The 72,089-nt window shown below is 47.9% G+C and overlaps 1 protein-coding gene across 1 annotated transcript; it reads left to right on the plus strand.

The window, feature by feature from the left end:
* The first annotated feature begins 832 nt into the window (after positions 1 to 832).
* On the plus strand, positions 833 to 32,755 carry LOC135575041 (formin-2-like). Its single transcript, XM_065027181.1, has 8 exons — positions 833 to 841; positions 19,072 to 19,179; positions 22,105 to 22,571; positions 25,279 to 25,392; positions 27,531 to 28,137; positions 28,846 to 28,964; positions 29,021 to 29,045; positions 32,471 to 32,755. The coding sequence occupies exons 1-8, from the start codon at positions 833 to 835 to the stop codon at positions 32,753 to 32,755; spliced, it is 1,734 nt and encodes a 577-aa protein (XP_064883253.1).
* The last annotated feature ends 39,334 nt before the right edge of the window (positions 32,756 to 72,089 follow it).

Genomic DNA, 72,089 nt, shown 5'->3' on the forward strand with positions numbered 1-72,089 from the left:
CAAGTTCAAATCCCCGAGCTGACAAGGTACAAATCTGTCGTTCTGCCCCTGAACAGGCAGTTAACCCACTGTTCCTAGGCCGTCATTGAAAATAAGAATTTGTTCTTAACTGACTTGCCTAAATAAAGGTAAAATAAAAACATTTGAGTCATTTTAGGGTTGTGGATTGAAGAGGATTCCTCCTACACATCAAACACACCCACGTGCATGTCACAGTCTAAATGAATCCACAGTGCCACCTGATAATGTAGCAGAGAGAGAGGCAGGCTGTCAGGTCAACTCTGTTTATCAGAAAGTCGGAGAAAAGAAGATCGAGAGCTGAGATGACAGCTGGCTGATGGAGGGAGAGAGAGGTCTGGAGGCTACGTGTGAGGGAGAAATGAGAAACATCAGTGGAGGAGGAGAGCAGTGAGTGATGAAAGAAGATCGAGAGCTGAGATGACAGCTGGCTGATGGGGGGAGAGATAGAGGTCTGGAGGTTACGTGTGAGGGAGAAATGAGAAACGTCAGTGGCTGCAACAAGCTAAACCCAGACAGACAGAACAAGACACACAACAGAGTATGGCAGAAACCCCAGCAGAGCCTCAATTAAAAGACCGTCTGCAGGTTTTACCTCATCTCATGAAATGTTATGAAGTTTATGCTGATCCTAGGTGATGTCAAATCAATGTGTTGGCCTGCCACAGGCTGAACACTTTCTACTTGTTAGAGCAAGCTCTCAATTCCCTGCGTCTCATACTGTACATTTCAAGTTGTATAGAGGAGTGTCTTCCTTTTATTAATGTGCTGTTACATGTATATAGAGGACAATATAGGTAATAATAAGATTGTCATGTGTCAAGTGAGCCCCAGCCCCTACCCCAACTGGATAGTCTTCCTGAGCCCCAGCCCCTACCCCAGCTGGATAGTCTTCCTGAGCCCCAGCCCCTACCCCAGCTGGATAGCCTTCCTGAGCCAAGCCCCTACCCCAGCTGGATAGTCTTCCTGAGCCCCAGCCCCTACCCCAGCTGGATAGTCTTCCTGAGCCCCAGCCCCTACCCCAGCTGGATAGCCTTCCTGAGCCCAAGCCCCTAACCCAGCCCCTACCCCAGCTGGATAGCCTTCCTGAGCCCCAGCCCCTACCCCAGCTGGATAGCCTTCCTGAGCCCCAGCCCCTATCCCAGCTGGATAGCCTTCCTGAGCCCCAGCCCCTAGCCCAGCTGGATAGTCTTCCTGAGCCCCAGCCCCTACCCCAGCTGGATAGTCTTCCTGAGCCCCAGCCCCTACCCCAGCTGGATAGTCTTCCTGAGCCCCAGCCCCTACCCCAGCTGGATAGTCTTCCTGAGCCCCAGCCCCTACCCCAGCTGGATAGTCTTCCTGAGCCCCAGCCCCTACCCCAGCTGGATAGTCTTCCTGAGCCCCAGCCCCTACCCCAGCTGGATAGCCTTCCTGAGCCCCAGCCCCTACCCCAGCTGGATAGTCTTCCTGAGCCCCAGCCCCTACCCCAGCTGGATAGTCTTCCTGAGCCCCAGCCCCTACCCCAGCTGGATAGCCTTCCTGAGCCCCAGCCCCTACCCCAGCTGGATAGTCTTCCTGAGCCCCAGCCCCTACCCCAGCTGGATAGCCTCCTGAGCCAAGCCCCTACCCCAGCTGGATAGTCTTCCTGAGCCCCAGCCCCTACCCCAGCTAGATAGCCTTCCTGAGCCCAAGCCCCTAACCCAGCCCCTACCCCAGCTGGATAGCTTTCCTGAGCCCAAGCCCCTACCCCAGCTGGATAGCCTTCCTGAGCCCCAGCCCCTACCCCAGCTGGATAGCCTTCCTGAGCCCAAGCCCCTACCCCAGCTGGATAGCCTTCCTGAGACCAAGCCCCTACCCCAGCTGGATAGTCTTCCTGAGCCCCAGCCCCTACCCCAGCTGGATAGCCTTCCTGAGCCCCAGCCCCTACCCCAGCTGGATAGCCTTCCTGAGCCCCAGCCCCTACCTCAGCTGGATAGTCTTCCTGAGCCCCAGCCCCTACCCCAGCTGGATAGTCTTCCTGAGCCCCAGCCCCTACCCCAGCTGGATAGCCTTCCTGAGCCCCAGCCCCTACCCCAGCTGGATAGTCTTCCTGAGCCCCAGCCCCTACCCCAGCTGGATAGCCTCCCTGAGCCAAGCCCCTACCCCAGCTGGATAGTCTTCCTGAGCCCCAGCCCCTACCCCAGCTGGATAGCCTTCCTGAGCCCAAGCCCCTAACCCAGCCCCTACCCCAGCTGGATAGCTTTCCTGAGCCCAAGCCCCTACCCCAGCTGGATAGCCTTCCTGAGCCCCAGCCCCTACCCCAGCTGGATAGCCTTCCTGAGCCCAAGCCCCTACCCCAGCTGGATAGCCTTCCTGAGACCAAGCCCCTACCCCAGCTGGATAGCCTTCCTGAGTCCAAGCCCCTACCCCAGCTGGATAGCCTTCCTGAGCCCCAGCCCCTACCCCAGCTGTAAAGCCTTCCTGAGCCCAAGCCCCTACCAAAGCTGGATACCCTTCCTGAGCCCAAGCCCCTAACCCAGCTGGATACCCTTCCTGAGCCCAAGCCCCTACCCCAGCTGGATACCCTTCCTGAGCCCAAGCCCCTACCCCAGCTGGATACCCTTCCTGAGCCCAAGCCCCTACCAAAGCTGGATACCCTTCCTGAGCCCAAGCCCCTACCAAAGCTGGATACCCTTCCTGAACCCAAGCCCCTACCAAAGCTGGATACCCTTCCTGAGCCCAAGCCCTAACCCAGCTGGACACCCTTCCTGAGCCCAAGCACCTACCCCAGCTGGATACCCTTCCTGAGCCCAAGCCCCTACCCCAGCCCGATACCCTTCCTGAGCCCAAGCCCCTAACCCAGCCCCTACCACAGCCTGATACCCTTCCTGAGCCCCAGCCCCTACCCCAGCCCAATACCCTTCCTGAGCCCAAGGACCTAACCCAGCCCCTACCTCAGCCCGATACCCTTCCTGAGCCCAAGCCCCTAACCCAGCCCCTACCCCAGCTGGATAGCCTTCCTGAGCCCCAGCCCCTAACCCAGCTGGATAGCCTTCCTGAGCCCCAGCCCCTAACCCAGCTGGATAGCCTTCCTGAGCCCAAGCCCCTAACCCAGGCCCTACCCCAGCTGGATAGCCTCCCTGAGCCCCATCCCCTACCCCAGCTGGATAGCTTTCCTGAGCCCAATCCCCAAACCCAGCTGGATAGCCTTCCTGAGCCCCAGCCCCTACCCCAGCTGGATAGCTTTCCTGAGCCCAAGCCCCTACCCCAGCTGGATAGCATTCCTGAGCCCAAGCCCCTACCCCAGCTGGATAGCCTTCCTGAGCCCAATCCCCAAACCCAGCTGGATAGACTTCCTGAGCCCCAACCCCTACCCCAGCTGGATAGCTTTCCTGAGCCCAAGCCCCTAACCCAGCCCCTACCCCAGCTGGATAGCCTTCCTGAGCCCAATCCCCAAACCCAGCTGGATAGACTTCCTGAGCCCCAACCCCTACCCCAGCTGGATAGCTTTCCTGAGCCCAAGCCCCTAACCCAGCCCCTACCCCAGCTGGATAGCCTTCCTGAGCCCCAGCCCCTAACCCAGCTGGATAGCCTTCCTGAGCCCCAGCCCCTAACCCAGCTGGATAGCCTTCCTGAGCCCAAGCCCCTAACCCAGGCCCTACCCCAGCTGGATAGCCTCCCTGAGCCCCATCCCCTACCCCAGCTGGATAGCTTTCCTGAGCCCAATCCCCAAACCCAGCTGGATAGCCTTCCTGAGCCCCAGCCCCTACCCCAGCTGGATAGCCTTCCTGAGCCCCAGCCCCTACCCCAGCTGTAAAGCCTTCCTGAGCCCAAGCCCCTACCAAAGCTGGATACCCTTCCTGAGCCCAAGCCCCTAACCCAGCTGGATACCCTTCCTGAGCCCAAGCCCCTACCCCAGCTGGATACCCTTCCTGAGCCCAAGCCCCTACCCCAGCTGGATACCCTTCCTGAGCCCAAGCCCCTACCAAAGCTGGATACCCTTCCTGAGCCCAAGCCCCTACCAAAGCTGGATACCCTTCCTGAACCCAAGCCCCTACCAAAGCTGGATACCCTTCCTGAGCCCAAGCCCCTAACCCAGCTGGACACCCTTCCTGAGCCCAAGCACCTACCCCAGCTGGATACCCTTCCTGAGCCCAAGCCCCTACCCCAGCCCGATACCCTTCCTGAGCCCAAGCCCCTAACCCAGCCCCTACCACAGCCTGATACCCTTCCTGAGCCCCAGCCCCTACCCCAGCCCAATACCCTTCCTGAGCCCAAGGACCTAACCCAGCCCCTACCTCAGCCCGATACCCTTCCTGAGCCCAAGCCCCTAACCCAGCCCCTACCCCAGCTGGATAGCCTTCCTGAGCCCCAGCCCCTAACCCAGCTGGATAGCCTTCCTGAGCCCCAGCCCCTAACCCAGCTGGATAGCCTTCCTGAGCCCAAGCCCCTAACCCAGGCCCTACCCCAGCTGGATAGCCTCCCTGAGCCCCATCCCCTACCCCAGCTGGATAGCTTTCCTGAGCCCAATCCCCAAACCCAGCTGGATAGCCTTCCTGAGCCCCAGCCCCTACCCCAGCTGGATAGCTTTCCTGAGCCCAAGCCCCTACCCCAGCTGGATAGCATTCCTGAGCCCAAGCCCTACCCCAGCTGGATAGCCTTCCTGAGCCCAATCCCCAAACCCAGCTGGATAGACTTCCTGAGCCCCAACCCCTACCCCAGCTGGATAGCTTCCTGAGCCCAAGCCCCTAACCCAGCCCCTACCCCAGCTGGATAGCCTTCCTGAGCCCAATCCCCAAACCCAGCTGGATAGACTTCCTGAGCCCCAACCCCTACCCCAGCTGGATAGCTTCCTGAGCCCAAGCCCCTAACCCAGCCCCTACCCCAGCTGGATAGCCTTCCTGAGCCCCAGCCCCTAACCCAGCTGGATAGCCTTCCTGAGCCCCAGCCCCTAACCCAGCTGGATAGCCTTCCTGAGCCCAAGCCCCTAACCCAGGCCCTACCCCAGCTGGATAGCCTCCTGAGCCCCATCCCCTACCCCAGCTGGATAGCTTCCTGAGCCCAATCCCCAAACCCAGCTGGATAGCCTTCCTGAGCCCCAGCCCCTACCCCAGCCCAATCCCCAAACCCAGCTGGATAGCCTTCCTGAGCCCCAGCCCCTACCCCAGCTGGATACCCCAGCTTTCCTGAGCCCAAGCCCCTACCCCAGCTGGATACCCTTCCTAGCCCAAGCCCCTAACCCAGCTGGACACCCTTCCTGAGCCCAGCCCCTACCCCAGCTGGATACCCTTCCTGAGCCCAAGCCCCTACCCCAGCTGGATACCCTTCCTGAGCCCAAGCCCCTAACCCAGCCCTACCACAGCTGGATACCCTTCCTGAGCCCCAGCCCCTACCCCAGCCCAATACCCTTCCTGAGCCCAAGGACCTAACCCCCAGCCCCTACCTCAGCCCGATACCCTTCCTGAGCCCAAGCCCCTAACCCAGCCCCTACCCCAGCTGGATAGCCTTCCTGAGCCCCAGCCCCTAACCCAGCTGGATAGCCTTCCTGAGCCCCAGCCCCCTAACCCAGCTGGATAGCCTTCCTGAGCCCTAACCCAGGCCCTACCCCAGCTGGATAGCCTCCCTGAGCCCCATCCCCTACCCCAGCTGGATAGCCCTGAGCCCAATCCCCAAACCCAGCTGGATAGCCTTCCTGAGCCCCAGCCCCTACCCCAGCTGGATAGCTTTCCTGAGCCCAAGCCCCTACCCCAGCTGGATAGCATTCCTGAGCCCAAGCCCCTACCCCAGCTGGATAGCCTTCCTGAGCCCAATCCCCAAACCCAGCTGGATAGACTTCCTGAGCCCCAACCCCTACCCCAGCTGGATAGCTTTCCTGAGCCCAAGCCCTAACCCAGCCCCTACCCCAGCTGGATAGCCTTCCTGAGCCCCAGCCCCTAACCCAGCTGGATAGCCTTCCTGAGCCCCAGCCCCTAACCCAGCTGGATAGCCTTCCTGAGCCCAAGCCCCTAACCCAGGCCCTACCCCAGCTGGATAGCCTCCTGAGCCCCATCCCCTACCCCAGCTGGATAGCTTTCCTGAGCCCAATCCCCAAACCCAGCTGGATAGCCTTCCTGAGCCCCAGCCCTACCCCAGCTGGATAGCTTTCCTGAGCCCAAGCCCCTACCCCAGCTGGATAGCCTTCCTGAGCCCAAGCCCCTACCCCAGCTGGATAGCCTTCCTGAGCCCAATCCCCAGCTGGAACCCCAGCTGGATGGAGAGCTTCCTGGATAGCTTCCTGAGCCCAAGCCCCTACCCCAGCTGGATAGCCTTCCTGAGCCCCAGCCCCTACCCCAGCTGGATAGCCTTCCTGAGCCCCAGCCCCTACCCCAGCTGGATAGCCTTCCTGAGCCCAGCCCCTACCCCAGCTGGATAGCCTTCCTGAGCCCAAGCCCCTACCCCAGCTGGATAGCCTTCCTGAGCCCCAGCCCCTACCCCAGCTGGATAGCCTTCCTGAGCCCAAGCCCCTACCCCAGCTGGATAGCCTTCCCAGCCCTACCCCAGCTGGATAGCCTTCCTGAGCCCAAGCCCCTACCCCAGCTGGATAGCCTTCCTGAGCCCAAGCCCCTACCCCAGCTGGATAGCCTTCCTGAGCCCAAGCCCCTACCCCAGCTGGATAGCCTTCCTGAGCCCAAGCCCCTACCCCAGCTGGATAGCCTTCCTGAGCCCAAGCCCCTACCCCAGCTGGATAGCCTTCCTGAGCCCAAGCCCCTACCCCAGCTGGATAGCCTTCCTGAGCCCAAGCCCCTACCCCAGCTGGATAGCCTTCCTGAGCCCAAGCCCCTACCCCAGCTGGATAGCCTTCCTGAGTCCAAGCCCCTACCCCAGTTGGATAGTCTTCCTGAGCCCCAGCCCCTACCCCAGCTGGATAGTCTTCCTGAGTCTTCCTGAGCCCCAGCCCCTACCCCAGCTGGATAGTCTTCCTGAGCCCCAGCCCCTACCCCAGCTGGATAGTCTTCCTGAGCCCCAGCCCCTACCCCAGCTGGATAGCCTTCCTGAGCCCCAGCCCCTACCCCAGCTGGATAGTCTTCCTGAGCCCCACCCCAGCCCCTAGCCCCAGCCCCTACCCCAGCCTGGATAGTCTTCCTGAGCCCCAGCCCCTACCCCAGCTGGATAGCCTTCCTGAGCCAAGCCCCTACCCCAGCTGGATAGTCTTCCTGAGCCCCAGCCCCTACCCCAGCTGGATAGCCTTCCTGAGCCCAAGCCCCTAACCCAGCCCCTACCCCAGCTGGATAGCTTCCTGAGCCCAAGCCCCTACCCCAGCTGGATAGCCTTCCTGAGCCCCAGCCCCTACCCCAGCTGGATAGCCTTCCTGAGCCCCAGCCCCTACCCCAGCTGGATAGCCTTCCTGAGCCCAAGCCCCTACCCCAGCTGGATAGCCTTCCTGAGCCCAAGCCCCTACCCCAGCTGGATAGCCTTCCTGAGACCAAGCCCCTACCCCAGCTGGATAGCCTTCCTGAGACCAAGCCCCTACCCCAGCTGGATAGCCTTCCTGAGTCCAAGCCCCTACCCCAGCTGGATAGCCTTCCTGAGCCCCAGCCCCTACCCCAGCTGTAAAGCCTTCCTGAGCCCAAGCCCCTACCAAAGCTGGATACCCTTCCTGAGCCCAAGCCCCTAACCCAGCTGGATACCCTTCCTGAGCCCAAGCCCCTACCCCAGCTGGATACCCTTCCTGAGCCCAAGCCCCTACCCCAGCTGGATACCCTTCCTGAGCCCAAGCCCCTACCAAAGCTGGATACCCTTCCTGAGCCCAAGCCCCTACCCCAGCTGGATACCCTTCCTGAGCCCAAGCCCCTACCAAAGCTGGATACCCTTCCTGAACCCAAGCCCCTACCAAAGCTGGATACCCTTCCTGAGCCCAAGCCCCTAACCCAGCTGGACACCCTTCCTGAGCCCAAGCACCTACCCCAGCTGGATACCCTTCCTGAGCCCAAGCCCCTACCCCAGCCCGATACCCTTCCTGAGCCCAAGCCCCTAACCCAGCCCCTACCACAGCCTGATACCCTTCCTGAGCCCCAGCCCCTACCCCAGCCCGATACCCTTCCTGAGCCCAAGGACCTAACCAGCCCCTACCTCAGCCCGATAGCCTTCCTGAGCCCAAGCCCCTAACCCAGCCCCTACCCCAGCTGGATAGCCTTCCTGAGCCCCAGCCCCTAACCCAGCTGGATAGCCTTCCTGAGCCCCAGCCCCTAACCCAGCTGAATAGCCTTCCTGAGCCCAAGCCCCTAACCCAGGCCCTACCCCAGCTGGATAGCCTCCCTGAGCCCCATCCCCTACCCCAGCTGGATAGCTTTCCTGAGCCCAATCCCCAAACCCAGCTGGATAGCCTTCCTGAGCCCCAGCCCCTACCCCAGCTGGATAGCTTTCCTGAGCCCAAGCCCCTACCCCAGCTGGATAGCCTTCCTGAGCCCAAGCCCCTACCCCAGCTGGATAGCCTTCCTGAGCCCAATCCCCAAACCCAGCTGGATAGCCTTCCTGAGCCCCAACCCCTACCCCAGCTGGATAGCTTTCCTGAGCCCAAGCCCCTACCCCAGCTGGATAGCCTTCCTGAGCCCCAGCCCCTACCCCAGCTGGATAGCCTTCCTGAGCCCCAGCCCTACCCCAGCTGGATAGCCTTCCTGAGCCCCTACCCCAGCTGGAAGCCCCTGAGCCCAAGCCCCTACCCCAGCTGGATAGCCTTCCTGAGCCCAAGCCCCTACCCCCTACCCCAGCTGGATAGCCTTCCTGAGCCCCAGCCCCTACCCCAGCTGGATAGCCTTCCTGAGCCCAAGCCCCTACCCCAGCTGGATAGCCTTCCTGAGCCCAAGCCCCTACCCCAGCTGGATAGCCTTCCTGAGCCCAAGCCCCTACCCCAGCTGGATAGCCTTCCTGAGCCCAAGCCCCTACCCCAGCTGGATAGCCTTCCTGAGCCCAAGCCCCTACCCCAGCTGGATAGCCTTCCTGAGCCCAAGCCCCTACCCCAGCTGGATAGCCTTCCTGAGCCCAAGCCCCTACCCCAGCTGGATAGCCTTCCTGAGCCCAAGCCCCTACCCCAGCTGGATAGCCTTCCTGAGCCCAAGCCCCTACCCCAGCTGGATAGCCTTCCTGAGCCCAAGCCCCTACCCCAGCTGGATAGCCTTCCTGAGCCCAAGCCCCTACCCCAGCTGGATAGCCTTCCTGAGCCCAAGCCCCTACCCCAGCTGGATAGCCTTCCTGAGCCCAAGCCCCTACCCCAGCTGGATAGCCTTCCTGGGCCCCAGCCCCTACCAAAGCTGGATACCCTTCCTGAGCCCAAGCCCCCCAAAGCTGGATACCCTTCCTGAGCCCAAGCCCCTAACCCAGCTGGATACCCTTCCTGAGCCCAAGCCCCTACCCCAGCTGGATACCCTTCCTGAGCCCAAGCCCCTACCAAAGCTGGATACCCTTCCTGAGCCCAAGCCCCTACCCCAGCTGGATACCCTTCCTGAGCCCAAGCCCCTACCAAAGCTGGATACCCTTCCTGAGCCCAAGCCCCTACCAAAGCTGGATACCCTTCCTGAGCCCAAGCCCCTACCCCAGCTGGATACCCTTCCTGAGCCCAAGCCCCTACCAAAGCTGGATACCCTTCCTGAGCCCAAGCCCCTACCAAAGCTGGATACCCTTCCTGAGCCCAAGCCCCTAACCCAGCTGGACACCCTTCCTGAGCCCAAGCACCTACCCCAGCTGGATACCCTTCCTGAGCCCAAGCCCCTACCCCAGCTGGATACCCTTCCTGAGCCCAAGCCCCTACCCAAAGCTGGATACCCTTCCTGAGTCCAAGCCCCTACCCCAGCTGGATACCCTTCCTGAGTCCAAGCCCCTACCCCAGCTGGATAGCCTTCCTGAGCCCAAGCCCCTAACCCAGCTGGATAGCCTTCCTGAGCCCCAGCCCTACCCCAGCTGGATAGCCTTCCTGAGCCCCAGCCACTACCCAAGCCCCTACCCCAGCTGGATAGCCTTCCTGAGCCCCAACCCCTACCCCAGCTGGATAGCTTTCCTGAGCCCCAAGCCCCTACCCCAACTGGATAGCCTTCCTGAGCCCAAGCCCCTACCCCAGCTGGATAGCCTTCCTGAGCCCAAGCCCCTACCCCAGCTGGATAAACTTCCTGAGCCCAAGCCCCTACCCCAGCTGGATAGCCTTCCTGAGCCCAAGCCCCTACCCCAGCCCGATAGCCTTCCTGAGCCCAAGCCCCTACCCCAGCCCGATACCCTTCCTGAGCCCAAGCCCCTAACCCAGCCCCTACCACAGCCTGATACCCTTCCTGAGCCCCAGCCCCTACCCCAGCCCAATACCCTTCCTGAGCCCAAGCCCCTAACCCAGCCCCTACCCCAGCCCGATACCCTTCCTGAGCCAAGCCCCTACCCCAGCTGGATAGTCTTCCTGAGCCCCAGCCCCTACCCCAGCTGGATAGTCTTCCTGAGCCCCAGCCCCTACCCCAGCTGGATAGCCTTCCTGAGCCAAGCCCCTACCCCAGCTGGATAGTCTTCCTGAGCCCCAGCCCCTACCCCAGCAGGATAGCCTTCCTGAGCCCAAGCCCCTAACCCAGCCCCTACCCCAGCTGGATAGCCTTCCTGAGCCCCAGCCCCTACCCCAGCTGGATACCCTTCCTGAGCCCAAGCCCCTAACCCAGCCCCTACCACAGCCTGATACCCTTCCTGAGCCCCAGCCCCTACCCCAGCCCAATACCCTTCCTGAGCCCAAGCCCTAGCCCCAGCCCCTACCCCAGCCCGATACCCTTCCTGAGCCAAGCCCCTACCCCAGCTGGATAGTCTTCCTGAGCCCCAGCCCCTACCCCAGCTGGATAGTCTTCCTGAGCCCCAGCCCCTACCCCAGCTGGATAGCCTTCCTGAGCCAAGCCCCTACCCCAGCTGGATAGTCTTCCTGAGCCCCAGCCCCTACCCCAGCTGGATAGCCTTCCTGAGCCCAAGCCCCTAACCCAGCCCCTACCCCAGCTGGATAGCCTTCCTGAGCCCCAGCCCCTACCCCAGCTGGATAGCCTTCCTGAGCCCAAGCCCCTAAGCCCCACCCAGCTGGATAGCCTTCCTGAGCCCCAGCCCCTAACCCAGCTGGATAGCCTTCCTGAGCCCCAGCCCCTACCCCAGCTGGATAGCCTTCCTGAGCCCAAGCCCTAACCCAGGCCCTACCCCAGCTGGATAGCCTCCTGAGCCCCATCCCTACCCCAGCTGGATAGCTTTCCTGAGCCCAATCCCCAAACCCAGCTGGATAGCCTTCCTGAGCCCCAGCCCCTACCCCAGCTGGATAGCCTTCCTGAGCCCAAGCCCCTACCCCAGCTGGATAGCCTTCCTGAGCCCAAGCCCCTACCCCAGCTGGATAGCCTTCCTGAGCCCAAGCCCCTACCCCAGCTGGATAGCTTTCCTGAGCCCAAGCCCCTACCCCAGCTGGATAGCCTTCCTGAGCCCAAGCCCCTACCCCAGCTGGATAGCCTTCCTGAGCCCAAGCCCCTACCCCAGCTGGATAAACTTCCTGAGCCCAAGCCCCTACCCCAGCTGGATAGCCTTCCTGAGCCCAGACCCTACCCCAGCTGGATAGCCTTCCTGAACCCAAGCCCCTACCCCAGCTGGATAGCCTTCCTGAGCCCCAGCCCCTACCCCAGCTGGATAGCCTTCCTGAGCCCCAGCCCCTACCCCAGCTGGATACCCTTCCTGACCCCAAGCCCCCCAGCAGCCCCTGAATACCCCAGCTGGATACCCTTCCTGAGCCAAGCCCCTACCCCAGCTGGATACCCTTCCTGAGCCAAGCCCCTACCCCAGCTGGATAGTCTTCCTGAGCCCCAGCCCCTACCCCAGCTGGATAGTCTTCCTGAGCCCCAGCCCCTACCCCAGCTGGATAGTCTTCCTGAGCCCCAGCCCCTACCCCAGCTGGATAGCCTTCCTGAGCCCCAGCCCCTACCCCAGCTGGATAGCCTTCCTGAGCCCCAGCCCCTACCCCAGCTGGATAGCCTTCCTGAGCCCCAGCCCCTACCCCAGCTGGATAGCCTTCCTGAGCCCCAGCCCCTACCCCAGCTGGATAGCCTTCCTGAGCCCAAGCCCCTACCCCAGCTGGATAGCCTTCCTGAGCCCAAGCCCCTACCCCAGCTGGATAGCCTTCCTGAGCCCAAGCCCCTACCCCAGCCCCTACCCCAGCTGGATAGCCTTCCTGAGCCCAGCAGCCCCTACCCCAGCTGGATAGCCTTCCTGAGCCCCAGGCCCTACCCCAGCTGGATAGCCTTCCTGAGCCCCAGCCCCTACCCCAGCTGGATAGCTTTCCTGAGCCCAATCCCCAAACCCAGCTGGATAGCCTTCCTGAGCCCAAGCCCCTACCCCAGCTGGATAGCTTTCCTGAGCCCAAGCCCCTACCCCAGCTGGATAGCCTTCCTGAGCCCCAGCCCCTACCCCAGCTGGATAGCCTTCCTGAGCCCAAGCCCCTACCCCAGCTGGATAGCCTTCCTGAGCCCCAGCCCTACCCCAGCTGGATAGCCTTCCTGAGCCCCAGCCCCTACCCCAGCTGGATAGCCTTCCTGAGCCCAAGCCCCTACCCCAGCTGGATAGCCTTCCTGAGCCCAAGCCCCTACCCCAGCTGGATAGCCTTCCTGAGCCCCAGCCCCTACCCCAGCTGGATAGCCTTCCTGAGCCCAAGCCCCTACCCCAGCTGGATAGCCTTCCTGAGCCCAAGCCCCTACCCCAGCTGGATAGCCTTCCTGAGCCCAAGCCCCTACCCCAGCTGGATAGCCTTCCTGAGCCCCAACCCCTACCCCAGCTGGATAGCTTTCCTGAGCCCAAGCCCCTACCCCAGCTGGATAGCCTTCCTGAGCCCCAGCCCCTACCCCAGCTGGATAGCCTTCCTGAGCCCCAGCCCCTACCCCAGCTGGATAGCCTTCCTGAGCCCAAGCCCCTACCCCAGCTGGATAGCCTTCCTGAGCCCAAGCCCCTACCCCAGCTGGATAGCCTTCCTGAGTCCAAGCCCCTACCCCAGCTGGATAGCCTTCCTGAGCCCCAGCCCCTACCCCAGCTGGATAGCCTTCCTGAGCCCAAGCCCCTACCCCAGCTGGATAGCCTTCCTGAGCCCAAGCCCCTACCCCAGCTGGATAGCCTTCCTGAGCCCAAGCCCCTACCCCAGCTGGATAGCCTTCCTGAGCCCAAGCCCCTACCCCAGCTGGATACCCTTCCTGAGCCCCAAGCCCCTACCCCAGCTGGATAGCCTTCCTGAGCCCAAGCCCCTACCCAAAGCTGGATACCCTTCCTGAGCCCAAGCCCCTAGCCCCCAGCTGGATACCCTTCCTGAGCCCAAGCCCCTACCCCAGCTGGATAGCCTTCCTGAGCCCAAGCCCCTACCCCAGCTGGATAGCCTTCCTGAGCCCAAGCCCCTACCCCAGCTGGATAGCCTTCCTGAGTCCAAGCCCCTACCCCAGCTGGATAGCCTTCCTGAGCCCCAGCCCCTACCCCAGCTGGAAAGCCTTCCTGAGCCCAAGCCCCTACCCCAGCTGGATAGCCTTCCTGAGCCCAAGCCCCTACCAAAGCTGGATACCCTTCCTGAGCCCAAGCCCCTACCCCAGCTGGATACCCTTCCTGAGTCCAAGCCCCTACCCCAGCTGGATACCCTTCCTGAGCCCAAGCCCCTACCCCAGCTGGATAGCCTTCCTGAGCCCCAGCCACTACCCCAGCTGGATAGCCTTCCTGAGCCCCAGCCACTACCCAAGCCCCTACCCCAGCTGGATAGCCTTCCTGAGCCCCAACCCCTACCCCAGCTCTTTCCTGCGCCAAGCCCTACCCCAACTGGATAGCTGAGCCCAAGCCCCTACCCCAGCTGGATAGCCTTCCTGAGCCCAAGCCCCTACCCCAGCTGGATAGCCTTCCTGAGCCCAGCCCCTACCCCAGCTGGATAACCCTTCCTGAGCCCAAGCCCCTACCCCAGCTGGATAGCCTTCCTGAGCCCAAGCCCCTACCCCAGCTGGATAGCCTTCCTGAGCCCAAGCCCCTACCCCAGCCCGATACCCTTCCTGAGCCCAAGCCCCTAAGCCCCTACCACAGCCTGATACCCTTCCTGAGCCCCAGCCCCTACCCCAGCCCAATACCCTTCCTGAGCCCAAGCCCCTACCCCAGCTGGATAGTCTTCCTGAGCCCCAGCCCCTACCCCAGCTGGATAGTCTTCCTGAGCCCCAGCCCCTACCCCAGCTGGATAGCCTTCCTGAGCCCCAGCCCCTACCCCAGCTGGATAGCCTTCCTGAGCCCAAGCCCCCACCCTACCCCAGCTGGATAGCCTTCCTGAGCCCCAGCCCCTAACCCAGCTGGATAGCCTTCCTGAGCCCCAGCCCCTACCCCAGCTGGATAGCCTTCCTGAGCCCAAGCCCCCCAGGCCCTACCCCAGCTGGATAGCCTCCTGAGCCCCAGCCCCTAACCCAGCTGGATAGCCTTCCTGAGCCCCAACCCCTACCCCAGCTGGATAGCTTTCCTGAGCCCAAGCCCCTACCCCAGCTGGATAGCCTTCCTGAGCCCCAGCCCCTACCCCAGCTGGATAGCCTTCCTGAGCCCAAGGCCCTACCCCAGCTGGATAGCCTTCCTGAGTCCAAGCCCCTACCCCAGCTGGATAGCCTCCCTGAGCCCCAGCCCCTACCCCAGCTGGATAGCTTTCCTGAGCCCAATCCCCAAACCCAGCTGGATAGCCTTCCTGAGCCCCAACCCCTACCCCAGCTGGATAGCTTTCCTGAGCCCAAGCCACTACCCCAGCTGGATAGCCTTCCTGAGCCCCAGCCCCTACCCCAGCTGGATAGTCTTCCTGAGCCCCAGCCCCTACCCCAGCTGGATAGCCTTCCTGAGCCCCAGCCCCTACCCCAGCTGGATAGCCTTCCTGAGCCCAAGCCCCTAACCCAGCCCCTACCCCAGCTGGATAGCCTTCCTGAGCCCCAGCCCCTAACCCAGCTGGATAGCCTTCCTGAGCCCCAGCCCCTACCCCAGCTGGATAGCCTTCCTGAGCCCAAGCCCCTAACCTAGGCCCTACCCCAGCTGGATAGCCTCCCTGAGCCCCAGCCCCTAACCCAGCTGGATAGCCTTCCTGAGCCCCAACCCCTACCCCAGCTGGATAGCTTTCCTGAGCCCAAGCCCCTACCCCAGCTGGATAGCCTTCCTGAGCCCCAGCCCCTACCCCAGCTGGATAGCCTTCCTGAGCCCAAGGCCCTACCCCAGCTGGATAGCCTTCCTGAGTCCAAGCCCCTACCCCAGCTGGATAGCCTCCCTGAGCCCCAGCCCCTACCCCAGCTGGATAGCTTTCCTGAGCCCAATCCCCAAACCCAGCTGGATAGCCTTCCTGAGCCCCAACCCCTACCCCAGCTGGATAGCTTTCCTGAGCCCAAGCCACTACCCCAGCTGGATAGCCTTCCTGAGCCCCAGCCCCTACCCCAGCTGGATAGCCTTCCTGAGCCCAAGCCCCTACCCCAGCTGGATAGCCTTCCTGAGCCCAAGCCCCTACCCCAGCTGGATAGCCTTCCTGAGTCCAAGCCCCTACCCCAGCTGGATAGCCTTCCTGAGCCCCAGCCCCTACCCCAGCTGTAAAGCCTTCCTGAGCCCAAGCCCCTACCCCAGCTGGATACCCTTCCTGAGCCCAAGCCCCTACCAAAGCTGGATACCCTTCCTGAGCCCAAGCCCCTACCCCAGCTGGATACCCTTCCTGAGCCCAAGCCCCTACCCCAGCTGGATACCCTTCCTGAGCCCAAGCCCCTACCAAAGCTGGATACCCTTCCTGAGCCCAAGCCCCTACCAAAGCTGGATACCCTTCCTGAGCCCAAGCCCCTAACCCAGCTGGACACCCTTCCTGAGCCCAAGCCCCTACCCCAGCTGGATACCCTTCCTGAGCCCAAGCCCCTACCCCAGCTGGATACCCTTCCTGAGCCCAAGCCCCTACCAAAGCTGGATACCCTTCCTGAGCCCAAGCCCCTACCCCAGCTGGATACCCTTCCTGAGCCCAAGCCCCTACCCCAGCTGGATACCCTTCCTGAGCCCAAGCCCCTACCCCAGCTGTATAGCCTTCCTGAGCCCCAGCCACTACCCCAGCTGGATAGCCTTCCTGAGCCCCAGCCACTACCCAAGCCCCTACCCCAGCTGGATAGCCTTCCTGAGCCCCAGCCCCTAACCCAGCCACTACCCCAGCTGGATAGCCTTCCTGAGCCCCAGCCCCTAACCCAGCCACTACCCCAGCTGGATAGCCTTCCTGAGCCCCAGCCCCTAACCCAGCCACTACCCCAGCTGGATAGCCTTCCTGAGCCCCAGCCCCTAACCCAGCCCCTACCCCAGCTGAATAGCCTTCCTGAGCCCCAGCCCCTAACCCAGCCACTACCCCAGCTGAATAGCCTTCCTGAGCACCAGCCCCTACCCCAGCCACTACCCCAGCTGAATAGCCTTCCTGAGCACCAGCCCCTACCCCAGCTGGATAGCCTTCCTAAGCCCCAGCCCCTAACCCAGCCCCTACCCCAGCTGGATAGCCTTCCTGAGCCCCAGCCCCTACCCCAGCTGGATAGCCTTCCTGAGCCCCAGCCCCTAACCCAGCCCCTACCCCAGCCTGATACCCTTCCTGAGCCCCAGCCCCTACCAAAGCTGGATACCCTTCCTGAGCCCAAGCCCCTACCCCAGCTGGATAGCCTTCCTGAGCCCAAGCCCCTACCCCAGCTGGATAGCCTTCCTGAGTCCAAGCCCCTACCCCAGCTGGATAGCCTTCCTGAGCCCCAGCCCCTACCCCAGCTGTAAAGCCTTCCTGAGCCCAAACCCCTACCAAAGCTGGATACCCTTCCTGAGCCCAAGCCCCTAACCCAGCTGGATACCCTTCCTGAGCCCAAGCCCCTACCCCAGCTGGATACCCTTCCTGAGCCCAAGCCCCTACCAAAGCTGGATACCCTTCCTGAGCCCAAGCCCCTACCCCAGCTGGATACCCTTCCTGAGCCCAAGCCCCTACCAAAGCTGGATACCCTTCCTGAGCCCAAGCCCCTACCAAAGCTGGATACCCTTCCTGAGCCCAAGCCCCTACCCCAGCTGGATACCCTTCCTGAGCCCAAGCCCCTACCAAAGCTGGATACCCTTCCTGAGTCCAAGCCCCTACCCCAGCTGGATACCCTTCCTGAGTCCAAGCCCCTACCCCAGCTGGATACCCTTCCTGAGCCCAAGCCCCTAACCCAGCTGGATAGCCTTCCTGAGTCCCAGCCACTACCCCAGCTGGATAGCCTTCCTGAGCCCCAGCCACTACCCAAGCCCCTACCCCAGCTGGATAGCCTTCCTGAGCCCCAACCCCTACCCCAGCTGGATAGCTTTCCTGCGCCCAAGCCCCTACCCCAACTGGATAGCCTTCCTGAGCCCAAGCCCCTACCCCAGCTGGATAGCCTTCCTGAGCCCAAGCCCCTACCCCAGCTGGATAAACTTCCTGAGCCCAAGCCCCTAACCCAGCTGGATAGCCTTCCTGAGCCCCAGCAACTACCCCAGCTGGATAGCCTTCCTGAGCCCCAGCCACTACCCAAGCCCCTACCCCAGCTGGATAGCCTTCCTGAGCCCCAACCCCTACCCCAGCTGGATAGCTTTCCTGCGCCCAAGCCCCTACCCCAACTGGATAGCCTTCCTGAGCCCAAGCCCCTACCCCAGCTGGATAGCCTTCCTGAGCCCAAGCCCCTACCCCAGCTGGATAAACTTCCTGAGCCCAAGCCCCTACCCCAGCTGGATAGCCTTCCTGAGCCCAAGCCCCTACCCCAGCCCGATAGCCTTCCTGAGCCCAAGCCCCTACCCCAGCTGGATACCCTTCCTGAGCCCAAGCCCCTAACCCAGCCCCTACCACAGCCTGATACCCTTCCTGAGCCCCAGCCCCTACCCCAGCCCAATACCCTTCCTGAGCCCAAGCCCCTAACCCAGCCCCTACCCCAGCCCGATACCCTTCCTGAGCCAAGCCCCTACCCCAGCTGGATAGTCTTCCTGAGCCCCAGCCCCTACCCCAGCTGGATAGTCTTCCTGAGCCCCAGCCCCTACCCCAGCTGGATAGCCTTCCTGAGCCAAGCCCCTACCCCAGCTGGATAGTCTTCCTGAGCCCCAGCCCCTACCCCAGCTGGATAGCCTTCCTGAGCCCAAGCCCCTAACCCAGCTGGATAGCCTTCCTGAGCCCCAGCCCCTACCCCAGCTGGATACCCTTCCTGAGCCCAAGCCCCTAACCCAGCCCAATACCCTTCCTGAGCCCAAGCCCCTAACCCAGCCCCTACCCCAGCCCGATACCCTTCCTGAGCCAAGCCCCTACCCCAGCTGGATAGTCTTCCTGAGCCCCAGCCCCTACCCCAGCTGGATAGTCTTCCTGAGCCCCAGCCCCTACCCCAGCTGGATAGCCTTCCTGAGCCAAGCCCCTACCCCAGCTGGATAGTCTTCCTGAGCTCCAGCCCCTACCCCAGCTGGATAGCCTTCCTGAGCCCAAGCCCCTAACCCAGCCCCTACCCCAGCTGGATAGCCTTCCTGAGCCCCAGCCCCTACCCCAGCTGGATAGCCTTCCTGAGCCCAAGCCCCTAACCCAGCCCCTACCCCAGCTGGATAGCCTTCCTGAGCCCCAGCCCCTAACCCAGCTGGATAGCCTTCCTGAGCCCCAGCCCCTACCCCAGCTGGATAGCCTTCCTGAGCCCAAGCCCCTAACCCAGGCCCTACCCCAGCTGGATAGCCTCCCTGAGCCCCATCCCCTACCCCAGCTGGATAGCTTTCCTGAGCCCAATCCCCAAACCCAGCTGGATAGCCTTCCTGAGCCCCAGCCCCTACCCCAGCTGGATAGCCTTCCTGAGCCCAAGCCCCTACCCCAGCTGGATAGCCTTCCTGAGCCCAAGCCCCTACCCCAGCTGGATAGCTTTTCCTGACCCCAGCCAGCCCAAGCCCCTACCCCAGCTGGATAGCCTTCCTGAGCCCAAGCCCCTACCCCAGCTGGATAGCCTTCCTGAGCCCAAGCCCCTACCCCAGCTGGATAAACTTCCTGAGCCCAAGCCCCTACCCCAGCTGGATAGCCTTCCTGAGTCCAAGACCCTACCCCAGCTGGATAGCCTTCCTGAGCCCAAGCCCCTACCCCAGCTGGATAGCCTTCCTGAGCCCCAGCCCCTACCCCAGCCTGATACCCTTCCTGAGCCCCAGCCCAATACCCTTCCTGACCCCAAGCCCCTACCGCAGCCCCTACCCCAGCCCGATACCCTTCCTGAGCCAAGCCCCTACCCCAGCCCGATACCCTTCCTGAGCCAAGCCCCTACCCCAGCTGGATAGTCTTCCTGAGCCCCAGCCCCTACCCCAGCTGGATAGTCTTCCTGAGCCCCAGCCCCTACCCCAGCTGGATAGTCTTCCTGAGCCCCAGCCCCTACCCCAGCTGGATAGCCTTCCTGAGCCAAGCCCCTACCCCAGCTGGATAGTCTTCCTGAGCCCCAGCCCCTACCCCAGCTGGATAGCCTTCCTGACCCCAAGCCCCTAACCCAGCCCCTACCCCAGCTGGATAGCCTTCCTGAGCCCCAGCCCCTACCCCAGCTGGATAGCCTTCCTGAGCCCAAGCCCCTACCCCAGCTGGATAGCCTTCCTGAGCCCAAGCCCCTACCCCAGCTGGATAGCCTTCCTGAGCCCAAGCCCTAACCCAGCCCCTACCCCAGCTGGATAGCCTTCCTGAGCCCCAGCCCCTAACCCAGCTGGATAGCCTTCCTGAGCCCCAGCCCCTACCCCAGCTGGATAGCCTTCCTGAGCCCAAGCCCTAACCCAGGCCCTACCCCAGCTGGATAGCCTCCTGAGCCCCAGCCCCTACCCCAGCTGGATAGCTTTCCTGAGCCCAAGCCCCCAAACCCAGCTGGATAGCCTTCCTGAGCCCCAACCCCTACCCCAGCTGGATAGCCTTCCTGAGCCCAAGCCTTCCTGAGCCCCAGCCCCCCAGCTGGATAGCCTTCCTGAGCCCCAGCCCCTACCCCAGCTGGATAGCCTTCCTGAGCCCCAGCCCCTACCCCAGCTGGATAGCCTTCCTGAGCCCAAGCCCCTACCCCAGCTGGATGAGCCCAAGCCCCTACCCCAGCTGGATAGCCTTCCTGAGTCCAAGCCCCTACCCCAGCTGGATAGCCTTCCTGAGCCCCAGCCCCTACCCCAGCTGGAAGCCTTCCTGAGCCCAAGCCCCTACCCCAGCTGGATACCCTTCCTGAGCCCAAGCCCCTACCAAAGCTGGATACCCTTCCTGAGCCCAAGCCCCTAACCCAGCTGGATAGCCTTCCTGAGCCCAAGCCCCTACCCCAGCTGGATAGCTTCCTGAGCCCAAGCCCCTACCCCAGCTGGATAGCCTTCCTGAGCCCCAGCCCCCTACCCCAGCTGGATAGCCTTCCTGAGCCCAAGCCCCTACCCCAGCTGGATAGCCTTCCTGAGCCCAAGCCCCTACCCCAGCTGGATAGCCTTCCTGAGCCCCAGCCCCTACCCCAGCTGGATAGCCTTCCTGAGCCCAAGCCCCTACCCCAGCTGGATAGCCTTCCTGAGCCCCAGCCCCTACCCCAGCTGGATAGCCTTCCTGAGCCCAAGCCCCTACCCCAGCTGGATAGCCTTCCTGAGCCCAAGCCCCTACCCCAGCTGGATAGCCTTCCTGAGCCCAAGCCCCTACCCCAGCTGGATAGCCTTCCTGAGCCCAAGCCCCTAACCCAGCTGGATACCCTTCCTGAGCCCAAGCCCCTACCCCAGCTGGATACCCTTCCTGAGCCCAAGCCCCTACCAAAGCTGGATACCCTTCCTGAGCCCAAGCCCCTACCCCAGCTGGATACCCTTCCTGAGCCCAAGCCCCTACCAAAGCTGGATACCCTTCCTGAGCCCAAGCCCCTACCCCAGCTGGATAGCCTTCCTGAGCCCAAGCCCCTACCCCAGCTGGATAGCCTTCCTGAGTCCAAGCCCCTACCCCAGCTGGATAGCCTTCCTGAGCCCCAGCCCCTACCCCAGCTGTAAAGCCTTCCTGAGCCCAAGCCCCTACCAAAGCTGGATACCCTTCCTGAGCCCAAGCCCCTACCAAAGCTGGATACCCTTCCTGAGCCCAAGCCCCTAACCCAGCTGGATAGCCTTCCTGAGCCCCAACCCCTACCCCAGCTGGATAGCTTTCCTGAGCCCAAGCCCCTACCCCAGCTGGATAGCCTTCCTGAGCCCCAGCCCCTACCCCAGCTGGATAGCCTTCCTGAGCCCAAGCCCCTACCCCAGCTGGATAGCCTTCCTGAGCCCAAGCCCCTACCCCAGCTGGATAGCCTTCCTGAGCCCAAGCCCCTACCCCAGCTGGATAGCCTTCCTGAGCCCAAGCCCCTACCCCAGCTGGATAGCCTTCCTGAGTCCAAGCCCCTACCCCAGCTGGATAGCCTTCCTGAGCCCCAGCCCCTACCCCAGCTGGATAGCCTTCCTGAGCCCAAGCCCCTACCCCAGCTGGATAGCCTTCCTGAGCCCAAGCCCCTACCCCAGCTGGATAGCCTTCCTGAGCCCAAGCCCCTACCCCAGCTGGATAGCCTTCCTGAGCCCAAGCCCCTACCCCAGCTGGATAGCCTTCCTGAGCCCAAGCCCCTAACCCAGCTGGATACCCTTCCTGAGCCCAAGCCCCTACCCCAGCTGGATACCCTTCCTGAGCCCAAGCCCCTACCAAAGCTGGATACCCTTCCTGAGCCCAAGCCCCTACCCCAGCTGGATACCCTTCCTGAGCCCAAGCCCCTACCAAAGCTGGATACCCTTCCTGAGCCCAAGCCCCTACCAAAGCTGGATACCCTTCCTGAGCCCAAGCCCCTACCCCAGCTGGATACCCTTCCTGAGGCCAAGCCCCTACCAAAGCTGGATACCCTTCCTGAGCCCAAGCCCCTACCAAAGCTGGATACCCTTCCTGAGCCCAAGCCCCTAACCCAGCTGGACACCCTTCCTGAGCCCAAGCACCTACCCCAGCTGGATACCCTTCCTGAGCCCAAGCCCCTACCCCAGCTGGATACCCTTCCTGAGCCCAAGCCCCTACCAAAGCTGGATACCCTTCCTGAGTCCAAGCCCCTACCCCAGCTGGATACCCTTCCTGAGTCCAAGCCCCTACCCCAGCTGGATACCCTTCCTGAGCCCAAGCCCCTACCCCAGCTGGATAGCCTTCCTGAGCCCCAGCCACTACCCCAGCTGGATAGCCTTCCTGAGCCCCAGCCACTACCCAAGCCCCTACCCCAGCTGGATAGCCTTCCTGAGCCCCAACCCCTACCCCAGCTGGATAGCTTTCCTGCGCCCAAGCCCCTACCCCAACTGGATAGCCTTCCTGAGCCCAAGCCCCTACCCCAGCTGGATAGCCTTCCTGAGCCCAAGCCCCTACCCCAGCTGGATAGCCTTCCTGAGCCCAAGCCCCTACCCCAGCTGGATAAACTTCCTGAGCCCAAGCCCCTACCCCAGCTGGATAGCCTTCCTGAGCCCAAGCCCCTACCCCAGCCCGATAGCCTTCCTGAGCCCAAGCCCCTACCCCAGCCCGATACCCTTCCTGAGCCCAAGCCCCTAACCCAGCCCCTACCACAGCCTGATACCCTTCCTGAGCCCCAGCCCCTACCCCAGCCCAATACCCTTCCTGAGCCCAAGCCCCTAACCCAGCCCCTACCCCAGCCCGATACCCTTCCTGAGCCAAGCCCCTACCCCAGCTGGATAGTCTTCCTGAGCCCCAGCCCCTACCCCAGCTGGATAGTCTTCCTGAGCCCCAGCCCCTACCCCAGCTGGATAGCCTTCCTGAGCCCCAGCCCCTACCCCAGCTGGATAGCCTTCCTGAGCCCAAGCCCCTAACCCAGCCCCTACCCCAGCTGGATAGCCTTCCTGAGCCCCAGCCCCTAACCCAGCTGGATAGCCTTCCTGAGCCCCAGCCCCTACCCCAGCTGGATAGCCTTCCTGAGCCCAAGCCCCTAACCTAGGCCCCTACCCCAGCTGGATAGCCTCCTGAGCCCCAGCCCCTAACCCAGCTGGATAGCCTTCCTGAGCCCCAACCCCTACCCCAGCTGGATAGCTTTCCTGAGCCCAAGCCCCTACCCCAGCTGGATAGCCTTCCTGAGCCCCAGCCCCTACCCCAGCTGGATAGCCTTCCTGAGCCCAAGGCCCTACCCCAGCTGGATAGCCTTCCTGAGTCCAAGCCCCTACCCCAGCTGGATAGCCTCCCTGAGCCCCAGCCCCTACCCCAGCTGGATAGCTTTCCTGAGCCCAATCCCCAAACCCAGCTGGATAGCCTTCCTGAGCCCCAACCCCTACCCCAGCTGGATAGCTTTCCTGAGCCCAAGCCACTACCCCAGCTGGATAGCCTTCCTGAGCCCCAGCCCCTACCCCAGCTGGATAGCCTTCCTGAGCCCAAGCCCCTACCCCAGCTGGATAGCCTTCCTGAGCCCAAGCCCCTACCCCAGCTGGATAGCCTTCCTGAGTCCAAGCCCCTACCCCAGCTGGATAGCCTTCCTGAGCCCCAGCCCCTACCCCAGCTGTAAAGCCTTCCTGAGCCCAAGCCCCTACCAAAGCTGGATACCCTTCCTGAGCCCAAGCCCCTAACCCAGCTGGACACCCTTCCTGAGCCCAAGCCCCTACCCCAGCTGGATAGCCTTCCTGAGCCCCAGCCACTACCCCAGCTGGATAGCCTTCCTGAGCCCCAGCCACTACCCAAGCCCCTACCCCAGCTGGATAGCCTTCCTGAGCCCCAGCCCCTAACCCAGCCACTACCCCAGCTGGATAGCCTTCCTGAGCCCCAGCCCCTAACCCAGCCACTACCCCAGCTGGATAGCCTTCCTGAGCCCCAGCCCCTAACCCAGCCACTACCCCAGCTGGATAGCCTTCCCTGAGCCCCAGCCCTGGAACCCTGAGCCCAAGCCCCTACCCCAGCTGAATAGCCTTCCTGAGCCCCAGCCCCTAACCCAGCCACTACCCCAGCTGAATAGCCTTCCTGAGCACCAGCCCCTACCCCAGCCACTACCCCAGCTGAATAGCCTTCCTGAGCACCAGCCCCTACCCCAGCTGGATAGCCTTCCTAAGCCCCAGCCCCTAACCCAGCCCCTACCCCAGCTGGATAGCCTTCCTGAGCCCCAGCCCCTACCCCAGCTGGATAGCCTTCCTGAGCCCCAGCCCCTAACCCAGCCCCTACCCCAGCCTGATACCCTTCCTGAGCCCCAGCCCCTACCAAAGCTGGATACCCTTCCTGAGCCCAAGCCCCTAACCCAGCTGGATACCCTTCCTGAGCCCAAGCCCCTACCCCAGCTGGATACCCTTCCTGAGCCCAAGCCCCTACCAAAGCTGGATACCCTTCCTAAGCCCAAGCCCCTACCCCAGCCCGATACCCTTCCTGAGCCCAAGCCCCTACCCCAGCTGGATAGCCTTCCTGAGCCCAAGCCCCTACCCCAGCCCGATACCCTTCCTGAGCCCAAGCCCCTACCCCAGCTGGATACCCTTCCTGAGCCCAAGCCCCTACCCCCAGCTGGATACCCTTCCTGAGCCCAAGCCCCTACCCCAGCTGGATACCCTTCCTGAGCCCAAGCCCCTACCCCAGCTGGATACCCTTCCTGAGCCCAAGCCCCAGTCTGAAGAGGAGGTGAAGCCCTGGGTGTGGACACATCACCGTATACTCCTTCTCTTCCTCCTGGCATCCTCCTCCTGCACCTCCATAGTGGGCCTGACCTACTACTCCCAGCAGCACCTCCCACCAGAGAGCACACCTCCAGCCTCTCCTCCATGTACCTCCCCGGCTTGTCACAGAGCTAGGGTTGCCCATAAGATTTGTCATGTGTCAAATTAGTCTTAAATGAAGCAGAAAGGTGTATCATGATAATTCTGATATGAAACTGACTGTTCTTCAATTTTGTTTAGATTGACTGAACTGCAGCCCCCTTCTAATACCCTTTCAGCTCCAGTCCCAACTACATCATCTCTCTGAGGCCCAGCCCCTACCCCAGCTGGATAGCCTTCCTGAACCCCAGCCACTACCCCAGCTGGATAGCCTTCCTGAGCCCCAGCCCCTAACCCAGCCACTACCCCAGCTGGATAGCCTTCCTGAGCCCCAGCCCCTAACCCAGCCCCTACCCCAGCTGAATAGCCTTCCTGAGCCCCAGCCCCTACCCCAGCTGGATAGCCTTCCTAAGCCCCAGCCCCTAACCCAGCCCCTCCCCCAGCTGGATAGCCTTCCTGAGCCCCAGCCCCTACCCCAGCTGGATAGCCTTCCTGAGCCCCAGCCCCTAACCCAGCTGGATAGCCTTCCTGAGCCCCAGCCCCTAACCCAGCTGGATAGCCTTCCTGAGCCCCAGCCCCTAACCCAGCCCCTACCCCCAGCCTGATACCCTTCCCTGAGCCCCAGCCCCTACCCCAGCCCGATACCCTTCCTGAGCCCAAGCCCCTACCCCAGCCCGATACCCTTCCTGAGCCCAAGCCCCTACCCCAGCCCCCTACCCCAGCCCGATACCCTTCCTGAGCCCAAGCCCCTACCCCAGCTGGATACCCTTCCTGAGCCCAAGCCCCTAACCCAGCCCCTACCCCAGCTGGATAGCCTTCCTGAGCCCCAGCCCCTAACCCAGCCCCTACCCCAGCTGAATAGCCTTCCTGAGCCAAGCCCCTACCCCATTTGGGTAGTCTTCCTGAGCCCCAGCCCCTACCCCAGCTGGATAGCCTTCCTGAGCCCCAGCCCCTAACCCAGCCCCTACCCCAGCTGGATAGCCTTCCTGAGCCCCAGGCCCTACCCCAGCTGGATAGCCTTCCTGAGCCCAAGCCCCTAACCCAGCCCCTACCCCAGCTGGATAGCCTTCCTGAGCCCCAGCCCCTAACCCAGCTGGATAGCCTTCCTGAGCCCCAGCCCCTACCCCAGCTGGATAGCCTTCCTGAGCCCAAGCCCCTAACCCAGGCCCTACCCCAGCTGGATAGCCTCCCTGAGCCCCAGCCCCTACCCCAGCTGGATAGCCTCCCTGAGCCCCAGCCCCTACCCCAGCTGGATAGCTTTCCTGAGCCCAATCCCCAAACCCAGCTGGATAGCCTTCCTGAGCCCAAGCCCCTACCCCAGCTGGATAGCCTTCCTGAGTCCAAGCCCCTACCCCAGCTGGATAGCCTTCCTGAGCCCCAGCCCCTACCCCAGCTGTAAAGCCTTCCTGAGCCCAAGCCCCTACCAAAGCTGGATACCCTTCCTGAGCCCAAGCCCCTAACCCAGCTGGATACCCTTCCTGAGCCCAAGCCCCTACCCCAGCTGGATACCCTTCCTGAGCCCAAGCCCCTACCAGCTGGATACCCTTCCTGAGCCCAAGCCCTACCAAAGCTGGATACCCTTCCTGAGCCCAAGCCCCTACCCCAGCTGGATACCCTTCCTGAGCCCAAGCCCCTACCAAAGCTGGATACCCTTCCTGAGCCCAAGCCCCTACCAAAGCTGGATACCCTTCCTGAGCCCAAGCCCCTACCCCAGCTGGATACCCTTCCTGAGCCCAAGCCCCTGCCAAAGCTGGATACCCTTCCTGAGCCCAAGCCCCTACCAAAGCTGGATACCCTTCCTGAGCCCAAGCCCCTAACCCAGCTGGACACCCTTCCTGAGCACAAGCCCCTACCCCAGCTGGATACCCTTCCTGAGCCCAAGCCCCTACCCCAGCTGGATACCCTTCCTGAGCCCAAGCCCCTACCAAAGCTGGATACCCTTCCTGAGCCCAAGCCCCTACCCCAGCTGGATACCCTTCCTGAGCCCAAGCCCCTACCCCAGCTGGATACCCTTCCTGAGCCCAAGCCCCTACCCCAGCTGGATAGCCTTCCTGAGCCCCAGCCACTACCCAAGCCCCTACCCCAGCTGGATAGCCTTCCTGAGCCCCAGCCCCTAACCCAGCCACTACCCCAGCTGGATAGCCTTCCTGAGCCCCAGCCCCTAACCCAGCCACTACCCCAGCTGGATAGCCTTCCTGAGCCCCAGCCCCTAACCCAGCCCCTACCCCAGCTGAATAGCCTTCCTGAGCCCCAGCCCCTAACCCAGCCACTACCCCAGCTGAATAGCCTTCCTGAGCCCCAGCCCCTACCCCAGCTGGATAGCCTTCCTAAGCCCCAGCCCCTAACCCAGCCCCTACCCCAGCTGGATAGCCTTCCTGAGCCCCAGCCCCTACCCCAGCTGGATAGCCTTCCTGAGCCCCAGCCCCTAACCCAGCCCCTACCCCAGCCTGATACCCTTCCTGAGCCCCAGCCCCTACCAAACCTGGATACCCTTCCTGAGCCCAAGCCCTAACCCAGCTGGATACCCTTCCTGAGCCCAAGCCCCTACCCCAGCTGGATACCCTTCCTGAGCCCAAGCCCCTACCAAAGCTGGATACCCTTCCTGAGCCCAAGCCCCTACCCCAGGTTGATACCCTTCCTGAGCCCAAGCCCAAGCCCCTACCCCAGCTGGATACCCTTCCTGAGCCCAAGCCCCTAACCCAGCCCCTACCCCAGCTGGATAGCCTTCCTGAGCCCAAGCCCAAGCCCCTACCCCAGCTGGATACCCTTCCTGAGCCCAAGCCCCTACCCCAGCTGGATACCCTTCCTGAGCCCAAGCCCCTACCCCAGCTGGATACGTATACTCCTTCTCTTCCTGAGCCCAAGCCCCTACCCCAGCTGGATAGCCTTCCTGAGCCCAAGCCCCTACCCCAGCCCGATACCCTTCCTGAGCCCAAGCCCCTACCCCAGCTGGATACCCTTCCTGAGCCCAAGCCCCTACCCCAGCTGGATACCCTTCCTGAGCCCAAGCCCCTACCCCAGCTGGATACGCTTCCTGAGCCCAAGCCCCTACCCCAGCTGGATAGCCTTCCTGAGCCCAAGCCCCTACCCCAGCCCGATACCCTTCCTGAGCCCAAGCCCCTACCCCAGCTGGATACCCTTCCTGAGCCCAAGCCCCTACCCCAGCTGGATACCCTTCCTGAGCCCAAGCCCCTACCCCAGCTGGATACCCTTCCTGAGCCCAAGCCCCTACCCCAGCTGGATAGCCTTCCTGAGCCCAAGCCCCTACCCCAGCCCGATACCCTTCCTGAGCCCAAGCCCCTACCCCAGCTGGATACCCTTCCTGAGCCCAAGCCCCTACCCCAGCTGGATACCCTTCCTGAGCCCAAGCCCCTACCCCAGCTGGATACCCTTCCTGAGCCCAAGCCCCTACCCCAGCTGGATACCCTTCCTGAGCCCAAGCCCCAGTCTGAAGAGGAGGTGAAGCCCTGGGTGTGGACACATCACCGTATACTCCTTCTCTTCCTCCTGGCATCCTCCTCCTGCACCTCCATAGCTGGGCCTGACCTAAGCCCTACCCCAGCAGCACCTCCCACCAGAGGCACACCTCCAGCCCTCCTCCATGTACCTCCCGGCTTGTCCAGAGCTAGGGTTGCCCTAAGATTTGTCATGTGTCAAATTAGTCTTAAATGAAGCAGAAAGGTGTATCATGATAATTCTGATATGAAACTGACTGTCCTTCAATTTTGTTTAGATTGACTGAACTGCAGCCCCCTTCTAATACCCTTTCAGCTCCAGTCCCAACTACATCATCTCTCTGAGGCCCAGCCCCTACCCCAGCTGGATAGCCTTCCTGAGCCCCAGCCACTACCCCAGCTGGATAGCCTTCCTGAGCCCCAGCCACTACCCAAGCCCCTACCCCAGCTGGATAGCCTTCCTGAGCCCCAGCCCCTAACCCAGCCACTACCCCAGCTGGATAGCCTTCCTGAGCCCAGCCCCTAACCCAGCCACTACCCCAGCTGGATAGCCTTCCTGAGCCCCAGCCCCTAACCCAGCCCCTACCCCAGCTGAATAGCCTTCCTGAGCCCAAGCCCCTACCCCAGCTGGATAGCCTTCCTGAGCCCCAGCCCCTGAGCCCAGCCCCTACCCCAGCTGGATAGCCTTCCTGAGCCCCAGCCCCTACCCCAGCTGGATAGCCTTCCTGAGCCCCAGCCCCTAACCCAGCCCCTACCCCAGCCCGATACCCTTCCTGAGCCCCAGCCCCTACCCCAGCCCGATACCCTTCCTGAGCCCAAGCCCCAGCCCGATACCCTTCCTGAGCCCAAGCCCCTACCCCAGCCCCTACCCCAGCCCTGGATACCCTTCCTGAGCCCAAGCCCCTACCCCAGCCCGATACCCTTCCTGAGCCCCAGCCACTACCCCAGCTGGATAGCCTTCCTGAGCCCCAGCCACTACCCAAGCCCCTACCCCAGCTGGATAGCCTTCCTGAGCCCCAGCCCCTAACCCAGCCACTACCCCAGCTGGATAGCCTTCCTGAGCCCCAGCCCCTAACCCAGCCACTACCCCAGCTGGATAGCCTTCCTGAGCCCCAGCCCCTAACCCAGCCCCTACCCCAGCTGAATAGCCTTCCTGAGCCCCAGCCCCTAGCCCCCCAGCTGGATAGCCTTCCTGAGCCCCAGCCCCTAACCCAGCCCCTACCCCAGCTGGATAGCCTTCCTGAGCCCCAGCCCCTACCCCAGCTGGATAGCCTTCCTGAGCCCCAGCCCCTAACCCAGCCCCTACCCCAGCCCGATACCCTTCCTGAGCCCAAGCCCCTACCCTTCCCCCAGCCCCTACCCCAGCCCGATACCCTTCCTGAGCCCAAGCCCCTACCCCAGCTGGATACCCTTCCTGAGCCCAAGCCCCTAACCCATCCACTACCCCAGCTGGATAGCCTTCCTGAGCCCCAGCCCCTAACCCAGCCCCTACCCCAGCTGAATAGCCTTCCTGAGCCCCAGCCCCTACCCCAGCTGGATAGCCTTCCTAAGCCCCAGCCCTAACCCAGCCCCTACCCCAGCTGGATAGCCTTCCCTGAGCCCCAGCCCCTAACCCAGCCCCTACCCCAGCTGAATAGCCTTCCTGAGCCCCAGCCCCTACCCCAGCTGGATACCCTTCCTGAGCCCAAGCCCCTACCCCAGCTGGATAGCCTTCCTGAGCCCCAGCCCCTACCCCAGCTGGATAGCCTTCCTGAGCCCCAGCCCCACCCAGCCCCTACCCCAGCCTGGATACCCTTCCTGAGCCCAAGCCCCTACCCCAGCCCGATACCCTTCCTGAGCCCAAGCCCCTACCCCAGCCCGATACCCTTCCTGAGCCCAAGCCCCTACCCCAGCTGGATACCCTTCCTGAGCCCAAGCCCCTACCCCAGCTGGATACCCTTCCTGAGCCCAAGCCCCTACCCCAGCTGGATAGCCTTCCTGAGCCCCAGCCCCTACCCCAGCTGAGCCTGATACCCTTCCTGAGCCCCAGCCCCTACCCCAGCCCGATACCCTTCCTGAGCCCAAGCCCCTACCCCAGCTGGATACCCTTCCTGAGCCCAAGCCCCTACCCCAGCTGGATACCCTTCCTGAGCCCAAGCCCCTACCCCAGCTGGATACCCTTCCTGAGCCCAAGCCCCTACCCCAGCTGGATACCCTTCCTGAGCCCAAGCCCCAGTCTGAAGAGGAGGTGAAGCCCTGGGTGTGGACACATCACCGTATACTCCTTCTCTTCCTCCTGGCATCCTCCTCCTGCACCTCCATAGTGGGCCTGACCTACTACTCCCAGCAGCACCTCCCACCAGAGAGCACACCTCCAGCCTCTCCTCCATGTACCTCCCCGGCTTGTCACAGAGCTAGGGTTGCCCATAAGATTTGTCATGTGTCAAATTAGTCTTAAATGAAGCAGAAAGGTGTATCATGATAATTCTGATATGAAACTGACTGTCCTTCAATTTTGTTTAGATTGACTGAACTGCAGCCCCCTTCTAATACCCTTTCAGCTCCAGTCCCAACTACATCATCTCTCTGAGGCCCAGCCCCTACCCCAGCTGGATAGCCTTCCTGAGCCCCAGCCACTACCCCAGCTGGATAGCCTTCCTGAGCCCCAGCCACTACCCAAGCCCCTACCCCAGCTGGATAGCCTTCCTGAGCCCCAGCCCCTAACCCAGCCACTACCCCAGCTGGATAGCCTTCCTGAGCCCCAGCCCCTAACCCAGCCACTACCCCAGCTGGATAGCCTTCCTGAGCCCCAGCCCCTAACCCAGCCCCTACCCCAGCTGAATAGCCTTCCTGAGCCCCAGCCCCTACCCCAGCTGGATAGCCTTCCTGAGCCCCAGCCCCTAACCCAGCCCCTACCCCAGCTGGATAGCCTTCCTGAGCCCCAGCCCCTACCCCAGCCCGATACCCTTCCTGAGCCCCAGCCCCTACCCCAGCCCGATACCCTTCCTGAGCCCAAGCCCCTACCCCAGCCCGATACCCTTCCTGAGCCCAAGCCCCTACCCCAGCCCCTACCCCAGCCCGATACCCTTCCTGAGCCCAAGCCCCTACCCCAGCCCGATACCCTTCCTGAGCCCCAGCCACTACCCCAGCTGGATAGCCTTCCTGAGCCCCAGCCACTACCCAAGCCCCTACCCCAGCTGGATAGCCTTCCTGAGCCCCAGCCCCTAACCCAGCCACTACCCCAGCTGGATAGCCTTCCTGAGCCCCAGCCCCTAACCCAGCCACTACCCCAGCTGGATAGCCTTCCTGAGCCCCAGCCCCTAACCCAGCCCCTACCCCAGCTGAATAGCCTTCCTGAGCCCCAGCCCTACCCCAGCTGGATAGCCTTCCTGAGCCCCAGCCCCTAACCCAGCCCCTACCCCAGCTGGATAGCCTTCCTGAGCCCCAGCCCCTACCCCAGCTGGATAGCCTTCCTGAGCCCCAGCCCCTAACCCAGCCCCTACCCCAGCCCGATACCCTTCCTGAGCCCAAGCCCCTACCCCAGCCCCTACCCCAGCCCGATACCCTTCCTGAGCCCAAGCCCCTACCCCAGCTGGATACCCTTCCTGAGCCCAAGCCCTAACCCATCCACTACCCCAGCTGGATAGCCTTCCTGAGCCCCAGCCCCTAACCCAGCCCCTACCCCAGCTGAATAGCCTTCCTGAGCCCCAGCCCCTACCCCAGCTGGATAGCCTTCCTAAGCCCCAGCCCCTAACCCAGCCCCTACCCCAGCTGGATAGCCTTCCTGAGCCCCAGCCCCTAACCCAGCCCCTACCCCAGCTGAATAGCCTTCCTGAGCCCCAGCCCCTACCCCAGCTGGATAGCCTTCCTAAGCCCCAGCCCCTAACCCAGCCCCTACCCCAGCTGGATAGCCTTCCTGAGCCCCAGCCCCTACCCCAGCTGGATAGCCTTCCTGAGCCCCAGCCCCTAACCCAGCCCCTACCCCAGCCTGATACCCTTCCTGAGCCCCAGCCCCTACCCCAGCCCGATACCCTTCCTGAGCCCAAGCCCCTACCCCAGCCCGATACCCTTCCTGAGCCCAAGCCCCTACCCCAGCCCGATACCCTTCCTGAGCCCAAGCCCCTACCCCAGCTGGATACCCTTCCTGAGCCCAAGCCCCTACCCCAGCTGGATAGCCTTCTGAGCCCCAGCCCCTAACCCAGCCCCTACCCCAGCCTGATACCCTTCCTGAGCCCCAGCCCCTACCCCAGCCCGATACCCTTCCTGAGCCCAAGCCCCTACCCCAGCCCGATACCCTTCCTGAGCCCAAGCCCCTACCCCAGCTGGATACCCTTCCTGAGCCCAAGCCCCTACCCCAGCTGGATACCCTTCCTGAGCCCAAGCCCCTACCCCAGCTGGATACCCTTCCTGAGCCCAAGCCCCAGTCTGAAGAGGAAGTGAAGCCCTGGGTGTGGACACATCACCGTATACTCCTTCTCTTCCTCCTGGCATCCTCCTCCTGCGCCTCCATAGTGGGCCTGACCTACTACTCCCAGCAGCACCTCCCACCAGAGAGCACACCTCCAGCCTCTCCTCCATGTACCTCCCCGGCTTGTCACAGAGCTACCACCCGTCTGCCCGTCTCAGTTGACCACTTTACTTAGCCCTGTGACTACTTCCTGTTTCCCTGTGGGTCTGAGGGGGTGTCTCTGTCCACCAGGGGGAGACAGCGGGACAAGGGTGTCCCCCTACACCCACAGGGTCATGAGCTGGGCAGTACAGGCAGAGAAAGAGGGAGGAAGGAGAGAGAGACCGGCAAAGACATAAGAAAAAAGGTTCCAGCAGACAGAATGCCAGACAGACTGCCCTACTGCTGACAATGAGGGAGATTTTGGGTGAGAATCTAAGAACGCTGCTCTGTTGATTTTGTACCTGTTCTTTGGGACAACGATTTAAATAGAACTGCTGAAACCGTTTCCATAACAGGACTGGACTGGACTGGGGTTCTGGAGCAGTGAAATACCTAATGGGTGTTCTACAGTATATACAGCAATGGTTTATATTCATAAAGCACTTTTCACTGGAGCTTTGTGTTCTCCTCTATTAAAAAAATGGTCAGATGAAGCAGATGCTAAACTACAGGACTGCCTTGCTAGCACAGACTGGAACGTGTTCCGGGATTCTTCCGATGACATTGAGGAGTACACCACATCTGTCACTGGCTTTATCAATAAGTGCATCGAGGACGTCGTCCCCACAGTGACTGTACGTACATACCCCAACCAGAAGCCATGGATTACAGGAAGCATCCACACTGAGCTAAAGGGTAGAGCTGCCGCTTTGAAGGAGCGGGACTCTAACCCGGAAGCTTATAAGAAATCCACTATGCCCTCCAACGAACCATCAAACAGGCAAAGCGTCAATACAGGACGTAGATTGAATCGTACTACACCGGCTCTGACGCTTGTTGGATGTGGCAGGGCCTGCAAACTATTACAGACTACAAAGGCAAGCACAGCCAAGAGCTGCCCTGTGACACGAGCATACCAGACGAGCTAAATAACTTATATGCTCGCTTCGAGGCAAGTAACATTGAAACATGTATGAGGTCATCAGCTGTTCCGGATGACTGTGTGATTACGCTCTCCACAGCCAATGTGAGTAAGACCTTTAAACAGGTCAACATTCACAAGGCCGCAGGGCCAGACGGATTACCAGGACGTGTACTCTGAGCATGCACTGACCAACTGGCAAGTGCCTTCACTGACATTTTCAACCTCTCCCTGTCTGAGTCTGTAATACCATCATGTTTCACGCAGACCACCATAGCCCTTGTGCTAAAGAACACTAAGGTAATCTGCCTAAATGACTACTGACCCATCGCACTCCCGTCTGTAGCCATGAAGTGCTTTTTAAGGCTGGTCATCATCCAAGAAACCCTAGACCTACTCCAATTTGCATACCGCATCAACAGATCCATAGATAACGCAATCTCTATTACACTCCACACTGCCCTTTCCCACCTGGAGAAAAGGACCGCACATTGACTCTGTACTGGTACCCCATGTATATAGCCTCCACATTGACTCTGTACTGGTACCCCATGTATATAGCCTCGCTATTGTTATTTACTGCTTTAATCATTTGTTATTTTTATCGCTTTCTTTTTTTGTTGGTATTTTCTTAACTGCATTGCTGGTTAAGGGCTTGTAAAGTAAACATTTTACTATAAGGTTGTATCATGTTGTATTCGGCGCATGTGACAAATTTAATTTGATTTGTGTGTGTGTTTAGAGAACAGAAAGACAGAAGGATGTAGGCTGTGATGAAGAATAGCAGCAACAAAATATAAATAGAACATGTTAATTGTGTTCCATGCCTAATTGTCATGAGGAAGAGAGTTTAGAACACATTTTAGTGAACTGCTACAGAACTAAAGAAAATTATAGGCAATTAGCAAGACACCCCCAATAAAGGAGTGGTTCTGCAGGTGGTGACTACAGACCACTTCTCAGTTCCTATGCTTCCTGGCTGATGTTTTGGTCACTTTTGAATGCTGGCGGTGCTTTCACTCTAGTGGTAGCATGAGACGGAGTCTACAACCCACACAAGTGGCTCAGGTAGTGCAGCTCATCCAGGATGGCACATCAATGCGAAGAAGGTTTGCTGTGTCTGTCAGTGTAGTGTCCGGAGCATGGAGGCGCTACCAGGAGACAGGCCAGTACTTCAGGAGACGTGGAGGAGGCCGTAGGAGGGCAACAACCCAGCAGCAGGACCACTACCTCCGCCTTTGTGCAAGGAGGAGCAGGAGGAGCACTGCCAGAGCCCTGCAAAATGACCTCCAGCAGGCCACAAATGTGCATGTGTCTGCTCAAATGGTCAGAAACAGACTCCATGAGAGTGGTATGAGGGCCTGACGTCCACAGGTGGGGGTTGTGCTTACAGCCCAACACCGTACAGGACGTTTGGCATTTGCCAGAGAACACCAAGATTGGCAAATTCGCCACTGGCACCCTGTGCTCTTCACAGATGAAAGTAGGTTCACACTGAGCACATGTGACAGACGTGACAGTCTGGAGACGCCGTGGAGAACGTTCTGCTGCCTGCAACATCCTCCAGCATGACCGGTTTGGCGGTGGGTCAGTCATGGTGTGGGGTGGCATTTCTTTGGGGGGCTGCACAGCCCTCCATGTGCTCGCCAGAGGTAGCCTGACTGCCATTAGGTACCGAGATGAGATCCCCAGACCCCTTGTGAGACCATATGCTGGTACGGTTGGCCCTGGGTTCCTCCTAATGCAAGACAATGCTAGACCTCATGTGGCTGGAGTGTGTCAGCAGTTCCTGCAAGAGGAAGGCATTGATGCTATGGACTGGCCCGCCTGTTCCCCAGACCTGAATCCAATTGAGCACATATGGGACATCATGTCTCGCTCCATCCACCAACGCCACGTTGCACCACAGACTGTCCAGGAGTTGGCGGATGCTTTAGTCCAGGTCTGGGAGGAGATCCCTCAGGAGACCATCCGCCACCTCATCAGGAGCATGCCCCGGCGTTGTAGGGAGGTCATACAGGCACGTGGAGGCCACACACACTACTGAGCCTCATTTTGACTTGTTTTAAGGACATTACATCAAAGTTGGGTCAGCCTGTAGTGTGGTTTTCCACTTTAATTTTGAGTGTGACTCCAAATCCAGACCTCCATGGGTTGATACATTTGATTTACATTGATCATTTTTGTGTGATTTTGTTGTCAGCACATTCAACTATGTAAAGAAAAAAGTATTTAATAAAAATATTTCATTCATTCAGATCTAGGATGTGTTATTTTAGTGTTCCCTTTATTTTTTTGAGCAGTGTATTTTTATGTATGTATAAGTCTTTCAGGGTGTCTTCGATACTCACATGGATGACATTACTAAAGAATTCTGTTGGAAAATAATATGCATTGACATTACTAAAGAATTCTGTTGGACAATAATATGCATTGACATTACTAAAGAATTCTGTTGGACAATAATATGCATTGACATTACTAAAGAATGAAAGTGAACAGTAAAATTTGGAAGACAAGATGCATTATGACTATAAAAAACTTTTCATTGAACACTATATTTTTAACAAATCAAAACAGAACTAAAATAAATAAGATGGACTCCAAAAACTCCCATGGACTATTACATCTGTCAATCATGTTGTGTAATTATGAACTCAAATGTTTTGATGAATTGTATTGGCTGTTTCCTCCAGGCAGAGGAGCTGATTCAGAATGTCTATTCCTCCAAGTCCAAACTACCTGATCTCAGGTGGAGAGATGAGGAGTCTCGCATGTCTGTTTTCAATAAGGTAAAAGGTCAACAGTGGATGTAATTTACTGGAACCCTTATTTAAAAACAACTGTGTATTCATTGTCCACTTGAAATGAACAATCTGTTTTCCCAGATGCAGTCTCTACCTCCAAGACTTTCAACTAAAAACAACATTTTCAGTGAAGCTGAACTCAACCAAGAGTATTTTATTGTAGTGGAACTAGTCTACATTGCCAATAAGATATAGGATTTCATCATCAATATCACTAATGAATCATATTACCAGTGATGATGATACATTGTACTATATACGTACTGGTAGTTCAATTTCACCCATTTATTTTATTAATAGGTGACAATTGACAAACACAATATTTTTCCATCTACATCCAGTCTCTCTCCCTCTAGCACCAGGGATCAAGCAAACTCTTTTATCAGGCTGAAGGAGATGATGTGTGAGAGCCCAGTTGTCATGAAAAGTCTATATGATTTGGTTTGGGTAGATATGTGTTATTAATATATGAATTGAGCATTCTCTCTCTCTTTTGCCCTCTCTGTCTCTCCATCTTCTCCTCCGGTTGGTCCCTCATTCCATTTCTCTCCATCAATGAGCTAGTCTTTCCCATGGGGATGTTTGTCCAGTCTCTCATCCACCTTACCTATCCCAGGTAACCCAAACTCATATGTTTACTATCACATAATAAACAATGAATAACCTAGTAGTCTTAATGAGATAAAGAATCTCATTCCTCAAAGTGTTTTGTTGAGTATTTGTATGTTTTTGTGTCAGGTCCGTTGGTTGGTATCAGAGACATACTATGTTTTGGTTGGTATCAGAGACATACTATGTTTTGGTTGATATCAGAGACATACTATGTTTTGGTTGATATCAGAGACATACTATGTTTTGGTTGATATCAGAGACATACTATGTTTTGGTTGGTATCAGAGACATACTATGTTTTGGTTGATATCAGAGACATACTATGTTTTGGTTGATATCAGAGACATACTATGTTTTGGTTGGTATCAGAGACATACTATGTTTTGGTTGATATCAGAGACATACTATGTTTTGGTTGATATCAGAGACATACTATGTTTTGGTTGATATCAGAGACATACTATGTTTTGGTTGATATCAGAGACATACTATGTTTTGGTTGATATCAGAGACATACTATGTTTTGGTTGATATCAGAGACATACTATGTTTTGGTTGATATCAGAGACATACTATGTTTTGGTTGATATCAGAGACATACTATGTTTTGGTTGGTATCAGAGACATACTATGTTTTGGTTGGTATCAGAGACATACTATGTTTTGGTTGGTATCAGAGACATACTATGTTTTGGTTGGTATCAGAGACATACTATGTTTTGGTTGGTATCAGAGACATACTATGTTTTGGTTGATATCAGAGACATACTATGTTTTGGTTGGTATCAGACACATACTATGTTTTGGTTGATATCAGAGACATACTATGTTTTGGTTGATATCAGAGACATACTATGTTTTGGTTGGTATCAGAGACATACTATGTTGTGGTTGGTATCAGAGACATACTATGTTGTGGTTGGTATCAGAGACATATTATGTTTTGGTTGGTATCAGAGACATACTATGTTTTGGTTGATATCAGAGACATACTATGTTTTGGTTGGTATCAGAGACATACTATGTTTTGGTTGATATCAGAGACATACTATGTTTTGGTTGATATCAGAGACATACTATGTTTTGGTTGGTATCAGAGGCATACTATGTTTTGGTTCATATCAGAGACATACTATGTTTTGGTTGATATCAGAGACATACTATGTTTTGGTTGGTATCAGAGGCATACTATGTTTTGGTTGATATCAGAGACATACTATGTTTTGGTTGGTATCAGAGACATACTATGTTTTGGTTGGTATCAGAGACATACTATGTTTTGGTTCATATCAGAGACATACTATGTTTTGGTTGATATCAGAGACATACTATGTTTTGGTTGGTATCAGAGGCATACTATGTTTTGGTTGATATCAGAGACATACTATGTTTTGGTTGGTATCAGAGACATACTATGTTTTGGTTGGTATCAGAGACATACTATGTTTTGGTTGGTATCAGAGACATACTATGTTTTGGTTGATATCAGAGACATACTATGTTTTGGTTGGTATCATAGACATATTATGTTTTGGTTGGTATCAGAGACATACTATGTTTTGGTTGGTATCAGAGGCATACTATGTGTTTGTTGATATCAGAGGCATACTATGTTTTGGTTGATATCAGAGACATACTATGTTTTGGTTGGTATCAGAGACATACTATGTTTTGGTTGATATCAGAGACATACTATGTTTTGGTTGGTATCAGAGACATACTATATTTTGGTTGATATCAGAGGCATACTATGTTTTGGTTGATATCAGAGACATACTATGTTTTGGTTGATATCAGAGACATACTATGTTTTGGTTGATATCAGAGACATACTATGTTTTGGTTGATATCAGAGACATACTATGTTTTGGTTGATATCAGAGACATACTATGTTTTGGTTGATATCAGAGACATACTATGTTTTGGTTGATATCAGAGACATACTATGTTTTGGTTGGTATCAGAGACATACTATGTTTTGGTTGGTATCAGAGACATACTATGTTTTGGTTGGTATCAGAGACATACTATGTTTTGGTTGGTATCAGAGACATACTATGTTTTGGTTGGTATCAGAGACATACTATGTTTTGGTTGATATCAGAGACATACTATGTTTTGGTTGGTATCAGACACATACTATGTTTTGGTTGATATCAGAGACATACTATGTTTTGGTTGATATCAGAGACATACTATGTTTTGGTTGGTATCAGAGACATACTATGTTGTGGTTGGTATCAGAGACATACTATGTTGTGGTTGGTATCAGAGACATATTATGTTTTGGTTGGTATCAGAGACATACTATGTTTTGGTTGATATCAGAGACATACTATGTTGTGGTTGGTATCAGAGACATACTATGTTTTGGTTGGTATCAGAGACATACTATGTTTTGGTTGATATCAGAGACATACTATGTTTTGGTTGGTATCAGAGACATACTATGTTTTGGTTGGTATCAGAGACATACTATGTTTTGGTTGGTATCAGAGACATACTATGTTTTGGTTGATATCAGAGACATACTATGTTTTGGTTGGTATCAGAGACATACTATGTTTTGGTTGATATCAGAGACATACTATGTTTTGGTTGGTATCAGAGACATACTATATTTTGGTTGATATCAGAGACATACTATGTTTTGGTTGGTATCAGAGACATACTATGTTGTGGTTGGTATCAGAGACATACTATGTTGTGGTTGGTATCAGAGACATATTATGTTTTGGTTGGTATCAGAGACATACTATGTTTTGGTTGATATCAGAGACATACTATGTTTTGGTTGGTATCAGAGACATACTATGTTTTGGTTGATATCAGAGACATACTATGTTTTGGTTGATATCAGAGACATACTATGTTTTGGTTGGTATCAGAGGCATACTATGTTTTGGTTCATATCAGAGACATACTATGTTTTGGTTGATATCAGAGACATACTATGTTTTGGTTGGTATCAGAGGCATACTATGTTTTGGTTGATATCAGAGACATACTATGTTTTGGTTGGTATCAGAGACATACTATGTTTTGGTTGGTATCAGAGACATACTATGTTTTGGTTCATATCAGAGACATACTATGTTTTGGTTGATATCAGAGACATACTATGTTTTGGTTGGTATCAGAGGCATACTATGTTTTGGTTGATATCAGAGACATACTATGTTTTGGTTGGTATCAGAGACATACTATGTTTTGGTTGGTATCAGAGACATACTATGTTTTGGTTGGTATCAGAGACATACTATGTTTTGGTTGATATCAGAGACATACTATGTTTTGGTTGGTATCATAGACATATTATGTTTTGGTTGGTATCAGAGACATACTATGTTTTGGTTGGTATCAGAGGCATACTATGTGTTTGTTGATATCAGAGGCATACTATGTTTTGGTTGATATCAGAGACATACTATGTTTTGGTTGGTATCAGAGACATACTATGTTTTGGTTGATATCAGAGACATACTATGTTTTGGTTGGTATCAGAGGCATACTATGTTTTGGTTGGTATCAGAGACATACTATGTTTTGGTTGGTATCAGAGACATACTATGTTTTGGTTTGTATCAGAGACATACTATGTTTTGGTTGATATCAGAGACATACTATGTTTTGGTTGGTATCAGAGACATACTATGTTTTGGTTGATATCAGAGACATACTATGTTTTGGTTGGTATCAGAGACATACTATATTTTGGTTGATATCAGAGACATACTATGTTTTGGTTGGTATCAGAGACATACTATGTTTTGGTTGGTATCAGAGACATACTATATTTTGGTTGATATCAGAGGCATACTATGTTTTGGTTGATATCAGAGACATACTATGTTTTGGTTGGTATCAGAGACATACTATGTTTTGGTTGATATCAGAGACATACTATGTTTTGGTTGATATCAGAGACATACTATGTTTTGGTTGGTATCAGACACATACTATGTTTTGGTTGTTATCAGAGACATACTATGTTTTGGTTGATATCAGAGACATACTATGTTTTGGTTGATATCAGAGACATACTATGTTTTGGTTGATATCAGAGGCATACTATGTTGTGGTTGGTATCAGAGACATACTATGTTTTGGTTGGTATCAGAGACATACTATGTTTTGGTTGATATCAGAGACATACTATGTTTTGGTTGGTATCAGAGACATACTATGTTTTGGTTGGTATCAGAGACATACTATGTTTTGGTTGGTATCAGAGACATACTATGTTTTGGTTGATATCAGAGACATACTATGTTTTGGTTGGTATCATAGACATATTATGTTTTGGTTGGTATCAGAGACATACTATGTTTTGGTTGGTATCAGAGGCATACTATGTGTTTGTTGATATCAGAGGCATACTATGTTTTGGTTGATATCAGAGACATACTATGTTTTGGTTGGTATCAGAGACATACTATGTTTTGGTTGATATCAGAGACATACTATGTTTTGGTTGGTATCAGAGGCATACTATGTTTTGGTTGGTATCAGAGACATACTATGTTTTGGTTGGTATCAGAGACATACTATGTTTTGGTTTGTATCAGAGACATACTATGTTTTGGTTGATATCAGAGACATACTATGTTTTGGTTGGTATCAGAGACATACTATGTTTTGGTTGATATCAGAGACATACTATGTTTTGGTTGGTATCAGAGACATACTATATTTTGGTTGATATCAGAGACATACTATGTTTTGGTTGGTATCAGAGACATACTATGTTTTGGTTGGTATCAGAGACATACTATATTTTGGTTGATATCAGAGGCATACTATGTTTTGGTTGATATCAGAGACATACTATGTTTTGGTTGGTATCAGAGACATACTATGTTTTGGTTGATATCAGAGACATACTATGTTTTGGTTGATATCAGAGACATACTATGTTTTGGTTGGTATCAGACACATACTATGTTTTGGTTGTTATCAGAGACATACTATGTTTTGGTTGATATCAGAGACATACTATGTTTTGGTTGATATCAGAGACATACTATGTTTTGGTTGATATCAGAGGCATACTATGTTGTGGTTGGTATCAGAGACATACTATGTTTTGGTTGGTATCAGAGACATACTATATTTTGGTTGATATCAGAGGCATACTATGTTTTGGTTGATATCAGAGACATACTATGTTTTGGTTGGTATCAGAGACATACTATGTTTTGGTTGATATCAGAGACATACTATGTTTTGGTTGATATCAGAGGCATACTATGTTGTGGTTGGTATCAGAGACATACTATGTTTTGGTTGGTATCAGAGACATACTATGTTTTGGTTGATATCAGAGACATACTATGTTTTGGTTGATATCAGAGACATACTATGTTTTGGTTGGTATCAGAGACATACTATGTTTTGGTTGATATCAGAGACATACTATGTTTTGGTTGGTATCAGAGACATACTATGTTTTGGTTGATATCAGAGACATACTATGTTTTGGTTGGTATCAGAGACATACTATGTTTTGGTTGGTATCAGAGACATACTATGTTTTGGTTGATATCAGAGACATACTATGTTTTGGTTGGTATCAGAGACATACTATGTTTTGGTTGATATCAGAGACATACTATGTTTTGGTTGATATCAGAGACATACTATGTTTTGGTTGGTATCAGAGACATACTATGTTTTCGTTGGTATCAGAGACATACTATGTTTTGGTTGATATCAGAGACATACTATGTTTTGGTTGGTATCAGAGACATACTATGTTTTGGTTTGTATCAGAGACATACTATGTTTTGGTTTGTATCAGAGACATACTATGTTTTGGTTGATATCAGAGACATACTATGTTTTGGTTGGTATCAGAGACATACTATGTTTTGGTTGATATCAGAGACATACTATGTTTTGGTTGGTATCAGAGACATACTATATTTTGGTTGATATCAGAGACATACTATGTTTTGGTTGGTATCAGAGACATACTATGTTTTGGTTGGTATCAGAGACATACTATATTTTGGATGATATCAGAGGCATACTATGTTTTGGTTGATATCAGAGACATACTATGTTTTGGTTGGTATCAGAGACATACTATGTTTTGGTTGATATCAGAGACATACTATGTTTTGGTTGGTATCAGAGACATACTATGTTTTGGTTGGTATCAGAGACATACTATGTTTTGGTTGATATCAGAGACATACTATGTTTTGGTTGGTATCAGAGACATACTATGTTTTGGTTGATATCAGAGACATACTATGTTTTGGTTGGTATCAGAGACATACTATGTTTTGGTTGATATCAGAGACATACTATGTTTTGGTTGGTATCAGAGACATACTATATTTTGTTTGATATCAGAGACATACTATGTTTTGGTTGGTATCAGAGACATACTATGTTTTGGTTGGTATCAGAGACATACTATATTTTGGTTGATATCAGAGGCATACTATGTTTTGGTTGATATCAGAGACATACTATGTTTTGGTTGGTATCAGAGACATACTATGTTTTGGTTGATATCAGAGACATACTATGTTTTGGTTGGTATCAGAGACATACTATGTTTTGGTTGGTATCAGAGACATACTATGTTTTGGTTGATATCAGAGACATACTATGTTTTGGTTGGTATCAGAGACATACTATGTTGTGGTTGGTATCAGAGACATACTATGTTGTGGTTGGTATCAGAGACATACTATGTTTTGGTTGATATCAGAGACATACTATGTTTTGGTTGATATCAGAGACATACTATGTTTTGGTTGGTATCAGAGACATACTATGTTTTGGTTGGTATCAGAGACATACTATGTTTTGGTTGGTATCAGAGACATACTATGTTTTGGTTGATATCAGAGACATACTATGTTTTGGTTGGTATCATAGACATACTATGTTTTGGTTGATATCAGAGACATACTATGTTTTGGTTGGTATCAGAGACATACTATGTTTTGGTTGATATCAGAGACATACTATGTTTTGGTTGGTATCAGACACATACTATGTTTTGGTTGGTATCAGAGACATACTATGTTGTGGTTGGTATCAGAGACATACTATGTTGTGGTTGGTATCAGAGACATATTATGTTTTGGTTGGTATCAGAGACATACTATGTTTTGGTTGATATCAGAGACATACTATGTTTTGGTTGGTATCAGAGACATACTATGTTTTGGTTGATATCAGAGACATACTATGTTTTGGTTGATATCAGAGACATACTATGTTTTGGTTGGTATCAGAGGCATACTATGTTTTGGTTCATATCAGAGACATACTATGTTTTGGTTGATATCAGAGACATACTATGTTTTGGTTGGTATCAGAGGCATACTATGTTTTGGTTCATATCAGAGACATACTATGTTTTGGTTGGTATCAGAGGCATACTATGTGTTTGTTGATATCAGAGGCATACTATGTTTTGGTTGATATCAGAGACATACTATGTTTTGGTTGGTATCAGAGACATACTATGTTTTGGTTGATATCAGAGACATACTATGTTTTGGTTGGTATCAGAGACATACTATGTTTTGGTTGGTATCAGAGACATACTATGTTTTGGTTGGTATCAGAGACATACTATGTTTTGGTTGATATCAGAGACATACTATATTTTGGTTGGTATCAGAGACATATTATGTTTTGGTTGATATCAGAGACATACTATGTTTTGGTTGGTATCAGAGACATACTATGTTTTGGTTGATATCAGAGACATACTATATTTTGGTTGGTATCAGAGACATATTATGTTTTGGTTGATATCAGAGACATACTATGTTTTGGTTGGTATCAGAGACATACTATGTTTTGGTTGATATCAGAGACATACTATGTTTTGGTTGGTATCAGAGACATACTATGTTTTGGTTGGTATCAGAGACATACTATGTTTTGGTTGATATCAGAGACATACTCTGTTTTGGTTGATATCAGAGACGTACTATGTTGTGGTTGGTATCAGAGACATACTATGTTTTGGTTGATATCAGAGGCATACTATGTTTTGGTTGATATCAGAGGCATACTATGTTTTGGTTGGTATCAGAGACATACTATGTTTTGGTTGGTATCAGAGACATACTATGTTTTGGTTGATATCAGAGACATACTATATTTTGGTTGGTATCAGAGACATATTATGTTTTGGTTGATATCAGAGACATACTATGTTTTGGTTGGTATCAGAGACATACTATGTTTTGGTTGGTATCAGAGACATACTATGTTTTGGTTGATATCAGAGACATACTATATTTTGGTTGGTATCAGAGACATATTATGTTTTGGTTGATATCAGAGACATACTATGTTTTGGTTGGTATCAGAGACATATTATGTTTTGGTTGATATCAGAGACATACTATGTTTTGGTTGGTATCAGAGACATACTATGTTTTGGTTGATATCAGAGGCATACTATGTTTTGGTTGGTATCAGAGACATACTATGTTTTGGTTGGTATCAGAGACATACTATGTTTTGGTTGATATCAGAGACATACTATGTTTTGGTTGATATCAGAGACATACTATGTTTTGGTTGGTATCAGAGACATACTATGTTTTGGTTGGTATCAGAGACATACTATGTTTTGGTTGATATCAGAGACATACTATGTTTTGGTTGATATCAGAGACATACTATGTTTTGGTTGGTATCAGAGACATACTATGTTTTGCTTGATATCAGAGACACACTATGTTTTGGTTGGTATCAGAGACATACTATGTTTTGGTTGATATCAGAGACATACTATGTTTTGGTTGATATCAGAGACATACTATATTTTGGTTGGTATCAGAGACATATTATGTTTTGGTTGATATCAGAGACATACTATGTTTTGGTTGGTATCAGAGACATACTATGTTTTGGTTGATATCAGAGACATACTATGTTTTGGTTGGTATCAGAGACATACTATGTTTTGGTTGGTATCAGAGACATACTATGTTTTGGTTGATATCAGAGACATACTCTGTTTTGGTTGATATCAGAGACGTACTATGTTGTGGTTGGTATCAGAGACATACTATGTTTTGGTTGATATCAGAGGCATACTATGTTTTGGTTGATATCAGAGGCATACTATGTTTTGGTTGGTATCAGAGACATACTATGTTTTGGTTGGTATCAGAGACATACTATGTTTTGGTTGATATCAGAGACATACTATATTTTGGTTGGTATCAGAGACATATTATGTTTTGGTTGATATCAGAGACATACTATGTTTTGGTTGGTATCAGAGACATATTATGTTTTGGTTGATATCAGAGACATACTATGTTTTGGTTGGTATCAGAGACATACTATGTTTTGGTTGATATCAGAGGCATACTATGTTTTGGTTGGTATCAGAGACATACTATGTTTTGGTTGGTATCAGAGACATACTATGTTTTGGTTGATATCAGAGACATACTATGTTTTGGTTGATATCAGAGACATACTATGTTTTGGTTGGTATCAGAGACATACTATGTTTTGGTTGGTATCAGAGACATACTATGTTTTGGTTGATATCAGAGACATACTATGTTTTGGTTGATATCAGAGACATACTATGTTTTGGTTGGTATCAGAGACATACTATGTTTTGCTTGATATCAGAGACACACTATGTTTTGGTTGGTATCAGAGACATACTATGTTTTGGTTGATATCAGAGACATACTATGTTTTGGTTGATATCAGAGACATACTATGTTTTGGTTGATATCAGAGACATACTATGTTTTGGTTGGTATCAGAGACATACTATGTTTTGGTTGATATCAGAGACATACTATGTTTTGGTTGGTATCAGAGACATACTATGTTTTGGTTGGTATCAGAGACATACTATGTTTTGGTTGGTATCAGAGGCATACTATGTTTTGGTTGATATCAGAGACATACTATGTTTTGGTTGGTATCAGAGACATACTATGTTTTGGTTGGTATCAGAGACATACTATGTTTTGGTTGATATCAGAGACATACTATATTTTGGTTGGTATCAGAGACATATTATGTTTTGGTTGATATCAGAGACATACTATGTTTTGGTTGGTATCAGAGACATACTATGTTTTGGTTGATATCAGAGACATACTATATTTTGGTTGGTATCAGAGACATATTATGTTTTGGTTGATATCAGAGACATACTATGTTTTGGTTGGTATCAGAGACATACTATGTTTTGGTTGATATCAGAGACATACTATGTTTTGGTTGGTATCAGAGACATACTATGTTTTGGTTGGTATCAGAGACATACTATGTTTTGGTTGGTATCAGAGACATACTATGTTTTGGTTGATATCAGAGACATACTATGTTTTGGTTGGTATCATAGACATACTATGTTTTGGTTGATATCAGAGACATACTATGTTTTGGTTGATATCAGAGACATACTATGTTTTGGTTGGTATCAGACACATACTATGTTTTGGTTGGTATCAGAGACATACTATGTTGTGGTTGGTATCAGAGACATACTATGTTGTGGTTGGTATCAGAGACATATTATGTTTTGGTTGGTATCAGAGACATACTATGTTTTGGTTGATATCAGAGACATACTATGTTTTGGTTGGTATCAGAGACATACTATGTTTTGGTTGATATCAGAGACATACTATGTTTTGGTTGATATCAGAGACATACTATGTTTTGGTTGGTATCAGAGGCATACTATGTTTTGGTTCATATCAGAGACATACTATGTTTTGGTTGATATCAGAGACATACTATGTTTTGGTTGGTATCAGAGGCATACTATGTTTTGGTTCATATCAGAGACATACTATGTTTTGGTTGGTATCAGAGGCATACTATGTGTTTGTTGATATCAGAGGCATACTATGTTTTGGTTGATATCAGAGACATACTATGTTTTGGTTGGTATCAGAGACATACTATGTTTTGGTTGATATCAGAGACATACTATGTTTTGGTTGGTGTCAGAGGCATACTATGTTTTGGTTGGTATCAGAGACATACTATGTTTTGGTTGGTATCAGAGACATACTATGTTTTGGTTGGTATCAGAGACATACTATGTTTTGGTTGATATCAGAGACATACTCTGTTTTGGTTGATATCAGAGACGTACTATGTTGTGGTTGGTATCAGAGACATACTATGTTTTGGTTGATATCAGAGGCATACTATGTTTTGGTTGATATCAGAGGCATACTATGTTTTGGTTGGTATCAGAGACATACTATGTTTTGGTTGGTATCAGAGACATACTATGTTTTGGTTGATATCAGAGACATACTATATTTTGGTTGGTATCAGAGACATATTATGTTTTGGTTGATATCAGAGACATACTATGTTTTGGTTGGTATCAGAGACATACTATGTTTTGGTTGATATCAGAGACATACTATATTTTGGTTGGTATCAGAGACATATTATGTTTTGGTTGATATCAGAGACATACTATGTTTTGGTTGGTATCAGAGACATACTATGTTTTGGTTGATATCAGAGACATACTATGTTTTGGTTGGTATCAGAGACATACTATGTTTTGGTTGGTATCAGAGACATACTATGTTTTGGTTGATATCAGAGACATACTCTGTTTTGGTTGATATCAGAGACGTACTATGTTGTGGTTGGTATCAGAGACATACTATGTTTTGGTTGATATCAGAGGCATACTATGTTTTGGTTGATATCAGAGGCATACTATGTTTTGGTTGGTATCAGAGACATACTATGTTTTGGTTGGTATCAGAGACATACTATGTTTTGGTTGATATCAGAGACATACTATATTTTGGTTGGTATCAGAGACATATTATGTTTTGGTTGATATCAGAGACATACTATGTTTTGGTTGGTATCAGAGACATATTATGTTTTGGTTGATATCAGAGACATACTATGTTTTGGTTGGTATCAGAGACATACTATGTTTTGGTTGATATCAGAGGCATACTATGTTTTGGTTGGTATCAGAGACATACTATGTTTTGGTTGGTATCAGAGACATACTATGTTTTGGTTGATATCAGAGACATACTATGTTTTGGTTGATATCAGAGACATACTATGTTTTGGTTGGTATCAGAGACATACTATGTTTTGGTTGGTATCAGAGACATACTATGTTTTGGTTGATATCAGAGACATACTATGTTTTGGTTGATATCAGAGACATACTATGTTTTGGTTGATATCAGAGACATACTATGTTTTGGTTGGTATCAGAGACATACTATGTTTTGGTTGATATCAGAGACATACTATGTTTTGGTTGGTATCAGAGACATACTATGTTTTGGTTGGTATCAGAGACATACTATGTTTTGGTTGGTATCAGAGGCATACTATGTTTTGGTTGATATCAGAGACATACTATGTTTTGGTTGGTATCAGAGACATACTATGTTTTGGTTGGTATCAGAGACATACTATATTTTGGTTGATATCAGAGGCATACTATGTTTTGGTTGATATCAGAGACATACTATGTTTTGGTTGATATCAGAGACATACTATGTTTTGGTTGGTATCAGAGACATACTATGTTTTGGTTGATATCAGAGACATACTATGTTTTGGTTGGTATCAGAGACATACTATGTTTTGGTTGGTATCAGAGACATACTATGTTGTGTTTGGTATCAGAGACATACTATGTTGTGGTTGGTATCAGAGACATACTATGTTTTGGTTGATATCAGAGACATACTATGTTTTGGTTGGTATCAGAGACATACTATGTTTTGGTTGATATCAGAGACATACTATGTTTTGGTTGATATCAGAGACATACTATGTTTTGGTTGGTATCAGAGGCATACTATGTTTTGGTTCATATCAGAGACATACTATGTTTTGGTTGATATCAGAGACATACTATGTTTTGGTTGGTATCAGAGGCATACTATGTTTTGGTTCATATCAGAGACATACTATGTTTTGGTTGGTATCAGAGGCATACTATGTGTTTGTTGATATCAGAGGCATACTATGTTTTGGTTGATATCAGAGACATACTATGTTTTGGTTGGTATCAGAGACATACTATGTTTTGGTTGATATCAGAGACATACTATGTTTTCGTTGGTATCAGAGGCATACTATGTTTTGGTTGATATCAGAGACATACTATGTTTTGGTTGGTATCAGAGACATACTATGTTTTGCTTGATATCAGAGACACACTATGTTTTGGTTGGTATCAGAGACATACTATGTTTTGGTTGATATCAGAGACATACTATGTTTTGGTTGATATCAGAGACATACTATGTTTTGGTTGATATCAGAGACATACTATGTTTTGGTTGGTATCAGAGACATACTATGTTTTGGTTGATATCAGAGACATACTATGTTTTGGTTGGTATCAGAGACATACTATGTTTTGGTTGGTATCAGAGACATACTATGTTTTGGTTGGTATCAGAGGCATACTATGTTTTGGTTGATATCAGAGACATACTATGTTTTGGTTGGTATCAGAGACATACTATGTTTTGGTTGGTATCAGAGACATACTATATTTTGGTTGATATCAGAGGCATACTATGTTTTGGTTGATATCAGAGACATACTATGTTTTGGTTGATATCAGAGACATACTATGTTTTGGTTGGTATCAGAGACATACTATGTTTTGGTTGGTATCAGAGACATACTATGTTTTGGTTGATATCAGAGACATACTATGTTTTGGTTGGTATCAGAGACATACTATGTTTTGGTTGGTATCAGAGACATACTATGTTGTGGTTGGTATCAGAGACATACTATGTTGTGGTTGGTATCAGAGACATACTATGTTTTGGTTGATATCAGAGACATACTATGTTTTGGTTGATATCAGAGACATACTATGTTTTGGTTGGTATCAGAGACATACTATGTTTTGGTTGGTATCAGAGACATACTATGTTTTGGTTGGTATCAGAGACATACTATGTTTTGGTTGATATCAGAGACATACTATGTTTTGGTTGGTATCAGAGGCATACTATGTTTTGGTTGATATCAGAGACATACTATGTTTTGGTTGGTATCAGAGGCATACTATGTTTTGGTTGGTATCAGAGACATACTATGTTTTGGATGGTATCAGAGGCATACTATGTTTTGGTTGATATCAGAGACATACTATGTTTTGGTTGGTATCAGAGGCATACTATGTTTTGGTTGATATCAGAGACATACTATGTTTTGGTTGATATCAGAGACATACTATGTTTTGGTTGGTATCAGAGACATACTATGTTTTGGTTGGTATCAGAGGCATACTATGTTTTGGTTGATATCAGAGACATATTATGTTTTGGTTGGTATCAGGGGCATACTATGTTTTGGTTGATATCAGAGACATACTATGTTTTGGTTGATATCAGAGACATACTATGTTTTGGTTGATATCAGAGACATACTATGTTTTGGTTGGTATCAGAGGCATACTATGTTTTGGTTGGTATCAGAGACATACTATGTTTTGGTTGATATCAGAGACATACTATGTTTTGGTTGGTATCAGAGACATACTATGTTTTGGTTGGTATCAGAGACATACTATGTTTTGGTTGATATCAGAGACATACTATGTTTTGGTTGGTATCAGAGACATACTATGTTTTGGTTGATATCAGAGACATACTATGTTTTGGTTGGTATCAGAGACATACTATGTTTTGGTTGGTATCAGAGACATACTATGTTTTGGTTGGTATCAGAGGCATACTATGTTTTGGTTGATATCAGAGACATACTATGTTTTGGTTGGTATCAGAGACATACTATGTTTTGGTTGGTATCAGAGACATACTATTTTGGTTGATATCAGAGGCATACTATGTTTTGGTTGATATCAGAGACATACTATGTTTTGGTTGATATCAGAGACATACTATGTTTTGTTTTGACATACTATGTTTTGTTGGTATCAGAGACATACTATGTTGTGTTTGGTATCAGAGACATACTATGTTGTGGTTGGTATCAGAGACATACTATGTTTTGGTTGATATCAGAGACATACTATGTTTTGGTTGGTATCAGAGACATACTATGTTTTGGTTGATATCAGAGACATACTATGTTTTGGTTGATATCAGAGACATACTATGTTTTGGTTGGTATCAGAGGCATACTATGTTTTGGTTCATATCAGAGACATACTATGTTTTGGTTGATATCAGAGACATACTATGTTTTGGTTGGTATCAGAGACATACTATGTTTTGGTTGGTATCAGAGACATACTATGTTTTGGTTGATATCAGAGACATACTATGTTTTGGTTGATATCAGAGACATACTATGTTTTGGTTGGTATCAGAGACATACTATGTTTTGGTTGGTATCAGAGACATACTATATTTTGGTTGATATCAGAGGCATACTATGTTTTGGTTGATATCAGAGACATACTATGTTTTGGTTGGTATCAGAGACATACTATGTTTTGGTTGATATCAGAGACATACTATGTTTTGGTTGATATCAGAGACATACTATGTTTTGGTTGGTATCAGAGACATACTATGTTTTGCTTGATATCAGAGACACACTATGTTTTGGTTGGTATCAGAGACATACTATGTTTTGGTTGATATCAGAGACATACTATGTTTTGGTTGATATCAGAGACATACTATGTTTTGGTTGATATCAGAGACATACTATGTTTTGGTTGGTATCAGAGACATACTATGTTTTGGTTGATATCAGAGACATACTATGTTTTGGTTGGTATCAGAGACATACTATGTTTTGGTTGGTATCAGAGACATACTATGTTTTGGTTGGTATCAGAGGCATACTATGTTTTGGTTGATATCAGAGACATACTATGTTTTGGTTGGTATCAGAGACATACTATGTTTTGGTTGGTATCAGAGACATACTATGTTTTGGTTGATATCAGAGGCATACTATGTTTTGGTTGATATCAGAGACATACTATGTTTTGGTTGATATCAGAGACATACTATGTTTTGGTTGGTATCAGAGACATACTATGTTTTGGTTGATATCAGAGACATACTATGTTTTGGTTGGTATCAGAGACATACTATGTTTTGGTTGGTATCAGAGACATACTATGTTTTGTTTGGTATCAGAGACATACTATGTTGTGGTTGGTATCAGAGACATACTATGTTTTGGTTGATATCAGAGACATACTATGTTTTGGTTGGTATCAGAGACATACTATGTTTTGGTTGATATCAGAGACATACTATGTTTTGGTTGATATCAGAGACATACTATGTTTTGGTTGGTATCAGAGGCATACTATGTTTTGGTTCATATCAGAGACATACTATGTTTTGGTTGATATCAGAGACATACTATGTTTTGGTTGGTATCAGAGGCATACTATGTTTTGGTTCATATCAGAGACATACTATGTTTTGGTTGGTATCAGAGGCATACTATGTTTTGTTGATATCAGAGGCATACTATGTTTTGGTTGATATCAGAGACATACTATGTTTTGGTTGGTATCAGAGACATACTATGTTTTGGTTGATATCAGAGACATACTATGTTTTGGTTGGTATCAGAGGCATACTATGTTTTGGTTGATATCAGAGACATACTATGTTTTGGTTGGTATCAGAGACATACTATGTTTTGGTTGATATCAGAGACACACTATGTTTTGGTTGGTATCAGAGACATACTATGTTTTGGTTGATATCAGAGACATACTATGTTTTGGTTGATATCAGAGACATACTATGTTTTGGTTGGTATCAGAGACATACTATGTTTTGGTTGATATCAGAGACATACTATGTTTTGGTTGGTATCAGAGACATACTATGTTTTGGTTGGTATCAGAGACATACTATGTTTTGGTTGGTATCAGAGGCATACTATGTTTTGGTTGATATCAGAGACATACTATGTTTTGGTTGGTATCAGAGACATACTATGTTTTGGTTGGTATCAGAGACATACTATATTTTGGTTGATATCAGAGGCATACTATGTTTTGGTTGATATCAGAGACATACTATGTTTTGGTTGATATCAGAGACATACTATGTTTTGGTTGGTATCAGAGACATACTATGTTTTGGTTGGTATCAGAGACATACTATGTTTTGGTTGATATCAGAGACATACTATGTTTTGGTTGGTATCAGAGACATACTATGTTTTGGTTGGTATCAGAGACATACTATGTTGTGGTTGGTATCAGAGACATACTATGTTTTGGTTGGTATCAGAGACATACTATGTTTTGGTTGATATCAGAGACATACTATGTTTTGGTTGATATCAGAGACATACTATGTTTGGTTGGTATCAGAGACATACTATGTTTTGGTTGGTATCAGAGACATACTATGTTTTGGTTGGTATCAGAGACATACTATGTTTTGGTTGATATCAGAGACATACTATGTTTTGGTTGGTATCAGAGGCATACTATGTTTTGGTTGATATCAGAGACATACTATGTTTTGGTTGGTATCAGAGGCATACTATGTTTTGGTTGGTATCAGAGACATACTATGTTTTGGTTGGTATCAGAGGCATACTATGTTTTGGTTGATATCAGAGACATACTATGTTTTGGTTGGTATCAGAGGCATACTATGTTTTGGTTGATATCAGAGACATACTATGTTTTGGTTGATATCAGAGACATACTATGTTTTGGTTGGTATCAGAGACATACTATGTTTTGGTTGGTATCAGAGGCATACTATGTTTTGGTTGATATCAGAGACATACTATGTTTTGGTTGGTATCAGGGCATACTATGTTTTGGTTGATATCAGAGACATACTATGTTTTGGTTGATATCAGAGACATACTATGTTTTGGTTGATATCAGAGACATACTATGTTTTGGTTGGTATCAGAGGCATACTATGTTTTGGTTGGTATCAGAGACATACTATGTTTTGGTTGATATCAGAGACATACTATGTTTTGGTTGGTATCAGAGACATACTATGTTTTGGTTGGTATCAGAGACATACTATGTTTTGGTTGATATCAGAGACATACTATGTTTTGGTTGGTATCAGAGACATACTATGTTGTGGTTGGTATCAGAGACATACTATGTTGTGGTTGGTATCAGAGACATACTATGTTTTGGTTGATATCAGAGACATACTATGTTTTGGTTGATATCAGAGACATACTATGTTTTGGTTGGTATCAGAGACATACTATGTTTTGGTTGGTATCAGAGACATACTATGTTTTGGTTGGTATCAGAGACATACTATGTTTTGGTTGGTATCAGAGACATACTATATTTTGGTTGATATCAGAGGCATACTATGTTTTGGTTGGTATCAGAGACATACTATGTTTTGGTTGGTATCAGAGACATACTATGTTTTGGTTGGTATCAGAGGCATACTATGTTTTGGTTGATATCAGAGACATACTATGTTTTGGTTGGTATCAGAGACATACTATGTTTTGGTTGGTATCAGAGACATACTATATTTTGGTTGATATCAGAGACATACTATGTTTTGGTTGATATCAGAGACATACTATGTTTTGGTTGATATCAGAGACATACTATGTTTTGGTTGGTATCAGAGACATACTATGTTGTGGTTGGTATCAGAGACATACTATGTTGTGGTTGGTATCAGAGACATATTATGTTTTGGTTGATATCAGAGACATACTATGTTTTGGTTGATATCAGAGACATACTATGTTTTGGTTGGTATCAGAGACATACTATGTTTTGGTTGGTATCAGAGGCATACTATGTTTTGGTTCATATCAGAGACATACTATGTTTTGGTTGGTATCAGAGACATACTATGTTTTGGTTGGTATCAGAGACATACTATGTTTTGGTTGGTATCAGAGACATACTATGTTTTGGTTGATATCAGAGGCATACTATGTTTTGGTTGATATCAGAGACATACTATGTTTTGGTTGGTATCAGAGGCATGCTATGTTTTGGTTGGTATCAGAGACATACTATGTTTTGGATGGTATCAGAGGCATACTATGTTTTGGTTGATATCAGAGACATACTATGTTTTGGTTGGTATCAGAGGCATACTATGTTTTGGTTGATATCAGAGACATACTATGTTTTGGTTGATATCAGAGACATACTATGTTTTGGTTGGTATCAGAGACATACTATGTTTTGGTTGGTATCAGAGGCATACTATGTTTTGGTTGATATCAGAGACATACTATGTTTTGGTTGGTATCAGGGGCATACTATGTTTTGGTTGATATCAGAGACATACTATGTTTTGGTTGATATCAGAGACATACTATGTTTTGGTTGATATCAGAGACATACTATGTTTTGGTTGATATCAGAGACATACTATATTTTGGTTGGTATCAGAGACATACTATGTTTTGGTTGATATCAGAGACATACTATGTTTTGGTTGGTATCAGAGACATACTATGTTTTGGTTGGTATCAGAGACATACTATGTTTTGGTTGGTATCAGAGACATACTATGTTTTGGTTGATATCAGAGACATACTATGTTTTGGTTGGTATCAGAGACATACTATGTTTTGGTTGATATCAGAGACATACTATGTTTTGGTTGATATCAGAGACATACTATGTTTTGGTTGATATCAGAGACATACTATGTTTTGGTTGATATCAGAGACATACTATGTTTTGGTTGGTATCAGAGACATACTATGTTTTGGTTGGTATCAGAGACATACTATGTTTTGGTTGATATCAGAGACATACTATGTTTTGGTTGGTATCAGAGACATACTATGTTTTGGTTGATATCAGAGACATACTATGTTTTGGTTGGTATCAGAGACATACTATGTTTTGGTTGGTATCAGAGACATACTATGTTTTGGTTGGTATCAGAGACATACTATGTTTTGGTTGATATCAGAGACATACTATGTTTTGGTTGGTATCAGAGGCATACTATGTTTTGGTTGATATCAGAGACATACTATGTTTTGGTTGGTATCAGAGGCATACTATGTTTTGGTTGATATCAGAGACATACTATGTTTTGGTTGGTATCAGAGACATACTATGTTTTGGTTGATATCAGAGACATACTATGTTTTGGTTGGTATCAGAGGCATACTATGTTTTGGTTGATATCAGAGACATACTATGTTTTGGTTGGTATCAGAGACATACTATGTTTTGGTTGATATCAGAGACATACTATGTTGTGGTTGGTATCAGAGACATATTATGTTTTGGTTGATATCAGAGACATACTATGTTTTGGTTGATATCAGAGACATACTATGTTTTGGTTGGTATCAGAGACATACTATGTTTTGGTTGGTATCAGAGACATACTATGTTTTGTTGATATCAGACATACTATATTTTGGTTGGTATCAGAGACATACTATGTTTTGGTTGATATCAGAGACATACTATGTTTTGGTTGATATCAGAGACATACTATGTTTTGGTTGGTATCAGATACATACTATGTTGTGGTTGGTATCAGAGACATACTATGTTGTGGTTGGTATCAGAGACATATTATGTTTTGGTTGGTATCAGAGGCATACTATGTTTTGGTTGATATCAGAGACATACTATGTTTTGGTTGGTATCAGAGACATACTATGTTTTGGTTGGTATCAGAGACATACTATATTTTGGTTGATATCAGAGGCATACTATGTTTTGGTTGATATCAGAGACATACTATGTTTTGGTTGATATCAGAGACATACTATGTTTTGTTGGTATCAGAGACATACTATGTTTTGGTTGGTATCAGAGACATACTATGTTTTGGTTGGTATCAGAGACATACTATGTTGTGGTTGGTATCAGAGACATACTATGTTTTGGTTGGTATCAGAGACATACTATGTTTTGGTTGATATCAGAGACATACTATGTTTTGGTTGATATCAGAGACATACTATGTTTTGGTTGGTATCAGAGACATACTATGTTTTGGTTGGTATCAGAGACATACTATGTTTTGGTTGGTATCAGAGACATACTATGTTTTGGTTGATATCAGAGACATACTATGTTTTGGTTGGTATCAGAGGCATACTATGTTTTGGTTGATATCAGAGACATACTATGTTTTGGTTGATATCAGAGACATACTATGTTTGGTTGGTATCAGAGACATACTATGTTTTGGTTGATATCAGAGACATACTATGTTTTGGTTGGTATCAGAGACATACTATGTTTTGGTTGATATCAGAGACATACTATGTTTTGGTTGATATCAGAGACATACTATGTTTTGGTTGGTATCAGAGGCATACTATGTTTTGTTCATATCAGAGACATACTATGTTTTGGTTGATATCAGAGACATACTATGTTTTGGTTGGTATCAGAGGCATACTATGTTTTGGTTCATATCAGAGACATACTATGTTTTGGTTGGTATCAGAGGCATACTATGTGTTTGTTGATATCAGAGGCATACTATGTTTTGGTTGATATCAGAGACATACTATGTTTTGGTTGGTATCAGAGACATACTATGTTTTGGTTGATATCAGAGACATACTATGTTTTCGTTGGTATCAGAGGCATACTATGTTTTGGTTGATATCAGAGACATACTATGTTTTGGTTGGTATCAGAGACATACTATGTTTTGTTGATATCAGAGACATACTATGTTTTGGTTGGTATCAGAGACATACTATGTTTTGGTTGATATCAGAGACATACTATGTTTTGGTTGATATCAGAGACATACTATGTTTTGGTTGGTATCAGAGACATACTATGTTTTGGTTGATATCAGAGACATACTATGTTTTGGTTGGTATCAGAGACATACTATGTTTTGGTTGGTATCAGAGACATACTATGTTTTGGTTGGTATCAGAGGCATACTATGTTTTGGTTGATATCAGAGACATACTATGTTTTGGTTGGTATCAGAGACATACTATGTTTTGGTTGGTATCAGAGACATACTATATTTTGGTTGATATCAGAGGCATACTATGTTTTGGTTGATATCAGAGACATACTATGTTTTGGTTGATATCAGAGACATACTATGTTTTGGTTGGTATCAGAGACATACTATGTTTTGGTTGGTATCAGAGACATACTATGTTTTGGTTGATATCAGAGACATACTATGTTTTGGTTGGTATCAGAGACATACTATGTTTTGGTTGGTATCAGAGACATACTATGTTTTGGTTGGTATCAGAGACATACTATGTTGTGGTTGGTATCAGAGACATACTATGTTTTGGTTGATATCAGAGACATACTATGTTTTGGTTGATATCAGAGACATACTATGTTTTGGTTGGTATCAGAGACATACTATGTTTTGGTTGATATCAGAGACATACTATGTTTTGGTTGGTATCAGAGACATACTATGTTTTGGTTGATATCAGAGACATACTATGTTTTGGTTGGTATCAGAGGCATACTATGTTTTGGTTGATATCAGAGACATACTATGTTTTGGTTGGTATCAGAGGCATACTATGTTTTGGTTGGTATCAGAGACATACTATGTTTTGGTTGGTATCAGAGGCATACTATGTTTTGGTTGATATCAGAGACATACTATGTTTTGGTTGGTATCAGAGACATACTATGTTTTGGTTGATATCAGAGACATACTATGTTTTGGTTGATATCAGAGACATACTATGTTTTGGTTGGTATCAGAGACATACTATGTTTTGGTTGGTATCAGAGGCATACTATGTTTTGGTTGATATCAGAGACATATTATGTTTTGGTTGGTATCAGGGGCATACTATGTTTTGGTTGATATCAGAGACATACTATGTTTTGGTTGATATCAGAGACATACTATGTTTTGGTTGATATCAGAGACATACTATGTTTTGGTTGGTATCAGAGGCATACTATGTTTTGGTTGGTATCAGAGACATACTATGTTTTGGTTGATATCAGAGACATACTATGTTTTGGTTGGTATCAGAGACATACTATGTTTTGGTTGGTATCAGAGACATACTATGTTTTGGTTGATATCAGAGACATACTATGTTTTGGTTGGTATCAGAGACATACTATGTTGTGGTTGGTATCAGAGACATACTATGTTGTGCTTGGTATCAGAGACATACTATGTTTTGGTTGATATCAGAGACATACTATGTTTTGGTTGATATCAGAGACATACTATGTTTTGGTTGGTATCAGAGACATACTATGTTTTGGTTGGTATCAGAGACATACTATGTTTTGGTTGGTATCAGAGACATACTATGTTTTGGTTGGTATCAGAGACATACTATGTTTTGGTTGATATCAGAGGCATACTATGTTTTGGTTGGTATCAGAGACATACTATGTTTTGGTTGGTATCAGAGACATACTATGTTTTGGTTGGTATCAGAGGCATACTATGTTTTGGTTGATATCAGAGACATACTATGTTTTGGTTGGTATCAGAGACATACTATGTTTTGGTTGGTATCAGAGACATACTATATTTTGGTTGATATCAGAGACATACTATGTTTTGGTTGATATCAGAGACATACTATGTTTTGGTTGATATCAGAGACATACTATGTTTTGGTTGGTATCAGAGACATACTATGTTTTGGTTGGTATCAGAGACATACTATGTTTTGGTTGGTATCAGAGACATACTATGTTTTGGTTGATATCAGAGACATACTATGTTTTGGTTGATATCAGAGACATACTATGTTTTGGTTGGTATCAGAGACATACTATGTTTTGGTTGGTATCAGAGGCATACTATGTTTTGGTTGATATCAGAGACATACTATGTTTTGGTTGGTATCAGAGACATACTATGTTTTGGTTGGTATCAGAGACATACTATGTTTTGGTTGGTATCAGAGACATACTATGTTTTGGTTGATATCAGAGACATACTATGTTTTGGTTGATATCAGAGACATACTATGTTTTGGTTGGTATCAGAGGCATGCTATGTTTTGGTTGGTATCAGAGACATACTATGTTTTGGATGGTATCAGAGACATACTATGTTTTGGTTGATATCAGAGACATACTATGTTTTGGTTGGTATCAGAGACATACTATGTTTTGGTTGATATCAGAGACATACTATGTTTTGGTTGATATCAGAGACATACTATGTTTTGGTTGGTATCAGAGACATACTATGTTTTGGTTGGTATCAGAGACATACTATGTTTTGGTTGATATCAGAGACATACTATGTTTTGGTTGGTATCAGGGGCATACTATGTTTTGGTTGATATCAGAGACATACTATGTTTTGGTTGATATCAGAGACATACTATGTTTTGGTTGATATCAGAGACATACTATGTTTTGGTTGATATCAGAGACATACTATATTTTGGTTGGTATATCTATGTTTTGGTTGATAGAGACATACTATGTTTTGGTTGGTATCAGAGACATACTATGTTTTGGTTGATATCAGAGACATACTATGTTTTGGTTGGTATCAGAGACATACTATGTTTTGGTTGATATCAGAGACATACTATGTTTTGGTTGGTATCAGAGACATACTATGTTTTGGTTGATATCAGAGACATACTATGTTTTGGTTGATATCAGAGACATACTATGTTTTGGTTGATATCAGAGACATACTATGTTTTGGTTGATATCAGAGACATACTATGTTTTGGTTGGTATCAGAGACATACTATGTTTTGGTTGGTATCAGAGACATACTATGTTTTGGTTGATATCAGAGACATACTATGTTTTGGTTGGTATCAGAGACATACTATGTTTTGGTTGATATCAGAGACATACTATGTTTTGTTGGTATCAGAGACATACTATGTTTTGGTTGGTATCAGAGACATACTATGTTTTGGTTGGTATCAGAGACATACTATGTTTTGGTTGATATCAGAGACATACTATGTTTTGGTTGGTATCAGAGACATACTATGTTTTGGTTGATATCAGAGACATACTATGTTTTGGTTGGTATCAGAGACATACTATGTTTTGGTTGATATCAGAGACATACTATGTTTTGGTTGGTATCAGAGACATACTATGTTTTGTTGATATCAGAGACATACTATGTTTTGGTTGGTATCAGAGGCATACTATGTTTTGGTTGATATCAGAGACATACTATGTTTTGGTTGGTATCAGAGACATACTATGTTTTGGTTGATATCAGAGACATACTATGTTGTGGTTGGTATCAGAGACATATTATGTTTTGGTTGATATCAGAGACATACTATGTTTTGGTTGATATCAGAGACATACTATGTTTTGGTTGGTATCAGAGGCATACTATGTTTTGTTGGTATCAGAGACATACTATGTTTTGGTTGATATCAGACATACTATATTTTGGTTGGTATCAGAGACATACTATGTTTTGGTTGATATCAGAGACATACTATGTTTTGGTTGATATCAGAGACATACTATGTTTTGGTTGGTATCAGATACATACTATGTTTTGGTTGGTATCAGAGACATACTATGTTTTGGTTGGTATCAGAGACATATTATGTTTTGGTTGGTATCAGAGGCATACTATGTTTTGGTTGATATCAGAGACATACTATGTTTTGGTTGGTATCAGAGACATACTATGTTTTGGTTGGTATCAGAGACATACTATATTTTGGTTGATATCAGAGGCATACTATGTTTTGGTTGATATCAGAGACATACTATGTTTTGGTTGATATCAGAGACATACTATGTTTTGGTTGGTATCAGAGACATACTATGTTTTGGTTGGTATCAGAGACATACTATGTTTTGGTTGATATCAGAGACATACTATGTTTTGGTTGGTATCAGAGACATACTATGTTTTGGTTGGTATCAGAGACATACTATGTTTTGGTTGATATCAGAGACATACTATGTTTTGGTTGATATCAGAGACATACTATGTTTTGGTTGGTATCAGAGACATACTATGTTTTGGTTGGTATCAGAGACATACTATGTTTTGGTTGGTATCAGAGACATACTATGTTTTGGTTGATATCAGAGACATACTATGTTTTGGTTGGTATCAGAGCATACTATGTTTTGGTTGATATCAGAGACATACTATGTTTTGGTTGGTATCAGAGACATACTATGTTTTGGTTGGTATCAGAGACATACTATGTTTTGGTTGGTATCAGAGGCATACTATGTTTTGGTTGATATCAGAGACATACTATGTTTTGGTTGGTATCAGAGACATACTATGTTTTGGTTGATATCAGAGACATACTATGTTTTGGTTGATATCAGAGACATACTATGTTTTGGTTGATATCAGAGACATACTATGTTTTGGTTGGTATCAGAGGCATACTATGTTTTGGTTGATATCAGAGACATACTATGTTTTGGTTGGTATCAGAGGCATACTATGTTTTGGTTGATATCAGAGACATACTATGTTTTGTTGTTGACATACTATGTTTTGGTTGGTATCAGAGACATACTATGTTTTGGTTGGTATCAGAGACATACTATGTTTTGGTTGGTATCAGAGACATACTATGTTTTGGTTGATATCAGAGACATACTATGTTTTGGTTGATATCAGAGACATACTATGTTTTGGTTGGTATCAGAGACATACTATGTTTTGGTTGGTATCAGAGACATACTATGTTTTGGTTGATATCAGAGACATACTATGTTTTGGTTGGTATCAGAGACATACTATGTTTTGGTTGGTATCAGAGACATACTATGTTTTGGTTGGTATCAGAGACATACTATGTTTTGGTTGATATCAGAGACATACTATGTTTTGGTTGATATCAGAGACATACTATGTTTTGGTTGATATCAGAGACATACTATGTTTTGGTTGGTATCAGAGACTATGTTTTGGTTGATACAGAGACATACTATGTTTTGGTTGATATCAGAGACATACTATGTTTTGGTTGATATCAGAGACATACTATGTTTTGGTTGATATCAGAGACATACTATGTTTTGGTTGGTATCAGAGACATACTATGTTTTGGTTGATATCAGAGACATACTATGTTTTGGTTGGTATCAGAGACATACTATGTTTTGGTTGGTATCAGAGACATACTATGTTTTGGTTGGTATCAGAGACATACTATGTTTTGGTTGATATCAGAGACATACTATGTTTTGGTTGGTATCAGAGACATACTATGTTTTGGTTGATATCAGAGACATACTATGTTTTGGTTGATATCAGAGACATACTATGTTTTGGTTGATATCAGAGACATACTATGTTTTGGTTGATATCAGAGACATACTATGTTTTGGTTGGTATCAGAGACATACTATGTTTTGGTTGGTATCAGAGACATACTATGTTTTGGTTGATATCAGAGACATACTATGTTTTGGTTGGTATCAGAGACATACTATGTTTTGGTTGATATCAGAGACATACTATGTTTTGGTTGGTATCAGAGACATACTATGTTTTGGTTGGTATCAGAGACATACTATGTTTTGGTTGGTATCAGAGACATACTATGTTTTGGTTGATATCAGAGACATACTATGTTTTGGTTGGTATCAGAGACATACTATGTTTTGGTTGATATCAGAGACATACTATGTTTTGGTTGGTATCAGAGGCATACTATGTTTTGGTTGATATCAGAGACATACTATGTTTTGGTTGGTATCAGAGACATACTATGTTTTGGTTGGATATCATGTTTTGAGACATACTATGTTTTGGTTGATATCAGAGACATACTATGTTTTGGTTGATATCAGAGACATACTATGTTTTGGTTGGTATCAGAGACATACTATGTTTTGGTTGGTATCAGAGACATACTATATTTTGGTTGATATCAGAGACATACTATGTTTTGGTTGGTATCAGAGACATACTATGTTTTGGTTGGTATCAGAGACATACTATGTTTTGGTTGGTATCAGAGACATACTATGTTTTGGTTGGTATCAGAGACATACTATGTTTTGGTTGATATCAGAGACATACTATGTTTTGGTTGATATCAGAGACATACTATGTTTTGGTTGGTATCAGGGGCATACTATGTTTTGGTTGATATCAGAGACATACTATGTTTTGGTTGATATCAGAGACATACTATGTTTTGGTTGATATCAGAGACATACTATGTTTTGGTTGATATCAGAGACATACTATATTTTGGTTGGTATCAGAGACATACTATGTTTTGGTTGATATCAGAGACATACTATGTTTTGGTTGGTATCAGAGACATACTATGTTTTGGTTGGTATCAGAGACATACTATGTTTTGGTTGGTATCAGAGACATACTATGTTTTGGTTGATATCAGAGACATACTATGTTTTGGTTGGTATCAGAGACATACTATGTTTTGGTTGATATCAGAGACATACTATGTTTTGGTTGATATCAGAGACATACTATGTTTTGGTTGATATCAGAGACATACTATGTTTTGGTTGATATCAGAGACATACTATGTTTTGGTTGGTATCAGAGACATACTATGTTTTCGTTGGTATCAGAGACATACTATGTTTTGGTTGATATCAGAGACATACTATGTTTTGGTTGGTATCAGAGACATACTATGTTTTGGTTGATATCAGAGACATACTATGTTTTGGTTGGTATCAGAGACATACTATGTTTTGGTTGGTATCAGAGACATACTATGTTTTGGTTGGTATCAGAGACATACTATGTTTTGGTTGATATCAGTTTTGGTTGGTATCAGAGGCATACTATGTTTTGGTTGATATCAGAGACATACTATGTTTTGGTTGGTATCAGAGGCATACTATGTTTTGGTTGATATCAGAGACATACTATGTTTTGGTTGGTATCAGAGACATACTATGTTTTGGTTGATATCAGAGACATACTATGTTTTGGTTGGTATCAGAGGCATACTATGTTTTGGTTGATATCAGAGACATACTATGTTTTGGTTGGTATCAGAGACATACTATGTTTTGGTTGATATCAGAGACATACTATGTTGTGGTTGGTATCAGAGACATATTATGTTTTGGTTGATATCAGAGACATACTATGTTTTGGTTGATATCAGAGACATACTATGTTTTGGTTGGTATCAGAGGCATACTATGTTTTGGTTGGTATCAGAGACATACTATGTTTTGGTTGATATCAGACATACTATATTTTGGTTGGTATCAGAGACATACTATGTTTTGGTTGATATCAGAGACATACTATGTTTTGGTTGATATCAGAGACATACTATGTTTTGGTTGGTATCAGATACATACTATGTTGTGGTTGGTATCAGAGACATACTATGTTGTGGTTGGTATCAGAGACATATTATGTTTTGGTTGGTATCAGAGGCATACTATGTTTTGGTTGATATCAGAGACATACTATGTTTTGGTTGGTATCAGAGACATACTATGTTTTGGTTGGTATCAGAGACATACTATATTTTGGTTGATATCAGAGGCATACTATGTTTTGGTTGATATCAGAGACATACTATGTTTTGGTTGATATCAGAGACATACTATGTTTTGGTTGGTATCAGAGACATACTATGTTTTGGTTGGTATCAGAGACATACTATGTTTTGGTTGGTATCAGAGACATACTATGTTGTGGTTGGTATCAGAGACATACTATGTTGTGGTTGGTATCAGAGACATACTATGTTTTGGTTGATATCAGAGACATACTATGTTTTGGTTGATATCAGAGACATACTATGTTTTGGTTGGTATCAGAGACATACTATGTTTTGGTTGGTATCAGAGACATACTATGTTTTGGTTGGTATCAGAGACATACTATGTTTTGGTTGATATCAGAGACATACTATGTTTTGGTTGGTATCAGAGGCATACTATGTTTTGGTTGATATCAGAGACATACTATGTTTTGGTTGGTATCAGAGGCATACTATGTTTTGGTTGGTATCAGAGACATACTATGTTTTGGATGGTATCAGAGGCATACTATGTTTTGGTTGATATCAGAGACATACTATGTTTTGGTTGGTATCAGAGGCATACTATGTTTTGGTTGATATCAGAGACATACTATGTTTTGGTTGATATCAGAGACATACTATGTTTTGGTTGGTATCAGAGACATACTATGTTTTGGTTGGTATCAGAGGCATACTATGTTTTGGTTGATATCAGAGACATATTATGTTTTGGTTGGTATCAGGGGCATACTATGTTTTGGTTGATATCAGAGACATACTATGTTTTGGTTGATATCAGAGACATACTATGTTTTGGTTGGTATCAGAGACATACTATGTTTTGGTTGGTATCAGAGACATACTATATTTTGGTTGATATCAGAGGCATACTATGTTTTGGTTGATATCAGAGACATACTATGTTTTGGTTGATATCAGAGACATACTATGTTTTGGTTGGTATCAGAGACATACTATGTTTTGGTTGGTATCAGAGACATACTATATTTTGGTTGATATCAGAGACATACTATGTTTTGGTTGGTATCAGAGACATACTATGTTTTGGTTGGTATCAGAGACATACTATGTTTTGGTTGGTATCAGAGACATACTATGTTTTGGTTGATATCAGAGACATACTATATTTTGGTTGGTATCAGAGACATACTATGTTTTGGTTGATATCAGAGACATACTATGTTTTGGTTGGTATCAGAGACATACTATGTTTTGGTTGATATCAGAGACATACTATGTTTTGGTTGGTATCAGAGACATACTATGTTTTGGTTGGTATCAGAGACATACTATGTTTTGGTTGGTATCAGAGACATACTATGTTTTGGTTGATATCAGAGACATACTATGTTTTGGTTGATATCAGAGACATACTATGTTTTGGTTGGTATCAGAGACATACTATGTTTTGGTTGGTATCAGAGGCATACTATGTTTTGGTTCATATCAGAGACATACTATGTTTTGGTTGGTATCAGAGACATACTATGTTTTGGTTGGTATCAGAGACATACTATGTTTTGGTTGGTATCAGAGACATACTATGTTTTGGTTGGTATCAGAGGCATGCTATGTTTTGGTTGGTATCAGAGACATACTATGTTTTGGATGGTATCAGAGGCATACTATGTTTTGGTTGATATCAGAGACATACTATGTTTTGGTTGGTATCAGAGGCATACTATGTTTTGGTTGATATCAGAGACATACTATGTTTTGGTTGATATCAGAGACATACTATGTTTTGGTTGGTATCAGAGACATACTATGTTTTGGTTGGTATCAGAGGCATACTATGTTTTGGTTGATATCAGAGACATACTATGTTTTGGTTGGTATCAGGGGCATACTATGTTTTGGTTGATATCAGAGACATACTATGTTTTGGTTGATATCAGAGACATACTATATTTTGGTTGGTATCAGAGACATACTATGTTTTGGTTGATATCAGAGACATACTATGTTTTGGTTGGTATCAGAGACATACTATGTTTTGGTTGGTATCAGAGACATACTATGTTTTGGTTGGTATCAGAGACATACTATGTTTTGGTTGATATCAGAGACATACTATGTTTTGGTTGGTATCAGAGACATACTATGTTTTGGTTGATATCAGAGACATACTATGTTTTGGTTGATATCAGAGACATACTATGTTTTGGTTGATATCAGAGACATACTATGTTTTGTTGATATCAGAGACATACTATGTTTTGGTTGGTATCAGAGACATACTATGTTTTCGTTGGTATCAGAGACATACTATGTTTTGGTTGATATCAGAGACATACTATGTTTTGGTTGGTATCAGAGACATACTATGTTTTGGTTGATATCAGAGACATACTATGTTTTGGTTGGTATCAGAGACATACTATGTTTTGGTTGGTATCAGAGACATACTATGTTTTGGTTGGTATCAGAGACATACTATGTTTTGGTTGATATCAGAGACATACTATGTTTTGGTTGGTATCAGAGGCATACTATGTTTTGGTTGATATCAGAGACATACTATGTTTTGGTTGGTATCAGAGGCATACTATGTTTTGGTTGATATCAGAGACATACTATGTTTTGGTTGGTATCAGAGACATACTATGTTTTGGTTGATATCAGAGACATACTATGTTTTGGTTGGTATCAGAGGCATACTATGTTTTGGTTGATATCAGAGACATACTATGTTTTGGTTGGTATCAGAGACATACTATGTTTTGGTTGATATCAGAGACATACTATGTTGTGGTTGGTATCAGAGACATATTATGTTTTGGTTGATATCAGAGACATACTATGTTTTGGTTGATATCAGAGACATACTATGTTTTGGTTGGTATCAGAGGCATACTATGTTTTGGTTGATATCAGAGACATACTATGTTTTGGTTGATATCAGAGACATACTATGTTTTGGTTGATATCAGAGACATACTATGTTTTGGTTGGTATCAGAGACATACTATGTTTTGGTTGGTATCAGAGGCATACTATGTTTTGGTTCATATCAGAGACATACTATGTTTTGGTTGGTATCAGAGACATACTATGTTTTGGTTGGTATCAGAGACATACTATGTTTTGGTTGGTATCAGAGACATACTATGTTTTGGTTGGTATCAGAGGCATGCTATGTTTTGGTTGGTATCAGAGACATACTATGTTTTGGATGGTATCAGAGGCATACTATGTTTTGGTTGATATCAGAGACATACTATGTTTTGGTTGGTATCAGAGGCATACTATGTTTTGGTTGATATCAGAGACATACTATGTTTTGGTTGATATCAGAGACATACTATGTTTTGGTTGGTATCAGAGACATACTATGTTTTGGTTGGTATCAGAGGCATACTATGTTTTGGTTGATATCAGAGACATACTATGTTTTGGTTGGTATCAGGGCATACTATGTTTTGGTTGATATCAGAGACATACTATGTTTTGGTTGATATCAGAGACATACTATGTTTTGGTTGATATCAGAGACATACTATGTTTTGGTTGATATCAGAGACATACTATATTTTGGTTGGTATCAGAGACATACTATGTTTTGGTTGATATCAGAGACATACTATGTTTTGGTTGGTATCAGAGACATACTATGTTTTGGTTGGTATCAGAGACATACTATGTTTTGGTTGGTATCAGAGACATACTATGTTTTGGTTGATATCAGAGACATACTATGTTTTGGTTGGTATCAGAGACATACTATGTTTTGGTTGATATCAGAGACATACTATGTTTTGGTTGATATCAGAGACATACTATGTTTTGGTTGATATCAGAGACATACTATGTTTTGGTTGATATCAGAGACATACTATGTTTTGGTTGGTATCAGAGACATACTATGTTTTCGTTGGTATCAGAGACATACTATGTTTTGGTTGATATCAGAGACATACTATGTTTTGGTTGGTATCAGAGACATACTATGTTTTGGTTGATATCAGAGACATACTATGTTTTGGTTGGTATCAGAGACATACTATGTTTTGGTTGGTATCAGAGACATACTATGTTTTGGTTGGTATCAGAGACATACTATGTTTTGGTTGATATCAGAGACATACTATGTTTTGGTTGGTATCAGAGGCATACTATGTTTTGGTTGATATCAGAGACATACTATGTTTTGGTTGGTATCAGAGGCATACTATGTTTTGGTTGATATCAGAGACATACTATGTTTTGGTTGGTATCAGAGACATACTATGTTTTGGTTGATATCAGAGACATACTATGTTTTGGTTGGTATCAGAGGCATACTATGTTTTGGTTGATATCAGAGACATACTATGTTTTGGTTGGTATCAGAGACATACTATGTTTTGGTTGATATCAGAGACATACTATGTTGTGGTTGGTATCAGAGACATATTATGTTTTGGTTGATATCAGAGACATACTATGTTTTGGTTGATATCAGAGACATACTATGTTTTGGTTGGTATCAGAGGCATACTATGTTTTGGTTGGTATCAGAGACATACTATGTTTTGGTTGATATCAGAGACATACTATATTTTGGTTGGTATCAGAGACATACTATGTTTTGGTTGATATCAGAGACATACTATGTTTTGGTTGATATCAGAGACATACTATGTTTTGGTTGGTATCAGAGGCATACTATGTTTTGGTTGATATCAGAGACATACTATGTTTTGGTTGATATCAGAGACATACTATGTTTTGGTTGGTATCAGAGACATACTATGTTTTGGTTGGTATCAGAGGCATACTATGTTTTGGTTGATATCAGAGACATACTATGTTTTGGTTGGTATCAGGGGCATACTATGTTTTGGTTGATATCAGAGACATACTATGTTTTGGTTGATATCAGAGACATACTATGTTTTGGTTGATATCAGAGACATACTATGTTTTGGTTGATATCAGAGACATACTATATTTTGGTTGGTATCAGAGACATACTATGTTTTGGTTGATATCAGAGACATACTATGTTTTGGTTGGTATCAGAGACATACTATGTTTTGGTTGGTATCAGAGACATACTATGTTTTGGTTGGTATCAGAGACATACTATGTTTTGGTTGATATCAGAGACATACTATGTTTTGGTTGGTATCAGAGACATACTATGTTTTGGTTGATATCAGAGACATACTATGTTTTGGTTGATATCAGAGACATACTATGTTTTGGTTGATATCAGAGACATACTATGTTTTGGTTGATATCAGAGACATACTATGTTTTGGTTGGTATCAGAGACATACTATGTTTTTTGGTATCAGAGACATACTATGTTTTGGTTGATATCAGAGACATACTATGTTTTGGTTGGTATCAGAGACATACTATGTTTTGGTTGATATCAGAGACATACTATGTTTTGGTTGGTATCAGAGACATACTATGTTTTGGTTGGTATCAGAGACATACTATGTTTTGGTTGGTATCAGAGACATACTATGTTTTGGTTGATATCAGAGACATACTATGTTTTGGTTGGTATCAGAGGCATACTATGTTTTGGTTGATATCAGAGACATACTATGTTTTGGTTGGTATCAGAGGCATACTATGTTTTGGTTGATATCAGAGACATACTATGTTTTGGTTGGTATCA

This window comes from Oncorhynchus nerka, linkage group LG14 (genome assembly GCF_034236695.1).
Source record: "Oncorhynchus nerka isolate Pitt River linkage group LG14, Oner_Uvic_2.0, whole genome shotgun sequence".
Taxonomy (NCBI): Eukaryota; Metazoa; Chordata; class Actinopteri; order Salmoniformes; family Salmonidae; genus Oncorhynchus; species Oncorhynchus nerka.

Coding starts and splice junctions, on each gene's coding strand:
- LOC135575041 (XM_065027181.1), top strand. Junction 25,393..27,530: donor AAGCCCCTACCCCAGCCCCC/TACCCCAGCCCG, acceptor TACTCCTTCTCT/TCCTGAGCCCAAGCCCCTAC. Junction 28,965..29,020: donor GAGCCCAAGCCCCAGCCCGA/TACCCTTCCTGA, acceptor CCTGGATACCCT/TCCTGAGCCCAAGCCCCTAC.